General features: G+C 40.1%; 3 protein-coding genes across 10 annotated transcripts; all 3 read left to right on the top strand.

Annotated features, from left to right (window-relative positions):
- The first annotated feature begins 20,044 nt into the window (after window positions 1-20,044).
- Window positions 20,045-34,340, top strand: si:cabz01007807.1. 3 transcript variants are annotated; one of them, XM_037112088.1, is made up of 34 exons: window positions 20,045-20,270; window positions 20,359-20,427; window positions 21,066-21,131; window positions 21,293-21,355; window positions 22,864-22,899; window positions 23,008-23,061; window positions 23,169-24,305; window positions 24,412-24,531; window positions 24,645-24,737; window positions 24,930-24,992; window positions 25,400-25,459; window positions 25,615-25,650; window positions 25,730-25,795; window positions 25,891-25,941; window positions 26,035-26,103; window positions 27,044-27,103; window positions 27,191-27,298; window positions 27,432-27,485; window positions 27,642-27,710; window positions 27,815-27,880; window positions 27,963-28,016; window positions 28,110-28,169; window positions 28,734-28,778; window positions 28,933-29,031; window positions 29,120-29,272; window positions 29,481-29,552; window positions 29,691-29,777; window positions 29,872-29,910; window positions 30,018-30,092; window positions 31,628-31,696; window positions 31,816-31,855; window positions 31,950-32,007; window positions 32,494-32,839; window positions 32,957-34,340. In XM_037112088.1, the coding sequence occupies exons 1-34, from the start codon at window positions 20,250-20,252 to the stop codon at window positions 33,359-33,361; spliced, it is 3,963 nt and encodes a 1,320-aa protein (XP_036967983.1). In that variant the 5' UTR covers window positions 20,045-20,249; the 3' UTR covers window positions 33,362-34,340. The 3 variants fall into 3 exon arrangements, with proteins under 3 accessions (XP_036967983.1, XP_036967981.1, XP_036967982.1); XM_037112086.1 differs by having other exon boundaries at window positions 29,481-29,591; XM_037112087.1 differs by lacking the exon at window positions 22,864-22,899 and having other exon boundaries at window positions 20,046-20,270; window positions 29,481-29,591.
- Window positions 34,341-35,051: 711 nt separating this feature from the next.
- LOC119027168 lies at window positions 35,052-46,833 on the top strand. Of its 6 annotated transcripts, XM_037112108.1 has the most exons (25): window positions 35,053-35,360; window positions 36,005-36,077; window positions 36,154-36,213; window positions 36,288-36,332; window positions 36,705-36,761; window positions 36,842-36,907; window positions 37,721-37,780; window positions 37,879-37,938; window positions 38,263-38,319; window positions 38,407-38,472; window positions 38,754-38,813; window positions 39,365-39,439; window positions 39,534-39,596; window positions 39,681-39,749; window positions 40,040-40,099; window positions 40,178-40,243; window positions 40,478-40,549; window positions 41,874-41,951; window positions 42,061-42,114; window positions 42,322-42,342; window positions 43,886-43,963; window positions 44,076-44,115; window positions 44,918-44,963; window positions 45,111-45,525; window positions 46,082-46,833. In XM_037112108.1, the coding sequence occupies exons 2-25, from the start codon at window positions 36,006-36,008 to the stop codon at window positions 46,559-46,561; spliced, it is 2,220 nt and encodes a 739-aa protein (XP_036968003.1). In that variant the 5' UTR covers window positions 35,053-35,360; window position 36,005; the 3' UTR covers window positions 46,562-46,833. The 6 variants fall into 6 exon arrangements, with proteins under 6 accessions (XP_036968004.1, XP_036968008.1, XP_036968003.1 ...); XM_037112109.1 differs by lacking the exon at window positions 38,754-38,813 and having other exon boundaries at window positions 35,052-35,360; XM_037112112.1 differs by lacking the exons at window positions 36,842-36,907; window positions 37,721-37,780; window positions 37,879-37,938; window positions 38,263-38,319.
- A 10,103-nt stretch (window positions 46,834-56,936) lies between these two features.
- Window positions 56,937-65,239, top strand: LOC119027744 (mucin-1-like). The gene is made up of 15 exons (XM_037113175.1): window positions 56,937-57,388; window positions 59,435-60,111; window positions 60,204-60,395; window positions 60,509-60,604; window positions 61,066-61,216; window positions 61,352-61,893; window positions 61,986-62,177; window positions 62,291-62,386; window positions 62,848-62,998; window positions 63,134-63,390; window positions 63,483-63,674; window positions 63,791-63,886; window positions 64,313-64,457; window positions 64,593-64,745; window positions 64,858-65,239. The coding sequence occupies exons 2-15, from the start codon at window positions 59,437-59,439 to the stop codon at window positions 64,899-64,901; spliced, it is 2,982 nt and encodes a 993-aa protein (XP_036969070.1). The 5' UTR covers window positions 56,937-57,388; window positions 59,435-59,436; the 3' UTR covers window positions 64,902-65,239.
- The last annotated feature ends 6,258 nt before the right edge of the window (window positions 65,240-71,497 follow it).

Here is a 71,497-nt window from a genome sequence, read left to right as displayed (position 1 = left end):
TGCTGTTTTTTTTAATGCTGGTAAGTACCTAAGTATCTAACGCTGTCAGTAATACAGAAAGTCATATCTGAAATGCAGCCAGATCAACTTGTGCCCACACTGTCTCTGCACTTAAGACCTTCTCTGGTTATATACTGCTTTCAAACACAAGCATGCACCGGTTTAAAACCTGTTAACACAAAACTAAATTAAATGAAATGTCTTGCACCTATTTCTTTTAACAATTAAAGGGATATTCTGGTGTAAATTTAATCCATGATCTAACACACCGTGACACCAAGTAAACCCCCCTTGAAAGATCAAGTTTTCCAACCACTAGCTTATGTAGTTTTAGCAACCTCAGAAAAGACCGCATGATAACAACACAATGCAGTCTATGCCTCTAACAAGAAACCGCCATCACAAAGCCACTCATAGCCACAAATAATGCTCAAAACAGCACAAAACTATAAATAGGGTCCCAGCACATAGTTCAAGGCATCAAACACCTGCTAGCTTTGATGGATTTCACACAACTCACCAATCTCCTGCAGCAGCTTGCTTCGTTGTGGGGAAGCCCTGATGAGTCGATTACCAAGAGCAGTAGAGTTCCGCAGCTCACGGGTGAAAATGTATGATTATTACTCCATGAAAATACTCTCAAAGTTCATATGTGTCTTGCCTACCAGTTTATAACTGTTATTAACGAGCGCAGGCAGGGAAAAGAACAGAATTGAGCATTTCTAACTGCACTCAGTTATCGACTCGTCGGGCTTCCCCACAATGAGCAAGCTGCTGCAGGAGAGTGGTAAGTTGTGGTCTCTTTTCAGTAGAAATCTGGCAAAGCTAGCAGATGTTCGATGCCTCGAACTATGTGCTGGGACCCTATTTGTACTGTTGCTGAAGTTTGGTGCTGTTCTGAGCATTATTTGTGGCTATGAGTGGCTTTTTGGATTAAACTTATGCTGGAATGTCCCTTTAATGCATCAATTATATTTTCTTTTAATGTAACTATTACTTTTAATCACTTGATTCATATAACATTTTAAAGCTTGATGTTAATATTTAATTAACATTTTATTCAATCATCTTCACTCATCAACAAACAAGTATGGGGATTTTTATTGTATTTTGCCTTTGTTTTATTTCTGTTGATTGACTCACATTGTTGGCAATAGATACATCCACATTCATAAAGGAAAGACAGTCTTAGCAGAATTGCAATACAGCCTCCAACCTCGGGGGGCAGCAATGAGCAGCCTTCTACGCAAAAAGCAAGGATATGGTTAAGAAATTGTACATTTTTTTGTGTGTACTTTTTCACATTATACCATTAAAGAGACACTTTGAGGAAATCCTTCCTGAATAAGTTGGGTTCACTTGATTAGCAAATCTTGATGGTGTTAGCTTGTACTTAATCTTGATGAAAGTTACAGCTTTGGAAAAATCAGTTGTCAATACATTTCTTCTGACAGTAATAAAATGACCTCTTATAATTCTACAAAAAGGAGAAATCCTACTGTTAAAATCACAAACCTTCAATTTGCACAAAAGTTTCCTCTATCAACTAATTTATTCAAATATATAAAAAATGGAATTAGTGACATTTTAGAATATTCATTTGGCTCATAACAGGCCCTAGTATTATAAGTCCTTTGTGCTTTCACAAAGTGTGCTTTAATATGAAAACGTAACAACTCTACCCTATATTTACCTATACCAAACCCCCTAACTGTAACAAGCTACTTATGTACCTTAAAATTAAAAGTAACAAATGATGTGTTTAAATACTTAATGCATCTTAAAAATGGTTATGAATGTAAAAATCCCCAGTGAAGGCAAACGTCAGTAACACGTTGTACCACACAGTGGCAGTAATGAGCTGGTAATGTTTTTGTTCAGCAGCGTTCATATTAAGAATGATTTGGTTCTAACTAACAGTACACAGAAGCATTTTCATTATCTTCATTATCTATCTCTTCAACTTTGATTGTCATGTTTTTGTCCATAACTGCTTTATCCCTTTTATGGGATCTTTTATCTACCTGCTGAGCTACTAAATATGTGAATACATTGTAGTGGTGTTTCTAAAATGGCCAGCCAGTAACCATCAGATTTCAGGTAGTTGATTTTGTTTTATCATACAGAAACAAAATACCTTTAAAGTAGATGAAAAAAAAAGTTTTATATCTCCGATAAATATGAATATTTAGTAAATTAAAACTAAATTACTTCAATGATCCTCAAAGTATTATGTAACAACATTGTAAATATAAAGTGTAATACATGTTTGCAATATACATATATGTAGTTTTATATCTCCCAAAATATATAATGTTAAGAAAATGAAAATTGATTACTTCAATGATCCTCAAAGTATTATGTTTCAATAACTTTGTTAATTTAAAATGTAACACAGGTTTGCAATATAAATATATGCAATTTTAAAGTCCTCCAGAAATGTATCTGCTCTGTGAATAAAAACCTAATACTTCAATGATACTTCAACTGTCAATTAACATAAACTTTGTAAATATAAATTGTAACTCAGGGTTAAATAAATGTTCAGTGAATAAAAACTTAACTACTTCAGTTATCCTTAAAATGTAGATTAACAACAAATTTGAAACATAAAAGGGTGCACAGCATTTGCAAAAAAAATTTGGCATTTTTATATTTTTTCAAAAAATAAAAGTTCACAGAAATAAAAAATTAATTACTAAAGTGATCTTTAAAGTGTTAAGTAACAAAACCTTTGTAAATATAAAACATTACAGTGTTCTCAGTTGTACATTCCCAAAACATTAAATACATTATTACTGGAGTGTCCGTATCACAGCATTACTTCACAACAGTGCTGTGCTGCAATATATATTTATAAGTACAATAAAATACATTAATAGTATAATTAATTTGATTAGCAATTGTTTTTACATTTTAGAAACTGTAAGAGTTGACAGAGAAAATATACTGATTGATAGCATATCAAAAATGCATGTTTTTGCTGCAGGTATGGTTACATGGAATTCTCTCGTAGATTGCAGTGATGATAGAATTTCAAAACCAAAATTATTAGCTAACAACCTGACAAGATGCATTTTCTAAGCTTTTCTCAAAAAAAAAAACAAAAAAAAAACAACTTGTGCTTATTGCTTGATTGGTTGTTTTGCTCAAGAGCCTTTTAATCAAGAACTTTGCGTATCTTTCTCTGGATCTTTGAGAAAAAGCCACCCAGAGAGAACAGTGTGTCTAAAGTATAGACATGGGTCAGGCCGAGAGCTTCAAGACACCTAAGCTCATGGAGAATGTCAAAGAATGGATGACTGCTGAGCTGGCTGATTTTCAGAGGGTCTCTGGAACGGAGGAGGGTCAGTGATTGAGTCGAAAGGACTGCCAAGGGCAGAAAATGCACCATTGGAACCAGAAAGTAGACTAGACTCTCCTCCACTTTAACAAAACCCCCTAAGTCTCTGGCCCTGTCTACCTTTTTTATGGCTTCATTGATGTTTGCCTTGAAAAACAACAACACATCATGTCTGGTTTTAATGTGACAGTCAAATCTGGTGATGGAATGGCTGTAGATGTCCTCAGCTGGTTGTGTGGAGTATTTATAAGTGACCTCAATCTGGTCACAGTAAAGTTCAACTGACTTGAGTGCATTTTGCAAGTCCTCCAGAGCTTGATCAATGCAGTCTGGTTGCTGATGCCTGTCTTGTTGGGTTAAAGATGTAAAAGCGCGATTGTAATATGCGATTGCAGCCCAGCAGTGGTCCTGCTGTATGGCTTTAGTGTACATCTTGATACTCTCAGTAAGATCTCCCTGTTGGCGCAACTCATTGCCAAATGCAGTGTAGTGGTGCAGGTTTGATAAGGGTGATTCTCTCTGTTTGAGTTTTTCTCTGGCTGTCTCCAGGTCTTCAGTTAGTTTGGTTTTTAAGTCCATGATAGACTCTTTCTCACTGAAGCTTGTGAGTAGCCACATACCCCAGAACTCATTCAGTGCAGACAATTCTGATTCTGATGGCTTGTTGTTGCTGCTTTTGTACACTTCATCTAGTACTTTCAGATACTGACTGAACAGCTCTGCCTTCTTCTTTATCTTTGGGATGTCACACTCTACATAGCTGGCTAGTCCTTCAGCTACTGAGTCATCTCTGATCTTTTTAACCATCTTGATTTCCGAATTAGAGTTTTTAGTCAAAATATGTGACAGTGTTGAGGACATTTCTTCAATTTGTACATTGCTGGAGCTTTTTTGATACGACCTGAACTGCATCATAAAAAGTTCTTGGTGAAGTGGGGTGACATCAGTTATATCTTCCAGTAAAGACAGAAGTTTCTTTGTCATAATTAGCAGTTGGAGTTGTTGTTGCAGATGGCTGGTGCAGACGATGAGCTGAGCAGAACCTGGAGATCCTTGTCTGGCAGCGCGACCAAATGCCTGCGCCTCTACACGAGCATTCTTTGGCAAGAAGGTCTGCACAACGAACAAACCTCCAGCCTCCTTCACCTTCTCAGAAACCTTCAGGTCTGTCCCTCGACCGGCAAGGTTTGTTGCTATGATGATGTCTCCTGCGTCAAGCTTCTTTGCAAAGATTGCAGTATTGTCCATGTTGTTGCTTATGTAAAGCCTTTTGTTCTGGACCTTTTCTCCTAGAGCACTGTGAAGAACCTTTGCTCGACGGATGGTCTCACAGATGACCAGCACAGCTCTTTGAGCGTAGTTGGTGACAGCATGGAAGATTTTCTCAATCCATTGTTTCTCATCATCGACAATTACACCTTCAACCTCGAACAGCTTTCTGCGTTTGAATGTAGGTATCTGACAGACCTTGATACCTTCATAGATTTTCTGCAAGGTCTCAATCTCTGCTTGTTGGCCAAGAGTCCCTGAGATTCCAAAGATCTGATTTCCATACTTTAGGAGTAAGCCAACATTGGACATGTAGTTTGTGATGGCTGTCATGTCACTCAGCTTAAACTGATGTTTCATTTCAAGAAACTGCTGCAGCCCATCTGACCATTTCATGTTGTTTTCAACAACACCTGTGCAGCTGTAGTCGACAGGCACTATCCCATGTTTCTCATTAGTATACTGATGATCCTCTGTCATGGTTTGAGCGTAAAATGCATTTTCAACCCAAACCTTTAGTTTAGATTTGACTAGATCTGCAAGAAAGCCAGGGACATAGCACTTACATTTGTCTTGGCTCATTTTAGATGGTGTGAAATCCATGCCACATTCAATTACTGCTAGTGCATCATTCAGCATACTCTCTCTGTCAGTGTATATGTACTGACAGAAGCCGCCATTGCTTAAAAGCAGTGGCACTCTCTGTCTTTTATCCGTTTCTCTTTGTGGCCTGTTGTTCAGTTCCTCTAATGAACCATCGTTATTCATGCGGTGCAGAACAAACTGGCAGGATGGGAATCTCCTCTCTACTGTCTTAAAGAACTCAGCCAACTGGTTAACAGTAACACTTGCAGTCTTTTCAGTTAAAAGGCTCAGATTGTTTCTAAGGTCCTTGACTGAACCTTTTGCCAGAACACCTGTGTCCTCTGCCATCTGAAGGATGGTGAACTCATCAGTATTTGTGTCCTTTGTTATGTTTTTAAGCACAACATGTGAGAAGGGGGATTTTGGCCCCACAGTTGTCCCTGTGCCAACCTTACTGTACTGATTGGCAGTGGCCCATATGAATGCCAAGAGTGGATTGAGATGTTGCAAAGCAGGCATTTCACTGCTTATATAGACCACGTGATGGCCCTTATCTAACATCAAGGAGTCCACCTCATCCACAATTGCACACTGGAATGTTCTTTTCCCAAATATGTCCTCTCTTTTGAAGTGGTGTCGAAGCCAGTCTCCAGCAAACTCTTCTACAGTCCCATAAACAACATGACACTTATAGATCTTTTTTAACTGGTCTTTGTCTTGTTTGTTGGTGTTGCAGGAAGCACTGATCTTCAAAACTTTATAAAAATATTCCCATTCGTCTAAATCTCTTTCTGCAAGAACAGATGAGCTGGACATGATGTCCACACTTTCCCCTTTCATAGCTCGATAAGCTGCAAACATTGCCACGATGCACGACTTCCCCTCTCCAGTGCCAACCTGAATTAACCTTCCTGTTTCAGAAAGAGCCATAATACACCAGCTCACCATCTGTGTCAGTCGTGGTCTGAAGTGAGTCTTTTCCACTGCCTGACAGATCTTCAGCAAGTCTTTTTTCAAGCCAGTCCGCTGTGATCCATCCTTGTGTGACCTAAGATCTTCATCAACTGATGACACAATGTCCCTCACATCTTCTAAAAGCTGCTCATCAACTTGGTCTAACGTTTGCTGTCTGATTTCATCAAGGATTTCATCCAGTTTCTTTTCTGCATCATCAGCTAAACATTTCTTGAGGTTTTCGTCTGTTACCGTCTCATCTCGCACCACAACGATGAGTGTCTTTCCTGTGTGACATTTCCAGCTGGGAGTGATAGGGTTAGGGTTAGGGTTAGGGCAACAAACAATTCTTGAACATCATCTGGATTCCATTTGATGTTTGTAACCAGTCCTTTCAGCTTGTTGACAAGTTGCTCTTCATCCTTGTTGCCAGTCCGCAAACTGTGAGCAATGAGTCTGAGTCTTTTAACCAGTGTTTCATCACTGGTGTCAGATTCCTCCATTTCATGGAAAAACAGTCAAATCTGGTCAAAACAGTAATGGAATCAAAACTAGAGTTTGAAATTGTATCTTTAAATAAGTGCACAATTTACACAAATTCATACTTAAGTAAATGTAAAGATATCATGTTAAAAGAGTTTGGTGAAAGTGAAAGTTACTCATACAAGAAGTACCTGAGTAAAAGTCTTATATCAGTATGAAACATAATTTTCTCAAAAAATTAACTTAAATATCAAAAGTACAAGTAAAGTGTAAGTAAAAGTAAATTACACATTTATTTACATGTGTGCATATACTATTTACTACAGGTGAATCAATTATCGGCCTGGCCGATTATAAGCTCTGATATTCTGTATTTATCTCATTATTGGAATTAGTGTCTTCTTTATCTGATTGTAAAAAAAATAAGTTAGACATGCACTCATTTGGCTTTGATGCAGCATGTAATCTAAAAAAATAACCAGCAGTTAAAGTTATTAAAGTAATGTAGTAGAGTAAAAGTCCAATATTTACCAAAATATAATGGAGTGGAAGTATAAAGTAGGAGAAAATTGAAATATGCAGTAAAGTGCCAGTACCTAGAAATTGAAGTACAGTTAAATGTACTTTCAAAACGCAGGTATCATAACTATTCATTGCATCATGTAGCTTACAGCAACTATTGTTGTAGCAGTTGTGTACTTAACTGTTAACAGGACGAGCAAGAAGAGAAGCGATGTGATTCCGAGATGATCTGCATCATACGTTTCTTTTCTTGTTCCTTTTGTGTATTATTCTTTCTTTCTTTTTCGGCAGCCCTGCACCCGCCCTCAGGGAATTTCCTGCCTTCCTTTCGATTTTTGCTTTTTTTTTTTTTTTTATGTTGGTAAGTACCTAAGTATCTAATACTGTCTGTCATACAGAAAGTCTGAGTCAAATTGTGCCCACACTGTCTCTGCACTGAAGACCCTCTCTGGTTATTAACTGCTTTTCAACACAAGTATGCACTGGTTTAAAACCCGTTAACACAAAATGAAATTAAATAAAATGTCTTAGATGTAATACTGAAGTGCTACAAATGAATATAGTGCATTATTCATATAACCAATAATCTGTAATCTTGCTTTTGGTTGCAAACAAATTAGGTCTGCACCTTTTAACAATAAATGCATCAATTATATTTTCATTTAATCTAACTATTACTTTTTTATCACTTGATTAATGTAACATTTTAAAACTTGACATTAATATTCAAATAGTTTATGCAGTCATCTCCAATCGTCAACAAACAAATATGAAACAATGTGGCAGAGGCATGACTGCAGATCATAAACAGAGTAGAACAGGTCAGTAACAGTAAATGTTATTTAGCATGGATGAATACTACAGAGGGAACACAACCGACATTTCTCTGTGTAGCGTTAAGTTTCACTTTCACTTTGGCTCCGTCTTGTCCCCCAGTTTAAAACACAGTAACATCTGCGTCATCCTGGTTAGGCATCCATCTTTGTCTTTTTAGGCATTGATGATTTAAGACGCTGCCCTTTATTCACATCTGCAGCTGGTCTCATCAACAAGGCCCCTTCAGTGGAAGTCTGTGTCTATACATTACATCAGCTGACATCTTTGACCATCATCCCATGACATATACTTTTCTATACTGTGAACCTTTGCACATCCCATGATGAAGATGGTTGCCCAAAACTCTACAGCTTTGTGAGTCTAAAACACATATACTTGCTATGGTATTTGTTATAGTATTTCCTTATATTTTTATTGTATTTTTTATGTTCTTTACCCATCTTCTTGACTGTTGCAGTAATTAGTCTTCAATTTGTGTGCAGTATATCCATCGAGCGTGCGCTTCACAGGCTTAACAGGCTATTGTAAGGCTCATGGCTCATGACAGGCTGTAACATGGACATGTACATTATGAAGAGAAACATAAAAATGCTGGCATACGTTTCTGTCTGCAAAATTAAAGTTTCCGTCTCTGCCAGTGAGGGGGTGAGCGCACGCTCGACGGATTGACTAGTTTGGTCTAGCTACCAGAAGACACGGATGTCAACATACTGGTATGTAGCTTCTTGCACAAACACACTGTTTTAACTACTTTTTTATTCATTTTGAGTCATACACGCTACAGTGCTGTGTTGTAAGGTGTCTGCTGATGTTGCACAACTTTTGGGGTGAGATTTGGAGCATGTTAAGATGCTTAAAACACAGTGTAAAGTTCTGACCCCATGCTGTTAGCTGTCAATGCTACATCTCCATTCACGGAGCCCTTTAACGGTTGGACCAAATGTGTTCATGTCTTCGGTACTGGCAAGTCAAGGGTAGCTTGAGCAATGAAGCTGCATATTTAAATCGACCGAAGTTCTCCTTTAAGAGACATGTCCTGTCTCCTGTGTTGCATTTGCACAATTAATGTGTGAAAAACATTGAATAAGTTGTATTTTGCCTTAGCTTTTTTCTGTTGATTTGCCCGCATTGTTGCCAATAAATACATCCACATTCCTAAAAGGAAAGACAGAATCTTGTCAGAATTGCAATACAGCCTCCAGCCACTGGTCGCAGCAGTGAGCGCTGAGCAGCCTTCTAGGTGAAAAGCAAGAAATGTTAAGAAATTGTAATTCCACCACAACTGTTGAACTGTAATTCAAAGTGTATGTTTAACCTTGACTAACAACTCTTACCCTATATTTACCAATACCAGACACCCTAACTGTAACAAGCTACTTACATATCTAAAATTAACAGTGGCTAATTCTGTGTTTTAACATGTAATACATCTTACAAATGGATATGATTCTGTGATCCCACATGACTCCACTGTCCAGTGCAGGCATACCTTAGTAAAATCTTGTACCACACAGTGGCAGTAATGAACTGATAATATTTTTGTTTAGCGTTCATTGTGTTCATTTGAAGAATGTCCTTAAACGTTACAACTGCTTTTGTTCTAAGCAACAATATGCAGACGCATTTAATTATCCCATTAACAGTGTGTGAAAATTTATAATGTTATAGCCTAGAGAAAATATCTCTTAAAATGTCATTATTATTACTAAATATATGGGTAAAGTGAAATGATGTAATCGAAATAACCAGTCAATAAATATCAGATTTCAGGTAGTTGATTTTCATCTTTATTATACAGACACTGAATACCTTCAAATCTGATGAATATATATATATATATATATATATATATATATATATATATATATATATATATATATATATATATATTTCAATATTCCTTAAAGTTGAAAACATAAGGTTACACTGGAAGTTACACTTTGCAGTAAAAACATATGTAGTTTTGTAACAAAATATAAAATATAAATGTTCAGTGAATAAAAACTAGTCCACAAACTATTACGTAACAATACCTTTTTTAGTGTAACACAGGTTTGCAATGTAGATATATGTGATTTTAAAGTTCTCCAAAAATGTAAATGTTCCATGAATAAAAACCTGATACTTCAAGTTCAATTGACATTAACTTTGTTAAAATGAAATGTTACACTGTGTTAACAAAAAAATATGTCACTTTAGAGTCCTCAAAAAATAAATTAATGTTCAGTGAATAGAAACTTAATGACTTCAATGATCCTTATAGTGTAAGATAATAATAACTTTGTAAATATAAAAGGTTGCACAGCATTTGCAATAAGAATATATATCTCCCAAAAATATGTGAATGTTCAGTGAATAAAAACTTAATTACAACAAAGACTCTTATAGGGTTAAGTAACCAAAAATTTCTGAATTTAAAATGTTACTCATCATGTTCGGGAGTATCTTCCAAAAAGTAAAAAATATAAGTGAATCATCAGTACCACACTGTTACTTTATGATTGTCATTTGAATGAAAATGAATGCATTTGTGAAGAGAAAAGAAGAAAAAATACAATGAAATAGAGTACAGAACTTTTAAAACTGTGCTGCAACCAATAGCAATTGTTGATTTGTTCTGGGCTGTGTTTCTTAGTTCCTGGAATATTTCCTCACACACTATTGTTTACTATTGCTTGATGAACTGTTTAGCTCAAGTGCTGAATGACAGCCGTTTAATCACGAGCGCCAGTTATGATCTTTGAGAGAAAGCCACCCAGAGAGAACAGTGTGTCTAAAGCATAGACATAAGTCAGGCCAAGAGCTTTAATACACCTTAGCTCATGGAGAATGTCACAGAAGGGGTGACTGTTTAACTGGTGGATCTTCAGAGGGTCTCTGGAACGGATGAGAGCCAGTGATTGAATCGAAAGGACCTCCAAGTCCAGAAAACGCACTGGTGGTACCATGAAGTGGACTAGACTCGTTTCCACTTTAACATAACCTCCTAACTCTCTGGCCCTGTCTACCTTTTTTATGGCTTCATTAATGTTTGCCTTGAAAAATGACAACACATCTTGTCTGGTCTTAATGTGACTGTCAAATCTGGGGTTGGAGTCATGGCAGAGGCTCTTAATTGGCTGTTTGGAGTATCTGCGAGTGACCTCAATCTGGTCACAGTAGAGCTCAACTGACTTGAGTGCATTTTTCAAGTCCTCCAGAGCTTTACGGATGCAGTTTCGTGGCTGACGCTGGTCTTGCTGGGCTAAAGATGTTAAAGCGCGGTTGTAATATGCAAATGCAGCCCAGCAGTGGTCCTGCTGTATGGCTTTAGTGTACATCTTGATACTCTCAGTAAGATTTCCCTGTTGGCGCAGCTCATTGCCAAATGCAGTGTAGTGGTGCAGGTTTGATAAGGGTGATTCTCTCTGTTTGAGTTTTTCTCTGGCTGTCTCCAGGTCGTTAGTCAGTTTGGTTTTAAAGTCCATGATAGACTCTTTCTCACTTAAGCTTGTGAGTAGCCACATACCCCAGAACTCATTCAGTGCAGACAATTCTGAATCTGATGGCTTGTTGTTGCTGCTTTTGTACACTTCATCTAGTACTTTCAGATACTGACTGAACAGCTCTCCCTTCTCCTTTATATCTGGGATGTCACACTGCAAAAAGCTATCGAGCCTTTGAGCAGCAAAGAAATCTCTGGCTTTCTTGGCTGTCTCTACTGCTGAATCGCAGGTTTTTGTCAGAATGTGTGACAGTGTCAACATTAAAGATTGTGATATGTCATCTCTGTGAAATTTGTGGTAATCTCTAAATTGCTCCACAAATTGATTTTGATCAACTTGCATGACATCAGTCATAATATTTTCCAATTTGAGTGGTTCTGGCAGATGGCTGGTGCAGACGATGAGCTGAGCAGACCCAGGAGATCCTTGTCTAGCAGTGCGGCCGAATGCCTGTTCCTCCACACGAGCATTCTCAGACAGGAAGGTCAGCACAACAAACAAGCCTCCAGCTTCCTTTACCTTCTCAGACACTCGAAGGTCTGTCCCACGACCAGCAAGGTTTGTTGCTACGATGACGTCTCCAGGCTTAAGCACTTTGAAAACTTCAGAATTGTCCATGTTGTTGCTTATGTAAAGCTTTGTGCTCATGAATCTATGTCTTAGAGCACGGTTGACAATCTTTGCTCGGTTGATGGTCTCACAGATGATTAACACAGCTCTCTGAGCCCTGTATGGAGTGCAACTGGTATTTGCAGTGACAACATGGCAGATTTTCTCAATCCATTCCTTTTCATTATCTACGATCACTCCTTCAACCTCAAACAGCTTTCTGCGCTTGAATGTAGGTATCCGACAGACCTTGATATCTCCGTAGATTTTCTGCAAGGCTTCAGTTTCTGCTTGTTGGCCAAGAGTCCCTGATAGTCCGAAGATCTGATTTCCATACTGAAGAAACAAGCCAACATTGGACATGTAGTTTGTGATGGCTGTCATGTCACTAAGCTTGCGCTGATGTTTCATTTCAAGAAACTGCTGCAGCCCATCTGACAATATCCTGAAGTTTTGAACAACACCTGTGGAGCTGTAGTCAACAGGCACTATTCCATGTTTCTCGATGACATATTCATCGCCCACAGTCATTGTTTGTGCTTTGAATGCATTTTCAATCCAAACCTTTAGGTTGGAATTGACAAGATCTGAAAGGAAGCCAGGAACATAGCACTTACATTTGTCTTGGTTCAGTTCACATGGTGTGAAGTACATGCCGCATTGTATTTCTGCTTCTGCATTGATCAACATACTCTCTCTGTCAGTGTATATGTACTGACAAAAGCCACCATTGCTTAAAAGCAGTGGCACTTTCTGTCTTTCAGCCATTTGTCTTTGTGGCCTGTTGTTCAGTTCCTCTAATGAACCATCGTTATTCATGCGGTGCAGAACAAACTGGCAGGATGGGAATCTCCTCTCTACTGTCTTAAAGAACTCAGCCAACTGGTTAACAGAGACACTTGCAGTCTTGTTAGTTAAAAGGCTCAGATTGTTTCTAAGGTCCTTGACTGAACCTTTTGCCAGAACACCTGTGTCCTCTGCCATCTGAAGGATGGTGAACTCATCCATATTTGTGTCCTTTGTTATGTTTTTAAGCACAACATGAGGGAAGGAGTATTTCTGCCCCACAGTTGTCCCTGTGCCAACCTTAATGTACTGATTAGCAGTGGCCCATATGAATGCTAAGAGTGGATTGAGATGTTGCAGAGCAGGCATATCGCTACTTATATAGACCACATGATGGCCATTATCTAACATCAAGGAGTCCACTTCATCCACAATTGCACACTGGAATGTTCTTTTCCCAAATATGTCCTCTCTTTGGAAGTGGTGTTGAAGCCAGTCTCCAGCAAACTCTTCTACAGTCCCATAAACAACCTGACACTCAAAGACTTTTTTTAACTGGTCTGTGTCTTGTTTGTTGGTGTTGCAGTCTACACTGACATTCAAAGTCTGGTAAAATGGTTGCCAGTCTCTCAAATCTCTTTCTGCAAGAACTGATGAACTAGTCAAGATATCTACATTTTCTCCTCTCATAGCTTTATAAGCTGCAAACATTGCCACGATACAGGACTTCCCCTCTCCAGTGCCAACCTGAATTAACCTTCCTGTTTCAGAAAGAGCCATAATACACCAGCTCACCATCTGTGTCAGTCGTGGTGTGATTTTCTTGTTTTCTTTTACTGCCTTACAGAGCTTCAGCAAGTCTTTTTTTAAGCCAGTCTGCTGTGATCCATCCTTATGTGACCTAAGATCTTCATCAACTGATGACACAATGTCCCTCACGTTCTCTAAAAGTTGCTCATCAACTTGGTTTAACTTTTGCTGTCTGATTTCATCAAGGATTTCATCCACTTTCTTTTCTGCGTCATCAGCTAAACATTTCTTGAGGTTTTTGTCTGTTATTGTCTCATCTTGAACCAGGTCGATGAGTGTCTTTCCTGTCTGACATTTCCAGCTGGGAGTGATGAAATGAATCTCTATACAGTGCAACATTTCCAACAGCCATGACAGGAGATGGGATCTGTCTTTTGTTGTTGACTCAAATCGCTGCAGCAGAGCAACAAACAATTCCTGAACATCAGCTGGGCTCCATTTGTTGTTTGTAACCAGTCCTTTCAGCTTGTTGACAAGTTGCTCTTCATTGTTGTTGGGAGACAACGAACAGTGAGCAATGAGTGAACGAAATTTAATGAAAGTTCTGAATCTGTTAACCAGTTCTTCAGTCCTGGTATCCGTGTCAGATTCATCCATTTTGTGGAACAGTCAAGTCTGGTCAAAACAGAAATGGAATCATAACTTGAGTTTGAAATTGTGTCTTTAAAACAGTGCACATACAGTTAATAAATTGAATTCACTAATGAATGTGTTGTTCACACATTGTCTGCACTACACATTTTAATTAATGATACTATATTCTACAGGTCTCATTCACAATTTAAAGTTTTGCAATTCTTTAGCAATTGAGTAAAAGTCTTAAAGTGTCTGATGTTAATTGTACTTAATTATCAAAAGTGTTTTTTTGCATCTGATATTGAATGAACAGGTAAAAGTAAATTACACATATACACAATTACTTACTTATATACACAATTTATTCATACAGTTGTTGTTCACACATTGTCTGCAGCACATATCTCTCTATAAAAGCAAGGAACCTCTGTGTGTGTGTGTGTGTGTGTGTGTGTGTGTGTGTGTGTGTGTGTGTGTGTGTGTGCGTGTGTGTGTGTGTGTGTGTGTGTTCCTCAAATATCTCTGCAGATCAGGATCAGACTGACCTGAGAGTTTCAACATGGCTGCTGCGTGGTTCAAGGGTGTGCCTAGTCAGATTTGTTTGGACTGCACTGATGCAGTTTATAAATTATTTCATAAATGCTTTACAAATTCTGCGAGCATTGTCCACCAGAGCCACCACAGTCACGTGCACACTAGAGCCAATCACTGCAGAGCTCAAACCCACGACATACCCTAAGAAACAAGCGGATTTAGACCTGCAGCGGCATGAGCTGGACCGGGATTTTGCCAGAGGTTCGGTCCCATTCTATGCATCTAAACTGACTGTTGTGGATTAATGAGACTAAACAAGTCCGGACCAAGTCTGTTCCGGTCTGAGGGGATCCGGAGACACGCGACCAACAAAGTGGAATCGGAATCTGTGGATGTTCATGTGTTGCTTGCTGCTAGCCCACCCCCACACGGCCCAAGTCCCGAGTCGACAGACGCACCGGCATGTCCAAAACCGGACTTAAGGTAAATAATGTCACATTTGCTTTGTGTCTGGTGCAGGAAGAAACGGTAAAAATGGGCTTTTGTCATGAAAGTGTCCAAGCAGCAAGTTTGGTTGTTGAGGAACGGGCAGTTGTAGGAGGGACGGAGGCGGATGAATGACAGGCAACGACGGTTGGTGTAGAGACAGCCAGCGATACTGAGAGTTGACAGATTTGTGACATTTAGCATGTTTGGAGTGTATAGTTAGTGTGTTATGTAGTGTTTGGTGTAGTGTGTCTAGTGTGTAGTGGAGTCGGTTTTTTGTTTAATGAGTCAAAACAGTGAGTAGAAGCTGAATGTGGAGCAGGCAGTGCATCTGCCAGTATGCACAAATATTTGTGGTTTTCACAGTAAAAAAATCTAACTTTTTCTACTCGGATTTTATGTTGTTTTTTTTGTGATTTTAGGTTCATTGTGTTAATACAGTATGTCAGAATAAAGAATTAACTGTACAGTCACACATGTGAGGTTGTGCTGAAAATAATGACACCAAGTAAATAGATTTTAAGGTGAAATATAATAGCAAAATCAAAAATAGTCAAAAACAGCCAATTATACCCTGGAATATTGGATTTCACAACAAACCTAAATATCCCCGACATCCCACTTTCAAACACAGCCTCATTTGGCCATCCATGAAAAAGCTACTTAACCTACCACTTTTCTATAGGAATATATACTTCCTACAGGCACTGCACTAGTTAGAATGAATTATGTAATATCCAAAAGGTCTCATTCACAATTCAAATTCTGAACAATTCTTTAACATTTCTAAAGTTCTCAGTGTTGTAAAAAGTATCCAAGAGTCATACTTAAGTAAATATTAAAATATTACTTGAAAGTGAGAGTTACTCACAAAAAAGTACTTGAGTAAAAGTCTTAGAGTATCTGATGTAAATTGTACTTAAATCACACATATATTTACATGTATGCATATTCTACTATGGGTAGATCAATTATGGGATCTGGTATTTTGCATTGTTCTGATTATTGGAATCAGTATTTTTTGTCTGATTGTTGATTAAATCAGTTACGTTAAACATGCACTCATTTGGCTCTGCTGTAGCATGTCATTTTTGAAATAACCAGTTACTAATGCTATTACAATAATGTAATGGATAAGTGCAATGTTTGTCTCCAAATTAAAGTGGAGTGGAAATATAAAGTAGCAAAATGGAAATACTCAGTGGAGTGCAGTACTTGATTAAATGTACATAATTGAATTCCATTACTAAAAGTTTAACTACTCCAAGGAGCAAATATTCATGATTATGTAACAAAACACTAGTATCATAACCATTAATGCATTATGTAGCTTACAGCAACTGATTTTATGAACTTATTTAATATATTGTTGTAGCAGTCGTGCACTCACCTGTTAACAGGGTGAAGAGGAAGAGAAGCTATGTGAGTCCAAGATGATCTGCAGGTGAGTGTATCCTCATCTTGCTTTTATAAGTTTGTTTTTGTTTTTTGTTTTTTTTTCACTAGCCCTGCCCTTGCACGGCACTCAGGGAATTTCCTGCCATTCTTAATTTTAGACCAACTGACTTATTGTCAACCATGTGACTTTTCTGTTCTTGAAGATGGCAATCAGATATTATGCAACTCCAGAGCAAGTGTGAACAAAAAATTCCCATCAATTACACACTGGGTCGAAACATTTATGTCTAGTTTAATCTGAAACGCTGCCCTTTTAGGAAGGCCAAAATGTGATGCTGAGCCTCATATTGTATTGTTAAGATGCAAAATTGTACTTAATGGAGGCCCTGGCAAGTGAGAAAATCTTTTTAATTCTGATCCAAATTGTTTTCTATCCTGTTGTTTAATCACAGGGCTGACCTAGAGGGACAAACAATGATTCAAGCACACCTTCACACCGACAGTCAATTTAGAGAAACCGAGGTACCTGGAGAAAACCCGCACAGATGAGGAGAACATACAAACTCCACACAGAGAGGCCCTGCACCAGCCAGGTCTGACACACTCAGGACCTTCTTGCTTACATGAATATCAATACTAAATAATAAAAAGACATAAAGACAAATACTTAAAAATGAGATACACTTAGTCACCATGCCCTATTCAAGTAAAACATTCATAATATTTTATTTTTTTTCCCCCTAAAACATCTAGCTCAAGTTGACTAAAACTCATCATTGACTAACACTTGTCATCCCATTATATTCCATCAAATAGTGCTGTATCAGCCCTTTGGTTTGTACATGATTATATTATATTGATATAGATATATCAGCCAAAAAAGACACTGACTCAGTTCTTCACAGCTTAGGTATTTTTAATAGTAGGCCATCCTACTACCCTTAACTTCTTGAAGCTTTCATTATCTCTGTTTTTGTTGGGCAGAGCCTGCACTCATAAGAGACATAAATAGATCTCATGTGAAGTTTGTTTATCAAAACACATACCGTGTCAAGGTAACATCTTTGTTTGTCTGTAGACTGAATTCCCCTCTTCATCTATGTTTCCATGAGCCGTCTGTCTCTTTCTTGACAATCGCACGACTTCTCGGGAACCCATTGTGTTGATGTTAACCGATGGGGTCATGTGACGCTTACTGTAAACATAATATGACAACACACCATCATACATTTCATATTTACATGTAAATATCAGATGTTTTTGTAAGAAGCATTTCCTGCACATTTTGCAGATCTAAATTCACAGGTGGAATGATTTTAAATGAATATTAGTGAAGTCTTGTTGCCACACAAGCAAGTAAATGACATGAATCACACTGACGTTCCTCTGTATTATTTTAATGTAAGGTTCCCTTTATTCCTTTAGAATTAGAATTGCTAAAATATCATGTATAACTTTTTTAACAGTCTCTAAATGAGGTAAAAGTGCTTTAGGTTAAATGTGCCAGGTGTTTTTGAAAATCTTGAAGTATCATTATTCCTCAAATATGGCAGATAACAATAGTTAAACAATTTAGACTAAGTTGATATGAGCCGTCAGTTACATGGTTAGTACTGTACCAATTTTGATTATTAAAGCCAATCAATGTAATATTAATATATTTTGTTAAAGTCACTACCAGACCTGCTGATCCAGTTACAGAAGATTTGCATACAGTCTGTACAGAGCTTCTGCCATCTGCTGGATGAATACTGTCACAGTTCTTTCTGTTTACTGATGTCAAAAACTGGAAAAACATTTACAGACAGTTTGCGAGTTACTTTAATCTACTGCTGCTCCTCCTACAGTGATTGGCTCATAGGCTTTATGTGATCCAGAGGATCTATATATATATTTGCCTATCGAGCTGAATCTAACTTCAAGCTCCTCACTGTATACAAACAATATGATTTATTTATTTAATAAACATTTGCTCCTGTGCAGTTATATAACTGGTTGGTTTCTAAAAAAGCTGTACATCAAGTGTTTCTAAACCACCCTGAGGCCTCTCATCTGGGTGTGACAGATAAACCTGACGTCAGGATCAAAACTTTTGTACTTTGTTGTTCCAGAAACTTTTGGTTTCATCACCTCATTGTACTACCCAACTGACAAAACCTCATTTTTATTGCAGCTACACTGTAACACGTGATTTCCTCCAATGAGAAATCCTTGAAAACTAGTCTTAATTGATCAAATTAATGAGTTCATGTTAATCACACTAATAAAATCTGCAATTTAAACTTCAGTTAAGGTTTTTTAGGAAAACATAATTCCAAAGACAAAGTGGAAATGCCGGATTGTTGCATGTGCTGAGAGTCCAGGATGTTTTAGAGGGAACTGATTAAAGAATAACATTTGAGTCCATCTGTCTGACTGAAGTTGGCAGTGTTCAACAGTGAAAACACTGCAGAGTTTCATCAGCTGTCCACACACAGCTTCAGCGCGTCAACACACCCGGCTGGACCACACCACACCTGGGCAAGGACAACCGGTCGGTTCACATTGAGATGAGCTCAGGCTCTCAGTGGAAAGGTAACAACTTTCATCAGTGTCACGCTTACCCTGTCAAAAAGAGGAGGGAAGTGATGGGAAGCAGCCTTCAAAATAATAGTGGAAAACTTGTAGTTAAGTTTTAAAGGATAAGTTCACACAAAAATGAAAATCCCGTTATTAGCTTATCACCCCCATGCTGATGGAAAGTTGGATGAAGGTTTGTGGTTCACAAAACATTTCTGGAGCTTCACAGGAAAAAAATACTGATGTTGACCGGGACTTGTTTTAAAACCAATGAAATCAACTGTAAAATGTTATTAAAATGGCCTCATACATCTTGTCCAGTATAACTCAAGTGTCTGGGACCCCCCAAGATCCCCAAATGATTTGAAAAGACATTACGTATTTACACCCTTGATGCATGGTCGCTCTTGTGTACCCACTTCAGAGGGGTGGGCGCCAGTGCAATTAACTTAGAAGCTACAATGAAGATTTTAGGTTTTAAAAGACTTATTACGCTGGACGGGTTGTGTGGTACTTTTTTGTTGTTGTCATTTACATTTTTTTAGTCCTAAAACAAGTGTTCACTTTGTTTGTATATGTATTTTAATCCATCAAACTCAGACCTGTAACTAAAGATTACAAATAAACATTTTTCAAAGTAATGTGTGTGTGTTGGGGACTAAAATGTAAAATGTCATTATTGGAAAAGCAAAAAAAAAAAAAAAAAATGCAAAAAAAAAACCGAAAGAAAGAAATCTACACATTTTAATAACAATGCCAGAGCGACGTTGCGCAACGACTTTTATTTTGAAATCGTTACCTCCGGATGTTCAGGTACGCCTCGCGGCAGGTCTGACACAGGTGCGTCAACCTGGAAGATAATTACCAGCGTGCGCGATGTCAACGCTGAGGACACACTGACGCATCTTGATGCGAAACAAACCTTATAATCCGCGGATTTTACACGTGGGAATATTAATAATAACCTGTTTTTGTTCCTTCAAAATAAAACCATCAGACAAACTTCAGTGATTATGAGAGGAGACACCACTGCGGTAAGTGCTGAGTTGTGTGTGATTGATGCAAGTTTTAAAAGCTGTTGTGTTGTTTTTCTTCTTAATGTCTAATGTTAATGTTTATCAGGAGAACGAGGTGGAGGCGGATGATCATGGAGAGAGTGCAGCAGCTGCAGCATCTGGAGAGAGACGACCTGTGAGTACTGACATGGTCTCTGTTAGTTGTAGTGGTGGATTTGCTTGTGTTGGCAGTGCATGTGGTTCATCTTCCACATTTTATCCTCAGAGATAAACAGTGTGATCAGTTCAGGACATGTAGACTGTAACTGTGCTTGCTGGTTGATCTCCTGTATGCTGTCAGGGCGAACAGGCTGGTTAGCCACAGTCAGAGAGTGATGATGTGGTGAATGTCTTCGCTGTCAGTCCTCTGACTGATGGATGTTTTGACACAACAGAGGAGAATCTGAACTTGTGACAGCGAGGATCGAGTTTCATCATGTGGCTTTTTTTCCCTGTACATTCATTCAAGTCTGCTTTGAGAGGCAGCTGTCAGATTTTTTTTTTTTTTTTTACCAGGAAAATGTTGCACTTCTTATAGATTTAGTTACTAGCTGCTATTCAGATTGCCATTCTTCATTCCCTCCCCGTGCAGTGAAAACCACGCAGTTCCAGATTTGTTGAAAGAATACCAACGAACACATGATGATCTGACAGAACATGAGGCCGATAGAGTTGATTAGAAATCAAGGAGACAGATTTTTGTTGTGTGAAATGTCACCACAGTCGCATAATAACCACATGATTTCGCAATCTTCCTGTGTGTCCTTCCCTCAGAGTCTTGTGACGCTACAAAGTAGGCTGAAGAAAGTTTCCCAGAGCCCTTTCCATGATCAATACAAGGTGAGTGTCTACACTGACACCAGCTAACTGTCCCAGAACACACGCACAAATGTACAGTCTGTCACATTTGGGTATCCCTCGTTTCCAGTTTGTTGGTGAGTATTTAAAAAAAGTAACCTGCATGATCACGTGATCAGTGCTTTCTTTATGTTTCCTCTTAGACTGTCGTTTCATCAACATCTGACTCCAGTGGATCATCTGCGGCCGAGTCTCGAAACAAACAGGTCAGAGACCGCTGATGACATCAGCTTTCACCAGTCCCAGTTAATGTGTCTTTCTTCTGAACGCCGGGGTAACAGCCAAAACAAACTGTTGGCTGCTGGAAACCCAACAGGAAGCGTAGACGTGCTTGCTGTATCATTTCAACAGTTAGAAGTGATGTTGAATTTGTGTTTAGTGACGCATCACTCCCTCGGCGACCCAGAATGCGCGATAAGCACGACGACTGAGTTCCCACGCTTCCCTCCACAAACATGTTTTGTTGCTCCTTTCAGCGTCATTGACTTTTTTAAGTGGTCCGCAGGACGGTGTGTTCCTCAGTGATCTCTCAGCTGCTGCGACCAACAACCAGAGGAAACATCTGCAGAACTTACAGGAATGACACGGAACAACTCAGGAGAAATCACCCTCAGGATTCAGCTGAAATGCTCTCGTTTTGCAGCATTAAATGGATCATTTTTAAGCCGTAGTTAGCGATAGTGTTTGTTGACCATTCATAAAGCTGTGAAGATGTAGGATAATCATCTAACTCGTGCTGTGGCAGAGGTTAAATCCACACCCTTTCTTTTGTTTTCCTCTGATTCCTCAGATGTTATTATGAGGACTGTGCAATGTGTAGGCGTGATTGCGTACAAGTAGTCTGACTAGACTTTTCTATTAATAAGTCTAGAGTCTTAAATCAACAACACCAAAACAAAGCAGAGTCATCTGCCGCACTAGATAATGGTAAGATGCTATCTGAGAGACTTTGTAATCCCTTTTCTGGGTCGTACATACACTGACCTGTAGCCAAATAAATCAAAATACGAAGTAATAATCAGCAGTCAAACCTTGAAACCTTGCAAGTTGCCTGTGCCGTTGTGAGCATTTATATAGGTGCAGTGAGCGGATTGCCAGCTGTACTTTCCCCTGTAAACACTCCAACTCCTTCATGTCACAGCTGTGTCTCTGGGCCAGAAAGAGCGAACAAGCAAGGTGTCTGCTGCTTTAACAACTTAGGCCGACAATTGCTACGGGGCTGCTCGTTGAGGGGCAGCCTTTCCTATAGACATTCAGCCTTTCCGCTCTGTCTGGGCGAGAAATCCAGCGAAGAGAGGCTCCAAGTGAGTCATGTAATCCAAGAAGAACAACTGCTGGCCAGTCAGGAGTGACTGCCTCAGCTGAAGAGTGAGGTGTGTTTACTCTGAGAATTATAGCTCAAAATCCCCATTATTAGCATCGCTTCCAAACAAAGCAGTCACAGTTGTTGAAGTCTGCGTCGCTGTTAACATAAATTTTTGGGGAGGTACAGCGTCAATTCAACTTAGAAGCCAAATTTCAGTCTCCTAGGATGAAATCTGTGGCCACTAAAAGGTGGCAACATTGTTGTGAACCAACAGTGTGAGTGTCAGAGCGATCTAGCTCAGCTGGAAACTTGATTTCACAATCCGTTCAGTATATAGTATGCACTGCCTCCTCCCAACAATCATTCAACATCTAACATTTCTGCCGTGTCACTGTCTAATTGTTTAAGAATGGCGTGCCAGAACAGCTACATGCAAGTCCTCCGGTATGTTTTTTGATGCCAGCGTCACTCTGTTTGAGCCATCTGTCAGCAGTCCAAGAGAAATCTTACCACTCTGTTTTCTCAACTTATTTCCCTTTCTTTGTTTAACAGAATGGATTCAATGGGGGTTTGGCCAGAAGTAACCCTTTTTATACGCATTACTTGGTACATACAAGGATTTTTTTTTTTTCACAAAATCAGATCACAACATTATTTTAAGCTCCATCATTTTCACTTAACACATCCCTAATGACTTTTTGCTCTGTTGTCAGGAATCAGGCAGCAAAAGCCATGAGGAGGTAGGGAAGGAAAGCTCAGACATCAACTTCAGTACCATCTTTGTCCCTCCACCTGAATTTCAGAGCTCACCTCTGGATCTTCAGACTGACGTTAAGACTGTGGAACATGGTGACAAATTTTCTGAACATCAGAAGGATCTATTCCAGGTCCTCACACCCAACCCTGTGCAGGACCTCTTCCTGGCATCAACATTGGCCCAAAACCAATCTGCCAATGGCCATTTTCATGATGTGACATTAAACTCGCCAGACTTATTCAAGCCAGTTCCTGCTCAAAGACAGAACTTGTCCAAAAACCTGAAATCAGAAAGCACTGACCTGTTTAAAAATGAAGGGGTCAATCTTTTCCAAGCTGCTAAAGGCGATCATTCACTCCATGCAGAGCGCCCTAGGGAGGAGAACCCCTTGGAGAAATCTGCCAGTATTTTTGTAGACCCGTTCAAATCTTCTTCAGACAAGGAGGATGATCTGTTCCGTTCTCCACAGCCAGCATTCGGGAACCCGTTTCATACTGCCACAACCAATGGAGATTTGTTTCAAGCAGTTCGAACTGAAAGCAGGGAACCCTTCGCCAAACAAGACCCTTCTACGACAAAAGACCTTTTTGGCATGTCCTCTCAGAAAAATCTGGATGTATTTTCATCGTCATCTGCAAATACAGTCGACCCATTCCCAAGTCCAATTACAAGGGATTTATTCCAAGACGTTTCCAGTTTGGATGACCCGTTTGGTGCCACTCCCTCAAAGCAGTTTGACCCATTCCAGGATCTTTCAAATGGGACTCCAGACATCTTCCAACCACTTCCCACCAAGATGAACAGCAATGATGTGTTGGAGATAAACCCCAACAATACAGCTTCTAAGACCACAAGCTCTACGTCTTCACTCAACAATTCATCAGACAGGAAGCTGGACATGTCATCATCACCAGATCTCTTCAATGCATCAGAATCTAATCCAGCCATCCAACCAAAGCCTTCCACTTGGCAACATGATGTCATCTTGACGACCCCTCAGGGAACTGACCATGATATTCTGCAGCCGACTCCCTTCAGCCGGGCCAGGAATCTGTCCATGACACCAGGCCGATCTCCAGCTCAAATGAATCATGTATGTAGTACAAGTGCCTTGATATTTGGACAACAATAGAATTAAGTTTAAATGCTTAAATAATGTACTCTGAGATATATTGTGATTGATATTATGTACACTACAGGTGTCAACCTTCAAACGTCCGCCAAAGCCACTTCCTCGGACCAGACCACCAAGGAAAGAAAAGCCTCCGACCCCAGAAAAGCCACCGAAACCAGAAAGGCCACCCCCGCCAGCAGAACCTGTATGAAATGAACACAGTTTAGCACAACATTTTTATTTCTCTGCTTGTATTTTTTTTCCACTATAACTGCTGTGTTGTTAATTCACCTCCTGTTTCCTTTGGACTGTGTTTAGATTGAAACTGCACCAACTGTGCCAAAAACTCTTCCTAAACCAGTCCTCAGACCGCTCCCAAAACCAGTTATTCCCCGCAAACCAAAAACTCCGGTATGCAAGCTGTTTTATTTGACCTAATTAGCTACCTCAATTATCTTGGGCCAGGGTGTGTTCGAGGATATTGCTCCAGATATCTCCCATAACGGGTCATGCATGTGTTGATTGGGATACACTGTGGTCAGAACATTATCTGTCTGTTGGCATGTTTCAAGTATTTTTTTCTTCATTTCATTTCTTCCACAGGAGAGTAAACCATTGGAGGGGGAGGACTATGTTGTTTTTCAGGACATCCTGCTTCTTGGACAGGTGTGTTTTTAAGTTAAAAAAAGGGTTTATTTAATATGAATTAAATAAATAACTATGACTATAATTTAATTCATAGTAGAAAAGGCCACAAAAAATGGTCAGCATTGAGCTCATAGTGGCCCCAGAGCCTAGGCTGCTCATTATAACCAATAATATGAACAAGTTGGATGTTACCAAATTTGCTGTTCTGAGATTCAGTAATGGTTAATTAACAGTCATTTCAATTTAATGTATCTACCATGTACTACAGAATAGATAGAATGGACAATAGAATAGAATAGAGTAGACCTTGATCAGCACCCTTACTGTTGCAGTTCAGGCAGAAATATATTTTCATTAAGTTGGATTCTTATGAAAACATTTCAGGCGAGGTAAAACTGTCTGTGAATATTGTCTTTTCCAAACAGGAAAAGTGTGTTGAAGACTGGCCTGAGGACAGTCCTGAGCTTGACCCCGACTTCAAACCAGTGAGGAAACATTTTTAAATCTTAGCTCTGCGGCTCCGTCGTCGTGTTGGCCATGAATATGTTAACACACGACCTCAAACTCTCATGTTCAGTATGCAAAACAAATGTAAATGATGTTTCTCTTGGCAATTCATGTGTATGTTTCTTTCTACAAGTCTGGAACATTTAGACTACGACGAGAATCAATACTGGTAAGAGACAAGTTGTGTGTCTAGTTGGCATTGTGTTTAAGCTAAAGAAGATGCTAAACAAGCTAACTTTTCCTTGTAGGTGAAGCGGGACTCTGATGGAGGAAGTGGCGAGGATCAAGATGGAGTCTCTGGGAGTCACATCAAGGTACAAATGTGACAGCATAACGTGGTAGTTAACAATATATTTTCCAAAGTAAAGTTTAACATCCTATTTTTGTTTGTTTTTTGTTTTATTTACAGAAAAATGATAAAAAGTTCAGAATGTCCCTTCTCTCCAGACGGGGATCAAAGGTAAAAAAAAACCAAACCCAAAATAGTACTAAATTTTCACTACTTGGATTGTGTTTGTGTGTTCTCTGTAACGGATGTGATTGTCCGTTGTAGGAAAAGTTTGGCGACGACCCAAAGGAGGCGAGGAGCAGGACGCTGCCCACCACACGTAAATCATCAAAGGTAACAGCAAAGGTGTTTTTAAATCAAAATCGGAGTCCTTGAAAGAAATAAAAATGGACGTTTCTTTGATTTTTTTTCTTACATAAGTAAACAGAGGCTACATTCCACTGTCTGCACATGATGTTGCTCATAGTTGTGTCATGTGTCGCCTGTCTCAGGAAAATGCCACAGTCACATGAGTGATGGAAGTCAGATGATACGTGAACAATAACATTAAGGAAAGGGTTCAGATCAGCATAAACCCTGCTCGATGTCGTAGGAATTATAGACGACCAACATTTATCTGTTTGACAGTTTTATGAGTTGCGGCATATATGTTGACCAATATGTGTGTTTTAATGCAGGAAAAGATTCTTGGGTTTGAAGTTTTCTGTCATTTTAGACAGCAACGTTTATTGTTAAAATGTTAAATATCCCCTCTGCGCAACACATCTTCACAGTCGGGCTGTAATAAATATGAACCTTGAGCCGCATCCCACACTGTTGTGCTGGGTCCTTGAATCTGAGTGAACTGGGCCTGAATTGAAGTTTTACAAAGGTGCGGAAACCCTGAATTTAAACGAGCATTAGCATGTGTTGTTTTAAGCCTAGTCTGCAGATGTCCCATGCATATTTCACTATCAACGGAGTGAACTGAAGCAGATAGAGGAGGCAGCAAACAAAAGTGACTTGTGTGTGAGAATCTGAACGGTCTGAGACTCGCTCTTATCAGTTTTGAATTGCCTTGAGGCACGAGGACAAACCCGTAGTCGGGTTTATCTGTGATGCCAGAAAGTCGGTCAGCTGTACTGAAGATTATCAAATATTTCAAAACAAATCACCAGTCGCTTGCCGGAAGTAAAATTCTGTTGTAATAAATTGGGACAAAAATAATAGTTACGTGGTATCTGAACGACCCGGTGTGTTTACTGTGTGATGACGGTTAAATTCTGTTTTTCAGGAGTATTTTTCAGAGTCTCCAGGAGAGAATGAAGACGGGGAGCATGAGTTAGACTATAAAGTATGTTTTTTATTCTGTTTGTTTGGCTGCAAATGAACTTGTTTTGGAATTATGAGCGGTTTTACTAATATCTTGATTTGTCCACAGAAGAAACAGCTGAAGACCAAAGTCAACCAGCTGCTCCGAAGAGCATCCACGAATTCTTTCATGCTGGACAGGAAACACGCGGACGGACATTTACCTCAAGAATCGAAGGTGCGTTAACGCCGATGGACTATCATGGTTTCATCCAAGCAAACAGACATATTCCAGCTCTTTCCATCACCTATTGGGCGTGTGAAAACTAACAAACACGTGTCGTGATGACGTTGTTTTGATTCCACAACAGGACGGTGACTTTGGCAAGAAAAGCAAGAAGAACTCGATACGCCGATGGTCAGAGGTAAGGTACAGGGAGTCTACCATGTTTGATCAGATTATCTCTAGTAGCTCATTCTTTTTTTTTTCTTCTTTTTTTACAATTACAAGTGCTGGAATGAGGATGGAGTCACACTAAAAAGTTAACATGATACGGTTTTTGATGTTTCATTGTCAACAGGGGACCGCCTTGGATGGCAGCACTGGCGGCGAGGAGGAGGAGGACGGAGGGGAGGCGCAGCACGATGAGGTCGACAGCGATGACTTCAAGACTTTTAGATACTTCAGACTTAATCTTAAGCGACAACTGTGAGTGTTCTTGTTTTGGCTCATTCAATCTTTTTGTCTCTCCAGAAGAAAAAAAAGAAGATGAAAATCAAGTTCGTGCCGCACAGAGGATTCGCCATCACTGTAGAGAAGGTAACAACCCTCTACTGCTGTTTTTGCTATTTCACAGTATACTTGATGTCTGACCAGCATGTTTGAAACTTCCTCTCTCCAGACTGGTGATGAGCCGAAGGGAGCGCACGGATACACGCCTCGCAAAGGCTCAAAGGTACGACCCAGTATGTTTGAATTTACCGGGGTTGTTCTTTGTTCATACATATTTTATGGTGATATATCTGGACTTTTGTTTTGCCCTGAATAGGACAAATCGCAAGAGGAAGTTTTGGGTGCACACGGCTACACACCTCGTAAGAAGTCCCAGGTAACATTCAGCTCGGTTTACTCGACACAAGAGCAACCACAAAGTTAATCTCACTAGACAACGACTAAATCTGCATTTTCTCCAAAGAACTTTTGAGGGAACTCTGCAAGGATTTTCTGATTATTTGAGTACTCACAGGATTATTTCAACCACCGTTTTGAAACATCTGCAGCTGCAAACCAGTTTTTGTTCGCTCTGCTTTGACATGTCTACTGGAGTTATGGATGCAGTGAGGTCTAGACCTAATTGATAGCTTATCACGTCCAAAAACGAGGTGTAAAAATGGCCATTTCTTTTCATACATTAGCTGAATATAAGGAATATAAGAAGGTCTTTACACTGTAGTGGACGACAACAGGCTGAAGGAACCTTTGAGCTTCTTGAGAACAGTTCCTGGTTCTATAGGTTCCAGGTACATTGGGAAGAAATATGGCTTAATTCATCCCCTTGTATCTTATAAAGGTGATCGTTTTTAAAATCCACTTTATCATGAAATGACTTCCAACACTTGTATCATTCTGAAACAATATGCAAGTTATACAGTTGTCCATCTCTCACTCGCAGGAGGAGGCTTTTGACGATGTAGACGAGCTTCAGTCATCTAGCAAGGTATCGTCTCATCTTTTGTTAGCATATGTTGTTTGACTTGTTAACAGTTTACATCCATGTACATTTCAGTGTGACCATTATAGTTATTTGTTGGCTTTACTTGAGCAAATATGCAACATCCAACTGTACCATCCGTTTTGAATGTGTTCTGCAGGCTGCTTTCATGGATGAGGAGCACTTCCAGAAATCCCTCCACACGTCTGCCAGGCTCAACGGAGACGAGGCTGTATACGGAACGGAAGACTGGAAACCTGTAACTTTCTTTTAACACTCAGTTCCTCCTCTTGTTTTATTTATGTCAGATGTTCTCACTTAAAGGCTGTTTTCTCCCCCATCGACAGAAGAAACCAACGAAGATGAAGATGCGGGACGTGGGCCGCCGAAGCTCCAAGGAGGGCATGCTGGGCGATCCCAGCCTTCAGAAGAAGAAGAGCAGCTTCTCAGCGGAGGAGCTGGACGATGAAGAACTGGATGGGATGGGTGACAGCAAACCGGTATATATGTTTCTGTTTGAAACCAGTGGTAGCACAGGGACTCTTTTCAGGTTGCAACAATAGAGACAATGATCTTAAGTGTTTGTGCTGTAAGATGTATCGTTGATGCGTCAAGCCTTCACTGTGTCAAAGAGGGAAGAGTCTTTTCCAGCTCGATGTCATCTCAAGCTTCACGAACACGCCCAATGTTTTTTGTTTCTTCCGTCAGCAAAAGTCCAAACACAAAGGCCCTCCTCCCCTCCCGCGCAAGTCCAACACCGCCTACGGACAAAGTGAAGAGGTCGGATTCAGCCACCAGGTCCCTCAGCAGGCCTCCGGTGTACGTTCAGTCAAGCACCAACCATACAGTTAGTTCGTTTTCTGTGGTATTCATTGTACTTGTGGCATTTTCTTTTCTTTTCTTTTTTTTTTTTGTCAGGATGTGTTTGCTGATGACGACGAGGCCCAAACAGGAAAAGACGTCAAGTACGACTACGAACAAGACGAGCTGGGAATCTGCAAACCGGTATTCTTGGCGCTCTCACGTTCACCTCCACTGCTTTACTTTGGGGTTATTTAATATCTGATTCTCATATGTGTTTTTTTTTTCTTTCTAACAGAAGAAGGCATCAAAACTCAAAGCCCTCAAAAAGTCCAAGGTGAGCCAGTGCAGTCTACCTTCCGTCTAAAATCACGATCAAGAGGGAATTTGTTTTTATTGCTGTTTTTATGCTGCTCACGTTTTGTTACCTCTTTGTCGTGCCAGAATAAATCCATGCATCTAGACTCTGACGATCCACCAGGAGCCACGTCCGGTGACTTCATGTCAGAGGCTGCTCGGGTAAGTTTGGGTAATACTACAAGATATTTAAATGAGGAGCCCACATTGGCATCAAACTGGGATCCTTCAGACAGATTCGTTTCAGAGTGGAATGTCTTTTAATCCTTTGAAAAATGTCTGAAATGAACGACCCAGTTTTCAGTGTCTTTGAGACTTACTTCACATAAACCACACCTTCCATCAAGTCAACTTTTTGTTTTTTTGTCTCACATTTCCCAGCGAGATCTATGGAAAATCACAAGAATGTGTTGCAGTTTTTTTTTTTTTTGTTGTTGTTTTTTAAAAAATGTTGACCTTGGTGGGCCTCCACACTGACCAGGAGGCGCTGTGTATTTGGGTTGTCCATCCCATTCTTTTAAGGCGAGGCAGGTTTATTTGTAAAGCAACATTCAGACACAAGGCAACTTAAAGTGCTTTACAGGGGCACACGCATTACATTATAAGACACAGGAAGACATTTCACAGAAGTTCAAAAATATGAAAATAAGCTAAAATGGAAAAGGTTCAAAAGGGACAAGACTAGAAAATAAAAGAGTTGGAGCACTTTTCTGGGTTTTTGTTCCAGATATGTGTGCAGTAACTCGAGCCTTTATACCCCGAGTATGACCAGATTTCACACAAATGTCTTGTCAGATAAAATGAAAAGATGATTATATTTCAAATCCAAGCTGGAATTGTTCCAGAGTTGTGGTGCTGAATACGTTTTTTAGCAGAATATTATGTCGTCACAGTGACTTTAACCTCTGACCTTTTAGACTTTTTAGAAACCAACAGTCATAACTTTATTATTTTATGCTACTTGCCAGTGCGAAGGTATAAAAAGCTCAACATCACTGTGACAGTGTATTGCCACCTGCATGGAATGCAGGAAGGATATTTGAATGCGTGGAAGTGGCTGGTGGAGGCACACACCCTCCAGTTTTATGTAACCCGAAAGCACTTACGTGACCTCAGATTTTCACACCAACGTTTCACTGTCACACACTGATGAGTTTCTGGCTTGATCATGATCACGAGTTTACATAATAACAACTGCATGATGCTCTCCTGCCATAGCAGGTGGGACCCATCGTGAGTTTCTGATTCTTGATCGTGATTGTAGTATCCCGACTGAGCCTTGTAAACACAAGGCTCGGTCGGGATACTTGTGATCGTAGTATACTACGATCATGATCAAGCCAGAAACTCATCAGTGCCCAGAGTTTGGACAGAACGAATCAAAAGACGATCCCGAATCTTTTACACAAGCCGCGATTTGTTTACCTGGGCTGACAGTTGGGAACGTTATGAAATGTTGCTGTTTCCCACTGGTGTCTTCTTTATCTTGATTTCTGTGTTCCTGATGGGACACATTCCTCTGGCATGTGACTGGACCGGCTCGGCAGCATAACGTTCATGCTCACTTGCCGTCACACCAGCCAGTGCACGAGAGGCTTTGATGACAAATCAATGTGAATACGCTAAAGTATGTGGCCAAAACCTATTTTCATGTACTCACTGGATTGAATATAAACCCCCCCCCCCCCTTCGCGCAGGCGGAGTGGCTGGCTGCCCAGATGGACGAGCGAGCCATGGAGGATCTGGAGGACGAGGACGAGGAAGGGGTCAGTTTCTTCTTCAAACTGGTTGAACAGACGCCTTGAATTTACTGTTTGTACAGCTGCATAAAGATCTCCTGTTGTAGCCGCTGTGACCCATCATGCTTTTGTTTCCTCCGTCACAGGACACTGACAGTTTGATGGAGTGGTGGTACACTGTGGAGCGTGAGTCACAATCACTCGTATATCATATTCAGTTAACAGACAACTTAACTTTTGTACTTCATTAACGCCCGCTGCTTGATTTGATTTTTTTCAGAGTGGGATGAGGTGCCGTCAGACGACGAGGACAAGGCCCTGAAAGAGGATGAGTCCAAGTACGTCTGCGTGTATGAAATTAGCAGTCAGTCTTCAAGAATAAATGCCAGGAATTACCTGATTCTACCATAACGGATGTGACGATCTGATGCTTTTCTTTGTCATGTATAATACTGAATAGAATATTCTCTGTTTCTGGACCATTAATCAGGGAAACAGAGCATACTGATCAAGTCAACAAACTTTTGAACTTTGGAGAAAAAAGACAAAATTGCTGGGGTTTTTTCTATGACCAATGACCCAAAACCAAAAGAAATTCAGTTTAGCACCATATATGACAAAGCAACGACTCACATCCTGACATTTCAGAGGCTAGAATCAGTTCATGTTAGACATTTTTGCTTGAAAAAAGGTGAATCTATTCACTGATTATCCAAACGATTATAGATTACAGGGTGGAAACTCGTCTCCGCTCACCTAAACATTTTAAGGTGCTGCCTTCTCTCTCTCTCTCTGACTCTCTCCGTCTCCTAAATGAATCCCAGGTCTTTCACCATCTTGGCCGACAAGGTCCACCGCGGCCTGCGCCTCTTCAACAAAGTCTTCACCGAGCGGGCCGAGGTCCTCTGGCAGTCTATCATCACGCTCCACGCCATCGCCGATGACATCAGCACCTTCCACCACAAGGCCAAGATCGCCGGCATCACCGGCGGCACCACCACGGCTGTGGGCGGCGTGACGGCCATTGCTGGTTTGGCTCTGGCGCCCTTCACCTTCGGGGCCTCTCTCGTGATCACTGCCGTCGGTGTTGGCGTGGCAACGGCGGGAGGAATCACTTCGGCCTCTGCGGCCATCTCGGATAACGTCAACAACATGCACGACCGGAAGAAGGTAAATAAATCCGTGTTTTTGACAGCACTGCAGAATCCACTTGACTTGAGCCATTTCATGCGTGAACTTAACCTTTGACCTTTTCATTCTCGTGCTCCTTCCCGTCTCTTTCCCCAGGTGGAGGTGGTGCTGCAGGAATACGAGGCCCACCTGCTCGACATCAGCAAGATCCTCCACTTTATCAATCAGGGCCTGTACAAACTCCGCGGCCATCCCTTCCTCAGGTCGGGCACCCAGCACTACTCGGAGGACTGGGAGATCCGCAGGGCCGTCCAGATGATCAGCCTGGTGGACACACCGGTGATGCGGGCGACTGACATAACGGACGCTGCTGTTGCCTCGGTCCAAGGACTCTTCAAAGGCATGGACAAGTACTTCATCAAGGACTCCCGGGAGCTGAAGAAGGGCTGCAAGAAGGAGATAGTGGGTCAGATAAAGGAGCTGGCCAGTATGCTTAATGACGGGATAGTGGAGCTCAACTCCATCAGAGAGGAGCTGCAGGGTGCAACCGGCAGCAATTGAGGAGCACCAGCCCCCTCTAGTGGCGAAATGAGGCTACTGACCATGTGAAGGTTCAGACATTAGAAGGGCGACTTTTATTAACATCAGTTTGTTGAGAACAGACTCCGGGAAAGAACCCTCTGTTGAGCTAATAATGGGCTTTAATTTGTAGTAGATTATTCTGATTATCCTTGTTGTATTTGTATTATATTGTAAGATGTTACCAGTCGGAATAACAGGAAAACAGGACACTTCTTTAAGCACTGTACAGTGTGTATTGATATATGGGTAAAAGGTTTAAATATAAGGTGAATCAAAATTTAAGGACACAGAGGGCTTGAAGTTCAACACTGATAAAAAAAATGTTAGTTAAAAATGTATCCACACTGTACATAAAATGATATTAGAGGCACAGTTGTATTAGATGTTATTGTTTCGTCACTATCTCTGTTATCTTGTACATTCCCTCCACCAGATATCTGTGTGATCAAACAATCTGTAGTCTCCACAGTGAGACTCATTATCTTATCAGGATATATTTTATGTGTTTTTGTCTTTGGAGAGAACATGTGACAATGAGTGTTGTACATAAGGTAATTTATTTTTAATTATGAATAAGAGTAATTCGCCACAGATCTGGGTAATGACGAGGAAACGTTTCAATGTTTAATGTCAAGTTATTGCACAGGAAATATATCGATGCCTATGAAACAGCCTCTGTGTGCACACGTATGTGAGCTATACGAAGACACCACTGTGTTGTTCGACACGTTCTGTACAAGAACTGGAGCCATTTTGTGTCGATGCTGTTCTGATAAGCCCGAATCTGCCAAAGTTAGTATGTTCTGAATGCAGAAAGATCCCTGTTTCTGTATGTTTGTACTTATTTCAACCTGAACAGAATGAACCTATTATAGATATTCTACTTTAATATATTCAGACGTTTTAATGGAACTGATTCTGTGAATAAAAACTGTTTGGCTAATGTGTCCCATGTGCAGATTTTGCTCTTCAGTGTTTTTTTTTAAAGCCATGTGATTCAAACCACTCAGAATTGTAAAGGCTCTTTTATGAAAGCTAATAAGAGCTGTAATAATGAGAATCTGATCATATAATTATATTTAATTCCTACCGAATACACAATATTGACTGCATTATGTTATTTTACTTTGAAATTTGCCAGCCTGTATCTGATTTGAATTTTCCAGTTTCCTAAAAACTTTTGAATCTTTCAAGCTTTTCTTTTGGGGAATTCTTTTTAGATAGCGTAATGAGATGTTATTAAAATTGATTGTATGAGCACAGGAACACCGGTTAAGGTTGCCCCTGATGTGCAGGGAAAAGTTTTTTAAACATTAAATCTAAAATCAAACAGAAAATGTACAAAAAAATAAAAAAATAAAAGCTTAACACTAAAATGTGCCACATGTAAGGAGCGCATAATTTCCAACAGTATTTGCATAAAAAAACAGTGCAAAGATGCAAATTTAGACATAAAAGTAAAAGTCAAGCCAAGGTGAACAAAAACTCCCTCACCAAGTTTTTAATAGCAATTTCACAATAAGATATTCTTTGTTTGAATAAATCAACACTGTATTTATCTTATATAAAACATATAATAAATGATATGGCCTGTCTTTTTGAAGCGTTTGTCAAACACCAGCATCAGTACTAAACTCCCTGGTGGACACAGAGGCCACGCCCCCCGTCCAGGTGACACAGGTGATCAGAGTTGAGGGCATTTTTCCCAAACATTCCTCTGAGGGAGTGGACCCCCATTCAGGCCGAGCCTCGGTCCATTGTCGCCACCAAACACCGAGAAAGTCTCGCTGAAATCAGAGCAGGCGGCAGCAGGTGTCAGTAACCCAACACGGTGAAGTGAAGTCCGCCGCAACCGGTTCGACGTCTCTGCGGGATGAAGGGGAAGTGAAGCTGTGACTCTGAAGCTCGGTGATCTGCTGTTGTTGTTCTGTAACCCGGCGAGTTTCTGTCCGTCTGTGTTCACTGCGGCCGCGCTGAGGTAGGTAGGAACCCTGCACTTGTCATTGTGTTGTTGCGGGAGTGTTTGCGTTGGCAAGCATTCCTCTGCAGAGGAACACAGCTACAGTCCGGAACAGCATGTGACTTTGTTTTGTGTCGAGAACGACACACGCCAGACTCCGTTCAAAATGCTGCCAATTTAACGAGTTGTTTCCCATTTGCTGGTTTCCAGTTATAAAAAGCCACTTTTAAGAATTATTCACACTAACTTGGTCTCATTACTTAATTCGGCCTGATCCTGTTCAGCAAAACACCACTTTAACCAGCATATTGTAACTTTTTAACAAGTAGCAGCATTGACTTCAGGCACACGCTGTTTCGAAGTTGTGGGTGTGACGTGGCCTAATAAAAGTGGAAGTGCTACTGGAAATGCTTAGTGTGGGGGTTCTGATGCAAGCCGAATTTTTCACGAAAATGTGTGTTCTCACAAAAGCACTCAACTTTCCCCAAAAAACATTTGCTAGTTTTCAGGTTATACAGATAACCTTAAATTGTCGAACATTTAAATGTAGTCTGGTTTGTAATGTTATCCAGAAAAACAGGGCAAGAATGACCTTGGTGGCTGTCAGGTTGTAGTTGATATTTCATCACTTTCTAATATCTGAACCTTGTACACTTTCTCAGCATGAATATGTTCAGAAGAGATAAAGGCTCCCCAGCTCCAGCTCCAGCGGTCCCACCTCGACCCAGCAAGGAGGTATGCAAGGAACAGTGAAAGTTATTTCAGGTTCACATGTACTTGTTCTCCTAACCGAGGCCGTTGTTATCACCAGGATCTAGACAATCCCATCACACACAGCCAGAACAAACCAGATGAAGCCACAGACTCGCAGGTGAGCGTTCACACCGTCACAGCCTCAAAACACAAGGTTCTGCCCTGTTTGTTGACTGTAATTACATCTCGCAGGAGAACGACAGCGAGATCACGAGCGAGCTCAATCCAAAGACCAAGGTACGAGCACGAGTTAAGACTTTTTAATCCTCTCTCTGCCACTGTGACACACTCGCTCAGATCAGTTTAGCTGGAACAGTGGAGTTGTACTGGCACTGAAACAAGTGACATTAAAACTCACAAACTGTCTGCACAGAAATAAAACTGAAGTGAAACAAAACGGACGTATAAAAATATCATGTGGACGGGGCCAGGTTAAGTCTGCAGCATGAGTTACCATGGTGATGTAGCCAGGTTAAAAGATGGCAGCCGTCAGGACACAGAAAACTCTAGCTTAAAGGTTCAACACACCTCGCCAACCCACTGATCCCCTCAGGTACATGTCCAACAAGGGCTGTCTGATGCATGTTGTGTTTGTTGTACCAACACCAGAGGACCGGGATGATGGGCGTAATGCAGAAGGTCAACCCCTTCAAGTCCACCTCGCAGGTAAAACGTGACACATTTTAAAGAGTAAAAATTCTGAGTACTTAATGTAAAATCATGATTTGAATTCGACGCATCTCCAGGCCTCCTCTACAGTCAGCAAAGCTCCTTCGTCAGAGTCACTAGAGCGAGGATCCGACTCCACACAGGTGAGAGGAACTCATGTTCTACCTTACTGTACAGGACAAAAAGCATTGTTTTCCCTTCATAACACAGTATGTTTGGTTTCTTTTTTTTTAAATTAAAAATGCAACACATTTAGTGTCAGACTGACTTTTTAGTTGTTTTTGTTATTTGGCCATTTCACTTTTATTGTATCTGAACAAACGTGACTTAATTAAACAAATGAGACACTTGAATATCATCCAAAGTTGTACCCCAAGCTCCTTCATGTGCCATTCCAACCTTGCATACAACAGAACTTAAAGTTTCCTCTGCTTATCTTACTTTTGAGTGATATAAAGTGTTAGCACCTGTTCCTTTAGCTGCACTTTAAAAAGCACCATTAAAGGGGCATTCTGCAGTTCTGGAGAAGAAATCTCAACTCAGAATGTTTTAAATGTGCAATATTAATGAGAAGAAATATTAATTTTGTCTATAAGTGAATAAACCAGCTGTTCTCAGAGGGAAATAAGGCCCCCAGAACACTGTTTGAAGCTAGAAAGGTGGCAGGGTCCACCATATATAAACAAAAGTGTTGCCCTTTAAGGTCAGTTTGTTTATTCAGTCATGAAAAACGAAGGGAACTTAAGGTAATTTAGTATGTTTAGTTATAAAAACATCAGTCAGTGAAGAACTTTCTCTGCTGATGTAACACTTCTTCCCCAAAACTACCAAATTGCAACTTTTTAAACCTTTTTCAGCTTGAATTTAAACATATATATTTTATTATATATTTATTAGGAGCTTTAACTAGAAATTGTGCGCGTCAGTCCATGAACAGTTTGAATCTGGTGTTTCAGAACCCTGGAATGCTGAAGGGAGTCATGCAGAAGGTCAACCCGTTCAAGTCTACCTCCCAGGTAGACCCGACACTCTCTGCATGTTGCAGCCGTAACGTAGCAATGATAGTGATGTGTCAGACAATGAGGGCGTCCCGTCTGCTGCGTTTCTCCCACAGGTCTCTAAAGCTCCATCTTCAGAGTCGCTGGAGGAGGGACGAGCCCCCGACTCCAGTCAGGTGGGTGAAGGATGATGGTGTACTTAATGTGCCGAGGCACGATTACAAACTGGCACCTACACACTCCCCCCTACCTTTTTTACTTGAGTTATAAAGCCCTCAAACAGCATCGACGCTTACAAACCACACTCCTCTCAGGTGCAACACTGCTCTGTGTTGAGTCCTCTGCTACTATTTCCTGAGGATGATTAACAAAATATCCTACTTTAATCAGACATATTTTCATGCACACATTGATTCGATTTGTTTGACTGTATCAGACTAAAAAAAATACCAATACCAATGGCTGTTTGATGTATTTTATCTGTGTTTTACCAACATCAGAGGACTGGGGTGATGGGCGTAATGCAGAAGGTCAACCCCTTCAAGTCCACCTCGCAGGTAAATCGTGACACATTTAAAGAGTAACTGTTAAAATTCTAAGTCCCTAATGTAAAATCACGATTTGAACTTTGCATCCGACTCCAGGCCTCCTCTACAGTCAACAAAGCTCCTTCATCAGAGTCACTAGAGCGAGGATCCGACTCCACACAGGTGAGGGAACGTTTAATGCATGCTCAGTTACTTCGAATCATTATTTTGTTTCAAATGAAAAATGTCGAACAAAAGAAGGAGGGGCCCGAGTTTACTTCTCACAGCGGGCTACTTTTACTGATCCCATGGAAGAAACACGTCACACAAAGAGTCACGTTACAGGTGTTTGATCCAAGAATAGAAAACATAATGGCAGGGAGAGCTTCTGAAAAGAAAACACTGTGGAAGTGAAAAAACATGGGGAGTAAACTGTTTAAGACAATGGTGGTGTTGTGTTTCAGAACCCTGGTGTGTTGAAAGGAGTGATGCAGAAGGTCAACCCATTCAAGTCTACCTCCCAGGTAGCTCCAACATTGTTTCTGTGGTAAAAAGTCATAGTAGACGTCCTGTGTCGGTCCTCTCTACACCTTTTTAACTTGATTCAACCAACGACCAGCAAATCAGTCAGAGGCAAATAATCAGAAAAATGACAATTTGAACACTGTACACTGTAGTCAGTCAGCAGGACACAGTTGCTACTGCTGTAAGCTGCGTTATTTTGGATCACACTACCTTGCTTGGCATTTATTTATAAAAGTGTGTGTGACCGTACACTACTAGGACCCCCAAATAAAAGCTTGAACCTGAGAATTAGTGTAGTATGACCTCTTTCAAACATGATGGCTGAACAGAGGATGTAAAGACATAAAAGTCAACATGAGTCATCACAAGTCAAAGGAATAAAAGTGACAAAAAAGGCAAAATCACAGAAAACACTTAATCCAAAAATATAAATAAATACAATTACAGTATTGATAAAAGACAAGGTAAAATACATTAAAGTAATATGAAATATAATTCTGTTGATTATTGGTGTAGTGTTTTTTTTTAAATCAGTAAACATTTTTTTTAGGTGCCAAAGAGCGATCCTCCGCATGATTCTGCAGATTCATCCGAGACGGACAAAGAACCTCAAACAGGCAAACAGGTAAACATGATCTGAACTTAAGACTTTAACAATCTGTAGATTTCGTACAGCAGGACAATTTGTCAACAGCTGGACTAAAGTATTTCTTCTTCAGCATCCGGGGGTGATGGCGGGAATGATGCAGAAAGTCAACCCATTCAAATCCTCACAGCCAAAGGTACCAGTCTGACTCCTGACGCTGAACGGATGTTTGAGATGGAGAGAAAACATTTTCTGATCGACTGTGCTAATGTTCACACAGCCTCTACACAACGACCTCTCCTCCAGTAGCGGAAGCCTGGAGGACAATAACAACCTGCCGGAGAAGCAGGTAGAGCCGGCGCTCCAGCTTTAGTTTAGCCTTGGGCGGTCATGTTTGGATCAGCTGGAAAACCAGTAATCTGGTTCCTGTGCATTTACACACTTTTTGTCATCTGTGCACAGCTGTAGCCAGTGTTTTACACCAGTGTTGTTCTTGCTCCTACCACTAGATGGTGCCAAAGAGGCAACAAAGTGATTACAGCTTCATTTTGACCATCTTGAGTTGTATCTTTGATGAAAACATGTCTTTATTTCAAGGCCTTTTTCTGTATTTCTATCATTTCTTTGCATTTGTTTTAGAGCGCCAGTGTGTTCAAAGGGATGATGCAGAAAGTAAACCCCTTCAGGTCGTACACACAGGTACTGACCAGGACAATGACTTCTTTTGTGTGTTTTTGATCAGATGTGTAATTTTACCCTCTGCTTTTGTTGATACAGATGCCAGATGAGGAATGTCGGTCAGACACTTCGGTTCCAGATTCAGCTTCCTCATTCAAGTCGCAGGTGGGGTCACTGAGTTTTTCTTTGGAAGTGTTTTTGCTTAAGTGTTTGAAAAGGGTCAAATGATTTCATAGACCATGTCAAAGATTCTTGAGTCCATTTTTAACGTTTTTGTTTCATGTGTTCCTTAACACCTCACCAAGTAAATAATAGTTCACATGCCTCTTGTATTGTTCCATAACATGTCAGAGATATTGTTGTTTTTTTTTTTCTCACCCAGTTCTTATTTCTTTTTAGGAAAACAAAACTATTCAAAGCGAGCACTCCACCAGCTCTGAAAGCTTGGACGACAGCACCATAGAGAGACATGTAAGACTTTTTTTTATTTTATTTTTTTTTATCGTCCTTTAAGCTCAGACTGCCAGCGTTTTCGACATGTAAGAAAAACAGGAAATGCAATATGACGTCAAATCAAGAGCCACCTGTACAGTAACACTGAAAGGAACTCTATTTGACTTGACAGAGTGGTTGTTTGGAGAGCGTACAGACGTCATGATGCCTACGCCAAAAATGCCTACGCCAAAATTTTGTTGTCTAGACTAAAAAATGCACCTGCAAATAATGGACCAGACATTCTAATTTGAGAAACAAATCTGATTTGCCTGCTGTGTGAACATGGCGTAAATATAAAGTGGGAAACTTTTCGACTTTCTGTTCCTCCTAGTGTTTCCCTGTCGTTTTAATGTTAGTGGCCTGGCTACTGACCAAAGCAGTAAACAACCGTAAGAATCCCAATTTGACCGACAAATCACCATCTCAGTGGTATGAAAAGGCAGCAAACCACATGGTCGCATTAGTATGTAGGCAACCTTTGTTACTGATCTAGTAGAAAGAATTCCCAAGTGTTGGTGGTGAGGAGGAACACCGGCGCTGTCCACTGAGAAAACTTCCTTAAGTTCACTCTTACTTCACCTCAGTTTCTATCTCTCTGCACCTTCTCTGTCTCCCCGATCAGCGGCCCTCTTTCTTCCTTTTCAGTCATTCCAGTTGGTCCACTGTCACCTGAGAGAACAATGCCTCTTCCTGTTTTTTGTTTTTGTAATGGCAGACGCGCATCAGTTTCCAGTAAAAAACGTAATCCGAGTGAAAAGCATTGTCATGACAACGTTTGTAAAGAACCGATCTTTACATAGATGGTGTCATCGGTCTACATCCATTACACTGTGACATCAGTATTTACCTCGGATGCTGAAGCATAAAAGTTGTCTGTTATCGTTAACTGGTCCATCCTTAGGACAGATGTTAACTGTGACTGACTTTTTCCATTGTGTTTTACTGCTGCATGCAGAGGCAGATTACACTGCTTTGCATTTTTGTGGTTGGACTGCAAGTTGACATTGTTGTAACAAACCACAAGAAATCAACTGTTCATGAAGGTTGTTCATTGGTGTCTGACGCCGCCCAGACAGTCAGTCTGATGTTTTTAATCTCAGCTGCGTCAGACTGCTGAACTTTGAAGACAAAATGTTTAATTAGGACTTGAGAAAACATCACAGCAGTGAATCAAACAGATAATAAATCTAACTCAATCGTGAAATGCTACATGTATAAGAGCCGAGGTTCATTTTCCCTGCTGATTTATGTGAGGCGTTATTGAACCATGTAACTCTCTGTATCCTAAATCTGTGCACAGTCCATTTGGTATACTGATGCTGACACGAGCTGTGAGGTGAAGAGCCAACCAACAGGGGCACCGAAGAAAAGAACGATGGTTTGTAAAACAGAGATTTGGATCACTGTTAAACGGACTCTGTTATTTCTCCTTCAGTTATTCCTTTTGACAGAGGGGATGAGAGTAACATGTTTTATTTCCTCTCTAGACTTTCAGAATAAAGAGGATTCTGCCTGGTGCGTTTTTTGGGTCTGGATCAAAGGTACCAGTGAACACACATCCATCCACTCTAAGAAGCTGTATTTCCATTCTAGCTCAGTATTGTGTAAAAACACAATTAACAATGAATGAAAAGACTTATGTAATTTGTCTTTTTTAGTTTAAAATGGGAATGTGTTCTCAAATGGAGTCATTTTCATTCATTTTGAAGTCAGTTTGGATTTTGAAATTGAACTGTTTTGCTCCACAGGATTCTGCAGCAGCTTCCCAGGTGAGTGAGCAAGGCAGCTTCATATGTAAAGCACCTTTTTTAATACACATAATTAAAGCGAGTCAGGGCTGCAGGATAATGTACAAAAGAAATAATAATGCTGGGATCACGTAGATGGATATTATGACTGTGGTGTGATTCATGTTTAGTAGGAATGATAATTTTTGCATCACTAAGAAAAACTATTTTAATCATAATCTAGAACCTTCACCAGTTCCCTTTAGCTGCATCAAATTGTACTCACTCTTAGACACCAGTCATCATATTATTATCATCATCATCATCATCATCAAAATCACAGCTGTTATGGACAGAATATCTGATAGAAGTTAATATGTGAAGATCCACTGCCCAAGCAGACCCTCCAATCCAGTGGTGACCTGGAAGAGGAAAGACCACAGAAGATATCTGTGTTTCAAAGATTCAAATTTTACAAAAATATTCTCACTCAAACAGTGTACATGTTTTGAAGAGAAGTAGGAAAATGTTCACACTTATTTAATCCTCCCCATCTCCACTACATCATTAAATACAAATGTAGCATTTTATGATTTATCTCATGGTCTTACTACTCCAGTATATATTCACTCATAACTATTTTTTTAAAGCAATGAATTCATTACCTGTATAAATCTTCATCAGTGTATTAACCTTTAATAAATACACCACAGCTGAGCTGCAGTATAGCTTTTTTTCACGTTGATAATTACAGTTGGTGCTTTTTGAGCACACACGCACATGCGATTTGCATGTGGAATTATAGAGCTATGCAAATAAACCACTCACAGCTCATCATGGCTGCTTAAATAAACCGGATAGGGAATATTATCTGAGGGTGTGTTTGCCCACAGAGTTCCTATTCCCTTTGTCGGAGTATATTATGTCCTGTATCTTCACCAGGGCAGAGCCTGTGGTTCTCGGGTGATGTTTGTTTTTTGCGTTTCCCGATGCCCTTCTTTCATTTCATGTCTGCAGGCATGTCCTGTTGTCACCTGGCAGCTCGGCGCTGACATGACAGGCCAACACTGGAAATATCATTTAATCATGAAGCGACACGGGCAAAAATGTCGGACACGAAACATGGAGATTAAACTCTTAACATGACTTGATTAAAACATTATTGTAAATTTAAGCTTGATTTCAACATGAACTTTCACCACAGATGATCAGTGGTAATCAAATAGATTAACAGCAATCTGTAAACCACCAGATGGCAGATAACTCGGTACCTGTCTTTTGAAAAAGGGTTGGTCTTGAATAGCTTGTTAGTTCAAGTCCTCTTCATAGCTTGAGGCATTCGTCTTTTTGCTTGTGGCTTTGCTGCCGGTAAGCACCAATGTGAGACACAACTGTTCCTGGAACAAAGCTTTGAATACCATTCATAGGCGAAGACATATTTTTGCTAACACTGCTGCATTAAAACTCACTAGGTTTATGTGAAAAAATGATGCAGCAAGCTGAAAGGAATTTTCCAAATGTAATTGGTACTGTTTTAAGCAAAAATCTGTCAATGTGTAAAGCGTTCTGCATTTTTCTGATCCAGGAAACTGTGGAAGTTCAGACCCTAGAGCTGGCTGAAGTGCCCGTGCCTGGTGAAGGAACACTGCTGGACCCTCTAGACGTAACCTTATTTTTATGTAGTAGAATATTACTTCACATGTTGCTTCTTTGATTGGTAATTTTACCTGTACATGCAGAATTACTTCAAAGAGTTTACATTTGTTAACTTTCAGGACGAGGACGGCCTTTTAGCGTGGTGGAAAACAGCAGAGGGTATGCTCAGACTTTTTATTTGTTGGTGATCTTCTTTATTTCTGGTGAAATTTTGGCAATGCTTTATAATGACCATCATTCACGAATGGAGTTGGACTTTAGAGTTAATTCAACTAGCTACAAGTTTCATGATTTCAACATTTCATGATTTTTACAATGAAAATTGTAAAGACTATAAATAACAGTGGCATTTTATCAGAGCCTGACCGATACCGGGATGTGAGAAGTGTTGATATCAATATATCAGCTGATGCATCCACAGTTTTTGCAACAATCCCTCAAATGTGATTATCAAACACAAAGATATGCAACACAAGCAGGAGATTTTTCTTTCTTTTTTTTTTTTTTTGTGGAAAGGACACACATTGGATGACATGCTGAATCAGCTTCTGTACATGGGGTGTACAATCTTAAAATAAAATACCAGGTGAGATACCAGGGCGCCTCAACAGTGAAAAGTGTAACCAGTGTGTTCAAAGAGCAAAATTACTAGAAAATTAATTATTAAAAATGATCTCAGGCATCTTTCTCTGCTGGCAACATATAAGCCAAGACCTGCGTATTTAATAGGACAACATTAGCAATAACAGATATATCGGTCGGGCTCTAAACTTTATAATCAGCATCTTAATATACAGTTTATTATAGATTAACTACGCAGTATTTATCAAACATTTACAAAATATTGTAAACTTAAGTTGCCACTTTACAATACACAGTTGTTTAATGGTTTAAAAAAGCATTTCATTGTTAACAGTGAAATGACATTTAAGTTAATAATCGTGTCTTTCCTGCGTGTTAGGCTGGGACGAGTGGAATGAGGCTAATCAGGATGATGAAGCTGAAGAGTAAGTAGCACATTGACTAAGGTTCTATATTCGCTTTCAGGGCCTTCCTTTGCTGCAGCAAAAAAAGGTCAACATTACTACATTAATACTTGTACTGAACTGAAAGTTGCAGTCCAATCCAATGTTTCTCTTCCTTGTTCCATTCAGAGTCGTGGGAGAAGCAGCCGATCGTGTCTTCATGGCGGCTCGTCTTTTCGTCCGCTTTTTCAACCAGCGTGGCGCCTCCCTCCAGCAGCGTATCCTGGAGCTGCTCGCTTTGGCCGACTCGGCTGACACGTTCCACAAGAAGACCGTCACCGCCAGTGTCGGAGGCGGAGTAGCCAGCGTCGCGGGGTCCGTCACCACCATTACCGGCCTCATCCTGGCGCCCTTCACTGCAGGGACGTCGCTCATCGTCACAGCCGTTGGCATCGGCGTGGCTACGGCAGGTGGGCTGGCATCGGCTTCAGCCAACATCACGGACACGGTCCATTCAAAGACGGACCGGAAGAAGGTGGAGAAGATGATCCAAGATTACCAGGAGGAGATAAAGGACATCAAGGAGTGCCTGGACTTTCTGCAGGTGAGAGGAGAGAACATGCGTTTTCAGCCATTTCATTGCATGCAAAGCTTGAAAAACCTTAAACATGATCAATTTAGCTTTTGGAGTAAAAATCTCATTTGCCTTCGGTTTAAAATACATGACACCCAGCGTTGGCACACTGGTCTACTAGACATGACTAACAGTGCAGCGTAATCACTCCGTCCGACTACCCAAAGTAGATCTTTCGCCTCAATGAGCTTTTATCGTGGTACTTCCGATGACAGGCTGTGTAACTTTGCATATTAGCTAAATATTTAGTTTCACCCGTTACATTTAGATGTATAATTTTTATTTTTACATGAGAAGTAAACATCACAGAGTTCACAAATGTTGCTGTAAATCTGGTCAAAAGTAACAATTTCACATTTATTAATCATGGTTTGTTGCTCAATGTAGAGAAAAGTTGCGGTTTACTTTAGCATGTGCAACTTTACAATCAGCGCCCCATACTTAACCGCCGTTTTAAAGAAAAAAATCTTGGATTCAATGGGTTTGAAACTTGTAGTAATCTTCTTTGTTCCTTTTTACCTGACAGGCAGGGATGGAGATGCTTGAAGAGTGGAACTTTGAGCAGTACGCTGACAGCATCTCAAAGAATCACCTCAACCAGAACGTCAAACACGTCATGAAGGAGGGCGGCCGGGCTGGCAAGGCTTTACTGATCAACACCGAGAGCCTAATTAGCACCGTTCAGGTACTCAGTGTCGCAGGTGGCGCCGCTAAAGCTGCCCAGGTGATTAGCGTTACCACTGGAGTTATGTCAGGACTCTTTCTGGCTCTCGATGTCTTTTTCCTGGCCAAAGACTCCATGGAGCTCAAAAAGGGCGCAAAGACAGACTTCGCCAACAAGATCAGAGAAGTTTGCAAAGAACTGCAGGACGGGCTGCTGGAGCTGAACCGCATCAAGGAAGAGCTGCAGAAAACCATGGATGGGATAGAAGTGGAGGTAGAGGAGGAAGAGGATGAAGAGCTGCTGAAGTCTGAATTGAAGAAGCTTGTCGAGCTTGAAGAATGAAGGATAACCGTTAGAAAATCAAACCAAAGTCTCATCATCTTAATCCAATCAGCACAAACATACTTTGGGTGCATTAAAAATGTTTTTAGCTGTAGTGGGATTGTAGTTTTGCTTCAATCAATTACTATTGTAACTTTGTCTTCCAAAAGCTTTTCTTAGTAATATATTTATATTAAAGTAGAGATTTTTAAGTAAATGTACGGAACAAAAAATTGTTTTGTCTGTCTCTTTTTTCAAATTAATGTTCTTTAATAAAAGTACATTTCTGCTTACTTGTCTGTTCCTTTTTGTACTGTACACCTACTGTTCATATCAGTTGTGAAATGTAATAACCCAAAACTCACAGACTGGTCACACTGATGATTCAGGGGTGGATGAGGCATGATCACCTTGTGATCAGGCAGTGCTGCATGAGGACAGAAAATGTTGAAAATCCTGTCTGGCTGTGAAAGTCCCTACATAAATAAAAATAAAACCGTGTCGCTCAAACACATGATGCTTGAGGAAGCTAGCCAAAAAAAAAAACACTATATTTATCTCATTCGTCTGAATGAGGAAAGAACTTTGACTTTCCACAGTGTTTCTTTCAATGAGGTAGAGGACAAAGGGAGTTGAGCAACTCCAACAAAATGGCAAGTGTTTGCACTGTGTTGCAGGTATGCTGAATCAATCACTGACCTGTCATTTCAAACTATGAGGTTCTGACCTCACATTTCCTGAGCAGGTGTTACTGGTTCATAGGACAAAATTAAGTACGTTTTTGGGAGGGTAGGTTTACATTTCTTCAACTTCTTCTACATTTCATCTCAAAACAATATTATGCTCATACATAAATTGAACTGGGACTTCTGAAGTTGTTCCTCCTGTCCCTACTAGCCACAAGGAAATCCCCATCTATCCATTAACGATGGGGTCACATCTTTGTTCAGGGCTAAAACTAAAAAATATTGAGTTAAGCTGAGGATTTAACCATCTGCCTGAGAGAAATCAAGGTATTATCTTTCAAAGTCACAGCTTTTTTAGAATGAATCGCCGTTCCGTGCTTCCACTGACAGTGTTTTCTCGTTGAGCAATGATGGAGCAAAAGTAACACAAAGCAAGAGTTTGGTATTTACTTTAACTGTGTTCATCCGGCTAGGACTGCTGAGCCTCGTATCAGCTTTAGCTTGAAGACCGTCGACAATGAAAATCAAGTTGTTAACCTGTCCAAACTGTTTTTTTTTTTTTATATTACACAAGACCTATCGTGAGCAAAATAACCATACAGTGCCAAGGCTAGAGAACTGCAGTGTACCATGCGGTCTACAAAATACTGATTCTGATCTGAAGTTTCATGGTTGAGGTTTTAAAGCCACATGGAAAAAAAAAACCTGATCATGACTTTGCAGAAGTCAGGCTATTTTTGGATTAGGGTTTGGTTGGACACCAAAACAAGGTCCGTCACCAACACACAGACTGAATATATTTTGACATTTTGATCTACGGCATCAAATCTATCAGTAAATACAAAAGCTGTACTGAATTTCCATTTTTAGGTTTTCAAAGCTTCAGTGTGATTTACATGAGAATATTCAAAGCTCAGTGGTTGAGACGTTGAAGTCATTATTAGGATTTAGGATTGTGGTGACTCGACTCTGACAAGAACAAGCAGATCAGACTGTTCTCAGCATGATACAACAGTCAAAATATGATTTTATCAAAGCTAGTAAAGGTCAGTGAAGAAACAGTGCGAGTGTGAGGTCAGTGAAATCACCACGAATTTTAAAAAACGAATCCACCACAATATTGTATAAAGAAATTTATGAGGCTGTTGCGACATCCTAAAATACATAAAGCAATGTGAGTTCAGTCCCTCATGCTTGCCGAATCATGTTGGACTATAAATCATTACAGGAAATATAAACTAACCTTAAATAATAAATAAATAAATGGCTGTTTAATAGTTAAAGATATGGCCTGTACGGAGCGCTGCAGTTCCATTCAATCATTAATCTGTATGGCTGCTCATGAAAGAGGACTACATTTAATTGTACATATCATACCATTGATAGGATGTTACCTCTTAGTTGTGACAAAACATCACGTTCACATCTAACAGACCCACACCTACTCAGCATCTGAGTATCTCTGTCCATCTAAAGGATGATAAGGGTGTGAAGATGTAATCATCAAAAAAAATGAAAACATGAAGCGTCTTTCTTTTAAATCTAACAAGGCATGTTGTACGTGTGAAGAAATAACAGTTTGGAAGTTATGTCACAGACATCAATGTACAGTTGGTTGAAGTTAACCAACCAAATAACCAGCTCGCGTTGTTTTCATCGCCCACCAGCCCAGAAATCTCCTCCTCTTGGGTGTCCAAGGCTAATGTTTTGGATCAGTCCCAGTGCTCTGCACTCCCAGTGTGGACCACTAGCTCTACAGCTAACTGAGCTAATTAGCTAATGGCATTTACATTTAGCAGTAACTCTGGTAAAAGGCTGCTCCCGATTAATAGGGGTTTGACAGTTGGTCAGTTTCTTACACCAATAAACCAATTCTCCTTCTGAAACTGTTGTTAATGTTAATCAGCCAGTGACAACTTTTGGTCTTGAACTTTGTTTTCCTGATTCTGCTTGAACTGACACACTGAAACAATGCATGAAGTACCTACATGTACAAAGCCACCCAAAAACAGGATCTGCTTTACAACAGTAAAACTAATTGAGATTATTTTAGGAAATCTTTTCCTTCCATTCAAACAAATGACGCTTCATCAGCTTTGAGCTGCTTAGAAACACATCTGACATTTTTTGACAAAAGGAAAGTGTTTACCTTTTTTTTTAGCTTTAAAAGTACATTTTTTTTCTTGTGCTGTTTCATTTGAAGAAATTTTGTGAGCCTAAAAAAGTAAAAGTAAATGAATTCTGTAAAAAAAAATACTTTGTTAATTCCCAGGCTATTCTATTACGCTGTCATTGGGTTTTGGTTTACTGACGTTGCATCTGAAACAGACTGTAGAAACACTGAAAAACTGAATTAATGTGAATCTGTTGTAATATTTAATTCAATGTCTTCCTTCTGTGCATCAGAACCATCACTTAACTTCTGTCCTGGAGTTTCTTAGCATTGTACTTGTGAAGGCAGCCCACCAGAACTACATAATCTGCACAAAGCTCAGACGACTGCTGGAGGTATTTTTGACTTAACATTTTTAAGATGTTTATGTTAATCACGCTTCCTTGGGTTTCACATCCCTACACTGCCATACAGGTTACAAAAACTGCTTTGATTGGCTGGATTCAATTAGTATTTGGTTTATCTGCCTGAGGTATAGCTCTTTAGTAATTTAACCATTTCTGACTTAACTGTGTACCCCTGAAGTTATTCCTGCCTGGTGTTAAGGTAGTGCCAGGAATGCAGTTATAAGGAAATGATACGTCTTTTCTAATCTTGATCTTCAGTTGTGACAAACAGAAAGCTTCCATCAGATCAACTGAGTAACACGTTCGTCACGATGTGTGTACTTCAAGGAGAGATGACTATTATTTTAACTGTTCTGGAAACTAAACCTGAATATCACGTGCTCCATCTGCCTTTTCCTATCAGGTTTATCTTGATTCTTATGCGTTAATGCAGAAAAAATCTGCTCCAGCTCGTTTTTGGTGAAGAACTATCATTTCAGTGCCAAACACCTATTTCCTCTTCTTGAAAGGCCTTTGTTCATGAAGTACACAAAGGTGTCTTTTTACATATACACTTTTATGAAGCATATCTTTGGCAATGCAAATCAGTTTTATTCAAACATATTTCATACACAGCAGTGATTCCCACACTCAGACTTTGGTGTGGTGGGCCAACCAAAAATATCTGGCAATCTTTACCTTTATCTTTTTTATCCGTCCGAGAGAACAACACAGTCAATCAAGTACTTGTGAGCAATCTGCCCTGGCTCTACCCTCCCCATCTACAGATACTGGAACGGTGCCATGTTGGTTTCTCTGGTTTTGAGAGGCTGAGTCATCAGCAACATGGGTTGTTCACAGGCGGATCACCTGTTGTTGTGAAAACAGCATCACGGGTGAAAAATTCCAAAACATATTGTTTTGCATGACTTCATAAACCAAACTGATGACACAGAAAGTCAACAGAGCACACACGCACTGGGTGACTGAGCCTGTATGTGTGCATTGAGATGGACAATTAAAGCAATGGAGGCAGACTTTGTTGATTTGTGGGTCTCATTCTTTAACTACAGACATTTCCCATTATGTGAGAAACACTGAACAGAGGTACAGTTAATAACACACACACACACAAAAAACAACAAGGCCTTGCTCATTCAGTTAAAAGCACTTGAAAACAATAAAGTTTTTAGTCTGGATTGTCAAGAAAAAGTTCATCCCAAAATTAAAAAATGTTGTCATTGTCTATGCACCCTGTTGCCAATAGAAATTTAGGAGAAGTTTCGTATCCCGCAAAACATTTCTGGAGCTTCATAACTTAACAGTCTTCCAGCATTCTCCTAAACAGCTGAAGAGGATGGCGACTTGTTTGAAGATGGGGAAAAAAAACAAAAAAACACATAAAAATGGCTCCAAACAGCTCATCTGATGTTATCCAAGTCTTTGGAAGCTCCAAGATCCCAAAATGATTCTGAAGGATTTTATTTACGCCCTCGAGGGCACTTGAGCTCATGCACCCACCTAATGCTTTTAAGACTCCAGACGATTTGTAGAGACTGTTTTTCCCTTTGCTCTTTTTAAGCTGGAGTTTTCGTTTTTTTCAGTCCCCATCCACTTCAGTTGTTTAGGTGACTGCTGTGATGCTGTTTGGCTGTGAGGGTTCAGGAATGTTTTTTGGACTACAACTATTCTTCCGACTCCCCGTTTGCTTGAGGGTGAGTCGCACTTTGACACCGTGATGAGCATGACCAAATCTTACCTAAATGTAGTGGCAAAACGAGAATGTATGATGTAAGACAGCTACAAAAGCTATATATATTTTGGATAATTGTTTAATAATTTCAAATACATCCTATTTAAATCTTTATCTTAATGCATGATATCAAGAGTCAGTCTCCCTATGAATGTGGTTATAGTAAGAAGTTGTGAATTTGTTTAAAGTCATAATCTAACTAGAGCAGGAGTAAATGTGCATTCACTGATCTTCTGATTTCTCATGAGGGTCTAAAGATAAAAAAATATATATATATATATATATCCTTTTCTTTCACACTTTGATAACAGAACACAAAAATACTTTTTTGTTGTTGTTGTAAAATGTTAATCCAGGGGCTACGTAAAAAAAAAAAAAAGTAGTTGATTATTCAAGCTGAATCAGGTCTTTCTTTTCCTATTCCATGGTTCAATGGGGACAGCTCAAAACCTTCCTTTCCAGGTTTGCTGTGCGTAAGTCAACCTTCTTTCCTCTGCGGACCTGGATGCGGTGAAATGATATATTTACCCACGACATAAGTCAAAGAAATGTTGCATGATGTGGCCTTTAAAAAGACAGATTCACGGATGAGCGATTTTTGTCTGCACATACAAACTCACGGTTAACTTGAAACGCTCAACTGAAACAGACTGTGACTTTGCATTTGTTTGGGTCAGTGCATAAATTCCATTCATATATGTCTGCTTGGAGTTGGCAACACCAGTCGGATTAGCTTCTCAAGATTAAGTGGGTGGTTAAGACCCGTACTTACCACGCTAAACAAAAATGAGACAGAGACAGGAGCGAGATAGGAGAAGTCAACTATCAGATGTCAAGTAAGCTGACTGGCTTTTAATGGAAGTCTTGACAGGAAACTCTGCGTACATGTAGCAGATGAACAAGTAAAGCTGGATTTTTGTGGCCTCTTCATTTTTGCAAACAAGTCAAAGAAAACTATTCACTGACTTCAGCTGCAAAGGACAAAGAGTATTCTTGTTGAAAAGCCTCCATTACAGATCACAGCGGCCAATGTAGCTCAAACTGACCAACAGACTGTCAGTGAAATGGCTGCAGAGTCTTCAAACACCGGCTGGTTATTTGTATTAACCGTGGAGTAAGAAATGATTCTCAGGTTGTGGATTTTTCAAGGAGAAATAAGTGCAGTTATCTTGAAAGTAGACAGAAGGCAAACTTTTAAAACTTTCGAGAAAGAGCTCAAGAAGATTAAAAAACAAAATAGTTTAAGATCAGATTGAAGAAAAGCCTCAGTTGACACCAAACAGCATTTTCATACAAACTTGGCAGACTTCCATCAGTTTCACATCTTGCCCAACCTTTATGTGGTATTCAAGTGATGTGAAATGTAAACTTAAATGAACCCCTCACCTTGAATATTACATTATTACATTATAACTCACGGTTCAGCATCTTTTTTTTCCTTTATACATATACATCTATTTGACCTTAATTTAACATGATATTGACTGCTTTACATGAAACCTGGCCAAAACTGCCTATCACATGAAGGCGATAGTTGGGGTCTTTCAATGTGGGGATGTCTCAGGTACTCATCCTCCACATAGAGAGGCAGCAGTAGCACCAACAGCAGATCGCATTTTAGCTTCCTAAAAGAACAGCCACTAAAAGTCCGACCCGAACAGCTGCAGGTAACCCACTCACAAGAGGTAAGTACCTCCTACAGCCAACATCAAAAGACTGGAAATATCCCTTTAAGCCTTCACTCTAAATAAATGATAGTGGCTGCTTGTTAAGTGTCTGAATTGACAAAGACAGTTCAAACTTAGATACATGCACAGCCCCACACATACTGGCAGATGCCTACATTGACCACGGGGAACCACCTATTGTACAATTTAATTAGAAAGTGCAAGTGCAGGTGACGCAGTTTATTTGTCTTTCACACCCTCACACAACCAGTCAATATATGATGGCGAGGCAACGGTCTGCACGCATGGGTGAATCTGGAATGTAAAAGTGCATTGTACTATTAGGGAATTACATGTTGAACAGAAGAGAAAGATCTTCGTTGACTGATTTCCTTTATGCCTAAACAAACTGACTTTAAAAAGGACAACGCAGTTTCACTTTGTTTATATGTGGCACACCCTGCCACCTTTCTAGCTTCAAACATTGCTCTGTGGACCTTATATTCCTCTGAGAACAGCTTGTGTGTTCACTTAAGGAAAAGATAAACACATCTGAGTTTGTATCTTTACGTCATTAATATTGTAAAAAACGAAATTCTGAGTTTAAATTTCTTCTCTAAAACTACATAGTGCCCCTTTAAAGGAAAACGTATAACGCAGACGCAACATCTCCTTTCTCCAAATATTGATTGGGATGCTGATTACCATGGCAACAAAGCTCTGTATCATTAGGGTCGGCCATGGTTTAGTTAAACTGCTCTATCATTTCTGCGTCCGTACACAGTGTAGAAACAGCACACAAAAAGGCATCCATGGGACTCTGCCGCTGTTTGATTTGGAACTGGTTCTCCACAGAAACAAGTTCCTCTTCACTATCCCAATGTCGAAAATGGAATCATTTAGATTTTCTAAGTCAACGAAGAACTTGCTGAGCCTGCTTGGCGCTGATGTAGTTGTAAGTTATATTCACACTGGTGTACACCTCAGCTGGGAAGGCTCGAGTGTGTGTTAAACACACGGCATTCCAAGAAATTACGCCTGTGTTGCGTAGACAGCTGTTTAGCATATTGCTTGTGTTTCCAAATGATCATTTCACAGCCATAGCACTGTTGTCATCTTTCCTCGTGAAGCCGCAGTTTGGCTCCTTCATCATTAAGTTTCAAGCAGCGTAGAAGCACGAGTCTGACATAATTGTTTTATGGTGCAGAACCATCAGAAAAACATGTCAGCATTGAACATAGAAATTGATACGATTTGATGCATATGATCCCGATAGATTAGACCATACGAAACCAGTTCATCCGTCCTTGTGTCAGTCAAGAGTAAAGAGGATGGAGGAGGTCAATATTTGGTTTGTGTTCAGACTTGTTCTTGTAAGTGGCGGTGATGGTTGTGCACTGTGCGTTTGTGTGACGGCATGTTGTGAAGTTTAAACCCTGCTGATCAGTTCGCCCATAGGAGAAGCTGCTCTGTTTGCTCTGCTCACGCTGGTCCTACTAGTGATGGTTTGTCTATATTGACAGACAATTAACATTGAACAACTAGGACACAAGGCATGTATTTAATAGTTTTTAATCTGGGGCACGAGACAAAACTGAATGAAAAATAATGCTACACAAAGAAATACCTGGTGTGTTCCAACCGCACCATTTAGCCATGCGACTAGAGCCCCTGCGACTGACCCGTTGTACCCTGCCTCTGAGCTGTGGGTCATGCATTCCCTAGTAAGTTATGCAGCCTGTATTACTAGTTTTAAACTAGTGCACAAGGTAAAATTCCGTGTTTATATGATTACCCAACACAACGTTGGGTTTCTCGAAAAATGTTGTGTTGCAACATTTTTTTTTGCTTCGACCGGCTGCTTTTCTACCCCCTCGCACAACCCCCTACAGTCCACACCGCCGAGGCCTTAACACCCTCATTCAAATGAACAGGAGGTCCCGCACGCCAGCAGCCAAAAGCCAGCTTCTAGTCTCTTCTAAGCAGACATTATTGACTGAATCTCAGTCTCAACATCTCTAGCCTCTATTTGATCATGTTCAAAAGTCAAGCTGAAATCTTTCAACTTCCAACCTCAACCTGGGAAAATTTTGGATGAGCCACTCATCATACTTTACTAATGATTTCACTGACTTGTGAGCATTACGCCACCTTCAAGACACATTGCATCAAAAAAGTTGGAGTATTTGTGGTGCAACATACTGCGTAAGAATTCTATTGTTGAGCTGAAACATTACGTTTTTTAGAGTGAAAACAGCCCATGTGAGTTTCATATGAACGGAAATACTTCACAGCCATGACAACCAAACAGGTTTGACATAGCGGGCCAACCGCAGAGACGTTCATACAACATGAGTCACAGTTAATGCCATTGTTTATTCTCTCGGCACCATTTGTCAGCAACATTATCCTGTTGGGAAACATCTATTAAATACCATTAATCAATTGGCTGTGTCAACTGACCATTGTAACTGTGCATGTTATTTTAATCTACACTTTTATTGTTCATATCATTACTGTTATTTTTTCATCTCCTCACAAAGCAAGTTTGTGTTTAGGCAGACAAAAGGTTAGAATACAAACTGTGGCCCTTTGATGAACCTTGTCTGAGCTTTTTCAAATAAAGCCATTAAAAGTCCAAAGACATAAATAAAGTGAAATACCTCACATGACGTAAAAACACAAAAAATCCAGTAGGCGTATTAGATAATCAGTGATATGACACAATGCTATTTTACAACTTTAAGTACTAAGGCTACAGAATTGTGTTTTTTTCTACATTCTTTGGTTGATGGTCCCAGGCCAAAGCGATCTAACTAACAAATACGAACCAACAGCCTCAACCAACAAAAAAAAGTGTCAGCCCTGCAGCTCTCTTTCCTGGAGGTAGGGTGTGGGAAACATTTAAGCAATTTAGCTAATCTTCAAGAGTTGGTCTTACAGAAAAGGAAGCTATCTGACCAGAAAACTCGTTGTTACTCAACCCCCTGATCTACTCATCCTAACCGGTATTTCAAGCTTCAAAACTGATCAACATACTGTTTCTTTTACCAGGCTGCACCTCATTATACTCTAGAAAATATAATTCATCTCAAGTTGTGGACAGTTTCTGGGTCTATTTTGAATATTAAGACATTATCTCACTAATTCAGACATAAAAAGTAAAAGAATTCAATTTTATTTGTGATTAATTCATTTGTTTATTGCACTACAAAAGCGTTTTAAAAAAGAAAAAAACATTTTAGCATTTTAAGTCCCTGTCATGTCCACTTGCAGGAAGAAATGTGGATACAATCTCACAAAAGTCCTCTCTTGTGATCACACTTCTAAGCATGAAACCGCAAGTGCATCCCTAACCGAATAATTGCCACTGTCCAATTACTACAGACTGATGGTTTACAGTTGTCTGAACTTGCCTGAATAATTGTCATGAAGCGTTCATGTGTATTAAAATGCCATTTAACACAATGGTGATACTGGAGCCAATAGAAGTCACTGACAAACCAGTTCTTGGCATTGTGTCACCAGTCTCATGACTGGTTTCATATACCAAGTTAGACACGCACACACTGGCACACAATACAGTCTTTACCTCTCACAGCAAAAAGACATTTCTTGAACATAATTGCCCTGGACGGAGATGTGAAGAGGATGGCTGGTCATCAACAAACTTTTTTTTTGCAGTCAAATCTCCAAATAAAGCTCCCTTCACAACCTGTATCACATAGTCATAATACAATCTAAGATGTTGTTTCACATGACATGGCTGTCTTCGAGTATAATCAGATATGAGAGCTGTCTGGTAAAGTCTGTGTGTATTTCCTTGTTCTCATTATAGTTTGTTGCCTTGCGAGCACTGTGAAACATGCAGGAGAAGAATGCACTTAGCAACTGCAACTGCAACTGAAAAAGGTGGGGGTAAATGTGCAGTGACATGGCAGAATCTCTCCTGGGCTTTCCACACACGCCCTTGAGCCCCTATTCTCCACCCTCATCCATGATGTCAGGAGTTTTTTTTGGTTTTTTTTGGGCTGTGATGTCTTGACTCAACCCATTAGTTTAAATAGTGTCACAGTGTACACAGGTGTCACATCTTTACCTGGGATCCTACTCAGAGCATCTCACTCACAAGCAGTCCACCTGTACGCCACGCCTGACAGGATCGTCATTTCAAGGAACTGCACTGCTTTTAGCTTCTTGTCCCTATTTCTCCCATCAGTGGAACTGAAGACAAGATCAATCGGTAGGCTAAAACAATCTTTATGTTAGACATTAATGTATATTTATTAATTATACATGGAGGGATATGTACATGTGCATGTAATCAATGAAATATGGGTTTCTCTTCAAAATATATTGGTACTTACACTTCTTTTTTTGTGTGTACTTCCCAAATGCCAAATATACTAAAACTTAAAATAAAAGAACTGGGGCATTATTTATGACAATAAGATTATAGTTGATATTTGTGAGCTTTTTATTGCTAAAAAAAAACTGACTACTCACTACTTACTACTACAAATGATAATTGATGATCATTTTTATGATTAAGTGTGACACACTCAACTGGGAGTGCAGACATTGACTTTTGAACAAATATTAGTCTATAAATATATTTTCTGTGGATTATTTTGTACATTTCTATATCGACCTCACTTGATTTTTCTTTTGTGACTTTATTAAACAATTGAATTTTGTGTGTTTATATTTATATTTTTGGTCCCCAAAATAAAACTACACATTTCATTTTCATATTGCTAACAAATTTTGTGTCGTAAGCACCTACAAGCTTTACAAACCTGGGATTTGTACTTAGCACAGTGGTGCTGAACCCAGAAACTGTGTGGGGGGTGTGCCAAATCATACAAAATTCCATATAAACTTCTATATGTTGTTGCTATAAATGATGAAAACATGTACCTGTACATTTTTTTCTGTTTAAAATATTATTTACATATTGTGCTAAGAAATGCAACAAATTTATAAACTGGTGCACCTAAATGAAAGAGGCAGCCACACCAGTGAAATGTGTAAAAAATTTCCAAAGGATCTTCATTTACTGGGATAAATTACAAGGAAAAGCAGTAAATCCTTACACATAAGAAGCTGGAGGCCCAATAACATACTGTCCCATAATGATCTCCTGATTTATTTTGAATAGCCACAAGGGGGCATTGGCATTTTTCTAGTCATTCCTCGCTATCATTAAATATGCTTCATGTTACATCAACTACATGTTCTGCTCAGCAACCATCCAAAGAGTAGGGCTGTGCAATTAATCGAATTTTGATTGGAGATTGTTTCACCCAAAAATCGAAATCACAAACTAATATAATCAAGATGAAGCGATTTATTTGGCATTTTTTTGTTGTACAGTAGGCCTAGAGACACGCATGCGCAATTCAGTCCCTCCTCCAAAGCTTTCAACGCGGCCCCTGTTGACTTGACTGACCAGATACGTGTCCGCTAACATCCGGTCACTTTTCAAAATAAAAAAAATAATAATCAAAAAGACACAAAGACATGCTCTTCTGCTAATCCTTGGGTCAGAAACAAACAAACTTGATGGTGTTGTTTTTATAACACATACCTATAACTGCGGTTGCGAGTGATAATGTGATTATTGTGGGAACACCTCAGTCTTGCGATGCCAGTTGCAAGTACTGCGCCGTGGTGGACTCAAAACGCAACCGGTGGCAGTAGCTGGATGGCTGAGTGCAGAGAAAAATCGAACCGGAGCCGTAACGCCACAGCACAAGAAAATTACAGCTTCCACTGGATACTTTTTGGCAAAAGATCTAATTTGATTTTCTAACTTTATTTATCTTATTCATTAAATGTGAAATTGCAAGACAGTTGGATACATATTTACAGGTTAGGGTTGGTACTTTAAATACATTATTTTCGATTTGAACATTTTGAATTTTTCAATTTGAACATTTAATGCATTTTTTAAGGGGATTTCAAAGTTCTCAGTTAAAAGTTTTTTTTTGTTTGTTTTTTTAAGATAATTGCTGAATAAATGCATCATGTTTCCAAACTCAAAAACAATTGTTACAATGATCGTGATTTCAATATTGACCAAAATAATCGTTATTATGATTTTTTTCTATTATTGAGCAGCCTTACCAAAGAAAGTAACTTCCCATTAGATGATTTTGTGACATGTTCATGAAAACAGTGCTGTGACTGTTACTTGAATATTGGGTTTATAGGATATAATGTTTACTAAAATAATTCACCTTTAAATCTGATCATCTGATACAATCTTTTGACCTGACTACTCTAGCTATGGACAACAGACTAGTCCTCACTGTCCTGCTTGTGACACTGTCGTGGCTATCTGTGGGCACCTACGCGCAAAACAACGTGACCGCAGCACCAGGAAACAACGTGACCGCAGCACCAGGAAACAACGTGACCGCACCACCAGGAAACATGACCGCACCACCACCACCACCAGGAAACAATGTGACCGCACCACCACCACCAGGAAACATGACCGCACCACCAGGAAACATGACTGCACCACCACCACCAGGAAACATGACCGCACCACCAGGAAACAACATGACTGCGGCACCAGGAAACAACATGACTGCACCACCAGGAAACAACATGACTGTGGCACCAGGAAACAATGTGACCGCAGCACCAGGAAACAACATGACTGCGGCACCAGGAAACAACGTGACCGCGGCACCAGGAAACAACGCGACCGCGGCACCAGGAAACAACGCGACCGCGGCACCAGGAAACAACGCGACCGCAGCACCAGGAAACAACGCGACCGCAGCACCAGGAAACAACGCGACCGCAGCACCAGGAAACAACGCGACCGCAGCACCAGGAAACAACATGACCGCAGCACCAGGAAACAACATGACCACAGTACTGGTGACGACTGTTGCACCGGCAACAACAGCTCCCCCACTGACACCCAACACCACAGTGGAAAATCTTGAGGTGAGAGATGGGGATAGCAGAACAGAACAGAATCGGATCAAGTATGGTCTCTTTTATCAGTGCTATTGAAATATTTCTTGTCTCTATTGCAGACACCTATTGACAGAACAGGATGTGGGACCCAGCAGCTGTGTGCGGCTGAGCCTGCTTCGTGCAACCCCGCTGTTGCAGGATCATGCTTCTTTCTTTCTGCTAGGCAGACGAGCGGTCAGAATTTTGAGTTTGGGCTCGCAGGAGAAACAGATGGCTACCTTGCTGCCACCCTGTCAAGTGACAGCACATTGGTATGTCAAGTTCTGTCACAGATAAAAGTACCAGTCTAACCCAGAGTGAGAGTTTATTATGAAGACGTATGTCGAAACAGGTTTTATTCACCCATTCTGGTTTTGCACTGCAGGGCGGCAATGACACAACCTACGTCTGTGCAAACAACAATGGCGTTGTGGCATTTTTTTCTGCTCTCCTCAACAATGACGTCCTGACTCTGACAGTGGTGAGTTTTACTTTGCCTACACTGTAAGTGACAAGATATATTTATTAGACTGTTGTAGCCCACTTTCCCAAAATTGAAGGAACAATTATTGGTACTACTTATCATCATCAGTAAACGTGGATATAAATGATGAAGTGGGTAAAGCCGAGTATAAGAACAAGTAGAACAGTCTGGTAGATTCAGAAAATCACATCACACCATTTAAAACCAGGAAAAGACATGTCACGACACAACAATATCCAGATTTTAAGAAGAGGGGGTCTCATATCACCATAACAATATAATATCCATATATTACCCAGCTAATCCAGTGTGGATAGTCTACACTCTATTTGCATAGAATGCCTCATGCAGCCTTTGGGAGACTGCTGCTCAAGCAATATCACAGCAAGAAACATTTATTGTTATCATACAACATGGAAAACTCACTGTCTTCTTTGTCATCTGATATTTCTCTCCAGCTGAATGTGAACAACGTGAGGGGCAGGGTCAATGGAAGGAGAATCCAGTGTACATTCGCTGCCACCGTACCAGACTCTGGTAGTGCAACTTCAAGATCAAATAGAGCATCAAGTCTAGTACTCGCAATCTCCACTGGACCTTTCAACAGCAGTAAGCCAACATCCTACAGAATACACATTAAATAAGATTCCTGTCACAAACACCATGATAGGTAATGTGTTGAAATTCTTACAACTGCTTAAAAATAATAATTATGATCTTTTTGTCTTTATTTTGTGCTCTCAGCTTCGGGTGCTCTGGGAGCCCCAGCCCCCCGACTACAGAGTTCTGTCGTAAACCTGGCCAATCCTAACACCACCATCGTCAATGAGGTTTCAAACACTACCAACGCCACCGCCACTTCCCCTCCCACCATGACCACACAAGCAGGAAACATGACCGCAGCACCAGGAAACAACATGACCACAGCACCAGGAAATAACATGATCACACAAGCAGGCAACATGACCGCAGCACCAGGAAACAACGTGACCGCAGCACCAGGAAACAATGCGACCGCAGCACCAGGAAACAACGCAACCGCAGCACCAGGAAACAACGCAACCGCAGCACCAGGAAACAACGTGACCGCAGCACCAGGAAACAACGTGACCGCAGCACCAGGAAACAATGCGACCGCAGCACCAGGAAACAACACAACCGCAGCACCAGGAAACAACGCGACCGCAGCACCAGGAAACAACATGACCACAGTACTGGTGACGACTGTTGCACCGGCAACAACAGCTCCCCCACTGACACCCAACACCACAGTGGAAAATCTTGAGGTGAGAGATGGGGATAGCAGAACAGAACAGAATCGGATCAAGTATGGTCTCTTTTATCAGTGCTATTGAAATATTTCTTGTCTCTATTGCAGACACCTATTGACAGAACAGGATGTGGGACCCAGCAGCTGTGTGCGGCTGAGCCTGCTTCATGCAACCCCGCTGTTGCAGGATCATGCTTCTTTCTTTCTGCTAGGCAGAGGAGCGGTCAGAATTTTGAGTTTGGGCTCGCAGGAGAAACAGATGGCTACCTTGCTGCCACCCTGTCAAGTGACAGCACATTGGTATGTCAAGTTCTGTCACAGATAAAAGTACCAGTCTAACCCAGAGTGAGAGTTTATTATGAAGACGTATGTCGAAACAGGTTTTATTCACCCATTCTGGTTTTGCACTGCAGGGCGGCAATGACACAACCTACGTCTGTGCGAACAAAAATGGCGTTGTGGCATTTTTTTCTGCTCTCCTCAACAATGACGTCCTGACTCTGACAGTGGTGAGTTTTACTTTGCCTACACTGTAAGTGACAAGATATATTTATTAGACTGTTGTAGCCCACTTTCCCAAAATTGAAGGAACAATTATTGGTACTACTTATCATCATCAGTAAACGTGGATATAAATGATGAAGTGGGTAAAGCCGAGTATAAGAACAAGTAGAACAGTCTGGTAGATTCAGAAAATCACATCACACCATTTAAAACCAGGAAAAGACATGTCACGACACAACAATATCCAGATTTTAAGAAGAGGGGGTCTCATATCACCATAGCAATATAATATCCATATATTACCCAGCTAATCCAGTGTGGATAGTCTACACTCTATTTGCATAGAATGCCTCATGCAGCCTTTGGGAAACTGCTGCTCAAGCAATATCACAGCAAGAAACATTTATTGTTATCATACAACATGGAAAACTCACTGTCTTCTTTGTCATCTGATATTTCTCTCCAGCTGAATGTGAACAACGTGAGGGGCAGGGTCAATGGAAGGAGAATCCAGTGTACATTCGCTGCCACCGTACCAGACTCTGGTAGTGCAACTTCAAGATCAAATAGAGCATCAAGTCTAGTACTCGCAATCTCCACTGGACCTTTCAACAGCAGTAAGCCAACATCCTAGAGAATACACATTAAATAAGATTCCTGTCACAAACACCATGATAGGTAATGTGTTGAAATTCTTACAACTGCTTAAAAATAATAATTATGATCTTTTTGTCTTTATTTTGCGCTCTCAGCTTCTGGTGCTCTGGGAGCCCCAGCCCCCCGACTACAGAGTTCTGTCGTAAACCTGGCCAATCCTAACACCACCATCGTCAATGAGGTTTCAAACACTACCAACGCCACCGCCACTTCCCCTCCCACCATGACCACACAAGCAGGAAACATGACCGCAGCACCAGGAAACAACATGACCACAGTACTGGTGACGACTGTTGCACCGGCAACAACAGCTCCCCCACTGACACCCAACACCACAGTGGAAAATCTTGAGGTGAGAGATGGGGATAGCAGAACAGAACAGAATCGGATCAAGTATGGTCTCTTTTATCAGTGCTATTGAAATATTTCTTGTCTCTATTGCAGACACCTATTGACAGAACAGGATGTGGGACCCAGCAGCTGTGTGCGGCTGAGCCTGCTTCGTGCAACCCCGCTGTTGCAGGATCATGCTTCTTTCTTTCTGCTAGGCAGACGAGCGGTCAGAATTTTGAGTTTGGGCTCGCAGGAGAGTCAGATGGATACATTGCTGCCACACTGTCAAGTGACAGCACATTGGTATGTCAAGTTCTGTCACAGATGAAAGTACCATGAAGACTAACTCAGAGTGAGAGTTTGTTCTGAAGACGTATACAAAACAAGTTTTATTCACCCATTCTGGTTTTGCACTGCAGGGCAGCAATGACACAACCTACGTCTGTGCGAACAACAATAGCGTTGTGGTATTCTTTTCTGCTCTCCTCAACAATGACGTCCTGACTCCGACAGTGGTGAGTTTTACTTTGCCTACACTGTAAGTGACAAGATATATTTATTAGACCTTTGCAGCCCACTTTCCTCAGTAAATGTGGATATAAATGATGAAGTGGGTAAAGCCAAGTATAAGAACAAGTAGAACAGTCTGGTAGATTCAGAAAATCACATCACACCATTTAAAACCAGGAAAAGACATGTCACGACACAACAATATCCAGATTTTGAGAAAGGGGGTCTCATATCACCATAACAATATAATATCCATATATTACCCAGCTAATCTAGTGTGGATGGTTTATACTTTATTTGTATGCACACAATGCTTCACACAGCCTTTGGGAGACTCCTGCTCAAACAATATCACAACAAGAAATGTTTGCTGTAATCAATACAACATGGAAAACTCACTGTCTTCTTTGTCATCTGTTATTTCTCTCCAGCTGAATGTGAACAGCGTGAGGGGCAGGGTCAATGGAAGGAGAATCCAGTGTACATTCGCTGCCACCGTACCAGACTCTTCAACTTCTATATCAACTAGAGCATCAAATGTAGCAGTCGCAATCTCCACTGGACCTTTCAACAGCAGTAAGCTACCATTCTACGGATACACATTTACACAAGATTCCTGTCACAAACACCATGACAGATAATGTGTTGCCATTTTTACACCTGCTTAGAAGTAATATGTATGATCTTTTTGTCTTTCTCTTGCGATCTCAGCTTCTGGTGCTCTGGGAACCCCAGTCACCCGACTACAGAGTGCTGTCATAAACCTGGCCAATCCTACCAACATCTCCAATACAGCTACCACGACTTCCCCTGCCACCATGACCACCGGCCACGCCATTACACTCCAGCAATCACTGATGCAAGGTATGGTAAAGTATGGCATTGTTTTCCACAACAGAGCAAAGCTATTCAAGAGGTTTAAAAATATACGTGTTTGTGCAATGCCTTATTTCTGTTTTCCCGTCTTCCCCTGCAGCCATGCTGATCGCTGCCGGTGTGCTGGGTCTGTTCATGCTATGAGGAACCCCCCCATGAGTCAAGACAAGAAACCTATTTAAACCTATTTAAAGACATGCCAGCGTTGCCTCTGTAGTCATTCAGCAGTGGTGAACCCTTTTATGATTACAAAAATTGAAATGAATGTCATAAATTAGCCTTCCTTTCCCACAAAATGCGAATAGGTATTTAGTTTTAGCTCTCTTCTCTTAAATTGACCCAAAAAGACTCCCATCCACCACTGTTAACAAATAATTACAGGGGAGACATTACATGTGTAATGGAATATAGTCTGTTAAGCATCTCGCAGGAGCTTGACTAAACACAGTGCAGCCCAGGTTATTAGGATTCATTTTGTATCAACTCACCCCAGGGAAAGTAGGACTGGTGGATGCGGGTTATTCTTTGACAGCCTTTCTGCAGACTGCTTTCACATCTGTAACAGGCTCTGAAAAAAACACGTGAACCCAATTTGAGTTTTTAATTTGAACTTGTGTTACTTGCTTTTGTATGTTTTCTGACCAAAGGACAGCTGGATTATTGTCTTAAAAGTTACTGAATTGCTGGCTAAACATCAAACCCCTACCATGTACAAATAGCTACAATTAGACACAAATGACAATTTAAATTACAATTATAACCATAAAGAGCAGTCATACATCACATTTGGGGTTTGAGGTCTGGTTACCTTTTACTCCCACATTTATTAATGTCAGTAAAAACCTCATGATTAAGTAACAAGATCTGTTGGTAAATTACAACAATGCATTAATGTCAAAACCTTTTGTCAAAAGCTGAGGAACTAACGAATAACTTTTTTGTCATAATGTTCTTTTGTTTCCCTTAAGAATGGTTAGAAATTACGTTTATAAAGGACCAAAAATTTTTTTTTATTTTGGGTGTGTCACTAGGCATTCACAATCAAAAAATATTTTTTCTCCTTTTGTGTCACTCACAATGATGTCAGAAAATGGCAGATATGTCTGTTTTTGCATAATGTTAGTATATTGATGTTATTCTCTTTAGTGTGAATGTACATAACTTTGATGTTTCATTAATGCTTTTACAATGAAGCCTTCACTGGCTGATATTTTCATGTGTGCATGTTATGAGTAAGTGCACATTCAAGTGAGCAGTTGCTTATAAAGAAAGTTATGATATGATACCAAATATTGGTGAAATTGATTTTGCATATTGCATTATGTAACAACTGCATTTTTATTATATATTTTTGAAATAAACATTTTACCCAAACTGATTATCTTTGTGGAATTAATACATTTAAATGGACACTGAAATTATAGAGCAGGCCTTCTTGGCATTAGTAACTTTCTTGATTTGAATTCCCATGAAATGTGTTTTTAGCATCAGTTCATTGGAATATGCTGACAAAAAGCAGTCTGACAATGTGAATCAACAATCATATATGGGGATGTAAAGACTAGTGAGTAGACGAATCTTCTGCTTTTAAACACACGTAAGCACTTTATAATTAAATAATGAGCCACTTAATGACGTATTTAGTGTAGTAGAACAAAAAGTTTATAATAACCAAAATTAAAATTTCAGGTATTAACCAACCCCCCCCCCCCCAAAAAAGGTATTTAACCTTTAAACCAAACCACTATAGAGGCAATAATGAAGGCTGTGGCCTTTTTTAAAAAAAATGCAACAATTCTGGATGTCAGCTACTTGAAAATTAGACTGATTTTGGACAAAAATGTCATGATAACACCTATCCTGCATAGATACACTAATACAAGTAACATGCAGCTAATTTAACAAATGCAGCTGCATTGCAGTTGCTAAGTAGTAGTATACTGATATTTCACTTTGATACCTAGTCTGTAAACACAATTATGAAAGCTATAGCAAAATAAGACAGTATTCATGGCAAGCGTGGCTCTATTAAGGGTAAATCAATTGGAATCAAAGACTGTAGCTTGCTAGCTAATGAAACTAATTAAGCCCAGTCAGCTGTCAAGGGAGCTGACAGGCGTAATAACATACTTACGAAGTAAAAAACAAAGTTAGGCACGATTTTAGTAATTTTCAGGTAAAAGAAAAAAATGTCAAGAGTAAAACTGGGCTATACTTATGTTGGGAATTTACAAGGTAAAGGATTGCAGCTAGCTAACTGTTGTAGCTGACGTTAGTTCTCGTTCTCGTCCAAGTTTGTGCCCTTCTCAGACGATCTGCGATTTCTTCACGTCACACAGCCTTTTTCTCTCGGGCTGTAAATACAAGCCAAACAAATAATGTGACGACACTTACCGCAGTTTTTAAGATAGTTTCGGTGTGCCTCAGTCGCTGTCCAACTGTGAGAAAACTTATTCCGCTGGCCGGAACGACTCTGTTTGTTTTGACGCTTTCCCACGTCCCTACACTTTCAGCCAAACAAAGATGGCCGCCGGAAGTGACATATAAACTTAAGTGTTTCTTTTTGTTTTTTTGTGTCTTTGTAACATTATTTATTCTATTAGATATATATTTTAACTGTTAAAAATGTTAGTCACAGAAAAAAAAGAAGAAAAAAAAACATAATCATTTTAATACAATTTGTTCATTAATTTTCGGGTGCAGACTTTCAAAAGGTGGCCATGATTTTGTGACAGTGCATCCAAAATTTTGTAATCCTATCAGATTACTCTTGGAAAAAATACTTTGAACATAAAGCAAAATAAATACATGAAAACAGTGGTGTTTTGCTGAGACTGCATATTCGATTCTTAGTTCCAAATGGATTTTCTAACCAGTTTGGGTGGTTCATGGGTGTACTCATGATAAAACCCTTTAAGCTAGTAGTTAGAGCTCCTTAACTACATGACTGACCCCACCAAAACAAACACATAGATTTACCTTCCTGATGAGCAGGGCTGGGAAACAGTCTTTTGTTTAGGCCGTGTCAAATGAGATGACTGCCAAAATGGATATGTCATCATCCTTGTTTTAAACTGATCAAAACGGGAATTATTACCTGTCAGATTTGCACAAAACAGACTTTTTTAACACTTACGTTTGCAACCTTTCCCTTCATACCCAAATTGAAAACAAAAAATGAGTTTGATACAAGTTTAGCGTTACTTTCAAGTAATGGCAATTCTTTTTGTTTAAATAACCATCAAATTATTACAATTTTAAGACATTTTCATGCCACATTTAAATTACAGCTATAACAATAACCAACCACAGATTAATTGGAAAACAAGCTGAATGGTGCTGAAATCTGGATTGTAGACCAATGACCCCCTTAAGGTGAAACCTCGACACATATAATGCATTTCCCACTGTGATATGAAAGACGTTTTCTTTTCAATGCCACTCCTTTTCTCACACAGGTGAACAGTCAACATTATTTCACTGGGCGTCTACGAGGAAGAAGGAAGTGTTTACCGTTAGTTGTGGTAAATCTACATTAGGTAGATAAGTCTAGTGGTTCAGGCTTTTCAACCAGAGGTCAAAAAATATTCTTTTGTGAACAAAGGAAACCCTATAAAGTTTGGGGCCATCCTAGTCGTGTTGAAGCCAGGGGCCCTGTCCCGTACAAGGCCAAGAATAGAACACCATGTAAAAATGTCCCACTTTACAACTGAAATAAATGTTTTTACAGCCAGGTAAAATGGTTTATAGCCAGTTGTGTGTCCATAGTTAATCCCCCCATTCAAGTCAAATATACTAGGGAGGAGTTTTTTAATGTAACTGATATTTAAGTTTAAAGCTCCTGTTGGTAAGATTGTTTCTAAGTCTCATTCCAATTTGGATGTAGGCTGCCATCTGAAAGTGTCAGTATGAGCCTCAAAAATCAACTATCTTACCAACAGGCACTTTAAAATTATGTCAAATTAAGTGTCTGGGCATAAATTGTGTGTGGACATTGAACAATTATTAATTCACTATCATTAAATATTTTTAAGGAAACCAGACACTCTTATTCATCACCTTTCTACAATATAACCTTTGACCTAACATCATAAATTCACAAGTCAGACTCATCACAATGTCAACATTATTGATGTATATCTATTTATTTCTCATCTGTCTTTGTGCTCTGTAACACCCAGATTTTCTCAAAATCATTAAAGGACTTTTATCTTACCAATAGTAAATGTGCAAAACTCTGAACTTGCATCCCTCAATGGGTTTTGTTACATGTCCCCCTCAGTAAGGGGCACAGCACACATAGCTTCGTATTATATCACTTCATGCTTGTTTTTGTAATGCGTGACAGACCTTGGGGATGTGAAAAGTGGAACTGAACTATCAACAGAAAATGCTCACCACATCGAAAACGGTTGTCTCTTTGTAGACAGTGTAAGTAAAGATATATGAAAGAAACGGAAGGTAAATAAAGGAGTCTTGCCCCGTTGGTTTATGATCTTCCCGCTCAGGTCACATCGCTTACAGAATATTTTGGATAGCACTGTTACACAAGGGAGGAATTTACAGAACAGACAGGAGACACACCTATATAAATAACGACACACTGCCTTATGTTAGGCGTGGCGGAGGGAGGAACACATCCAGAGGCCCGGTTCTTCTTGTCCCTCCTGCCAGGTATCTTTCACCCAGAAGTGAAACTCTGCTCATCAACCACATTGTGAATGCTTTTTTAAAACAATTGTCTGTCCCATTTCCAGTTGAACTTTAAATCAAATGAAAAAAGAAAAACAATCATCATTTTTGTGGCTGTGGCTCAGGGGTTGAGCCAGCGTCTTGTTATCGGAAGGTTGCTTGTTCGACTCCCCTGGTCTGCACGTCAGACTGGCCTTGGGCAAGATACCGAACCTCAAACTGCTCCTGAAGTGCATTTCAGCAGCCGCTGTCATCAGTGTATAAACGTATGAATTACTGTAAGTCGCTTTGGACATATGCCGCCAAATCTAAATTGATTGATAACTACAAACCTTGATTTTAAAAATAGATGTGTACTCTACGTGTCTGAGAAACAAACCTGTATGTTGCTAATCGTTTAATTTGCAATCAAAGAAATTCAAGCAAGAGACAAACGTTTGCCTCCATCCTTCGTACTTTATACTACTGCACTGCCACACAGTGAACACAAGGGGGTGCTGCATGATCAAAAACTGACTCCATCCCTTCACTTGTTTTAAAGTGGCAACATTTTGGGCCAATAAAAAAGTAAAGGAAGATGAAAGAGGGAGTCACAGTGCTGGAAGGCCTGAAGCGTGACTTGTTTATACAGTAAGGGAAGAGTGAAGTCACCATCCCATGATAAACATTTTCTTTGCTTAACGTCTGCTGGATATTAACACTGCTTAGAAAAGAGAAGGAAGTAAATCACAACCTTTATTACACTGTTTTTTAAAGGGCTCCGTATCTTAGTGAGGGAATCACTCGCACAAGCTCAAAAGGTGAAATCTGAGATGTAATGGTTCGGTGTTTAACGCTCGATGCTGCATGTTGAGAATGTGTATTCCCAGACACAGAAGAATGTACTGTATTTCCTGGTTTAAATCAAAGACTATTAGGGTTTAACCTGCTCAGACTGTTATGAAGCTGTCAAGCTGGCCTATGCAAGAGGAGATTTGGTTTATTATGTGACTCTGGGGGAGCAGTCTAAAGTCTATGAAAATAACCTGGATCACATCATCAGGGTGACCCTCGCTTTGGCTCACTTTATACAGAAAGTGCATCTTTAAAACCTGGGCATGTTATGTTAAAGACACTGGCATTTACCAGCTAGAGGTGGTGGAATGAAAATATAGTATTATGTACATTCTGTGAAATGTAGAACCCAGCAGTTTTTGGAGCATTTTTGATCCGTACTAGGGGATAAAGGTCAGGAAATCTCAACCTCTGCTGCATCGATATTCACCATTCTTTTACAGATGTGTCCCAATGATGCGGAAGAGCGAAACTAAGTTGCTGGAGTTTCCCTTCAACCCCTCTTTAAAAGGTGGGATGTGTAGGATTTCAGAGATTCAGGAACAGCTGCCCCCCTTGGTGCCCCCATGTTCAAAAAAAGCTGCAAAAGTCAAGTCTTGGATGCCTTTGTGGTAAAGAAAGCACGATAAAGTGCCCTTGCAGTCAAAAGTAACTTGATCAATTTCCCTTTAGGATGTCTTTTTTAGTGGAGGAAACATGATGCATTTCCTTCGAGGGTGCCCTTGTGGTAAAGAAAGCATGATAAAGTGCCCTTGCAATCAAAAGTAACTTGATCAATTTCCCTTTAGGATGTCTTTTTAGTGGAAAAAACATGATACATTTCTTTCTAAGGTACCTCTCTAGTGAAGAAAACATGAGAAAGTGCCCTCTAGGGTGCCCTTCCTGTAAAAAAACCTTGATCAATTTCCCATCAGGACTTCCAGTGGGGAAACAAAATCAGTTGCCTTAGGGTGCCAATCTAGCGGAGAAAACTATATAGATAATACCCAGTCTTCACTATAAATGTGTCATGGCTTTTCTGCACGCTGGCGCCCTCAAACATCCCGAGTCCACCACTGCTTCAAAATGTTCTGGTGAGGTCAAATCCATTCAGGTAAAATTGTACTTTTTGTAAACAGTGCTTGGCGCCCTTTGTTCCCTATCATGTAAAAATGGAGCTCATACACAAAACACGTGCGGTTTTCATTGGGAGTATTTTTCAATAAGTGCCCCCA

The sequence above is a fragment of the Acanthopagrus latus genome, chromosome 10, assembly GCF_904848185.1.
Source record: "Acanthopagrus latus isolate v.2019 chromosome 10, fAcaLat1.1, whole genome shotgun sequence".
In the NCBI taxonomy this organism is placed as follows: Eukaryota; Metazoa; Chordata; class Actinopteri; order Spariformes; family Sparidae; genus Acanthopagrus; species Acanthopagrus latus.
This window is presented reverse-complemented; position numbering and strand designations above follow the sequence as displayed.

What these genes read in the sequence shown, in the direction of transcription:
- si:cabz01007807.1 (XM_037112086.1), top strand. Translation starts at nt 20,250, where the DNA reads ATGAGAGGAGACACCACTGCG. An exon ending in CCACACGTAAATCATCAAAG is followed by an intron (nt 26,104 to 27,043) that starts GTAACAGCAAAG and finishes TCTGTTTTTCAG; the next exon opens with GAGTATTTTTCAGAGTCTCC. An exon ending in GAACGGAAGACTGGAAACCT is followed by an intron (nt 29,032 to 29,119) that starts GTAACTTTCTTT and finishes CCCCATCGACAG; the next exon opens with AAGAAACCAACGAAGATGAA.
- LOC119027744 (XM_037113175.1), top strand. Translation starts at nt 59,437, where the DNA reads ATGGACAACAGACTAGTCCTCACTGTCCTGCTTGTGACACTGTCGTGG. An exon ending in TGTCAAGTGACAGCACATTG is followed by an intron (nt 60,396 to 60,508) that starts GTATGTCAAGTT and finishes TTTGCACTGCAG; the next exon opens with GGCGGCAATGACACAACCTA. An exon ending in CACTGGACCTTTCAACAGCA is followed by an intron (nt 64,458 to 64,592) that starts GTAAGCTACCAT and finishes TTGCGATCTCAG; the next exon opens with CTTCTGGTGCTCTGGGAACC.
- LOC119027168 (XM_037112108.1), top strand. Translation starts at nt 36,006, where the DNA reads ATGAATATGTTCAGAAGAGATAAAGGCTCCCCAGCTCCAGCTCCAGCG. An exon ending in CAGGATGATGAAGCTGAAGA is followed by an intron (nt 44,964 to 45,110) that starts GTAAGTAGCACA and finishes TGTTCCATTCAG; the next exon opens with AGTCGTGGGAGAAGCAGCCG. An exon ending in AGTGCCTGGACTTTCTGCAG is followed by an intron (nt 45,526 to 46,081) that starts GTGAGAGGAGAG and finishes TTTACCTGACAG; the next exon opens with GCAGGGATGGAGATGCTTGA.